General features: G+C 48.3%; 1 protein-coding gene and 1 long non-coding RNA gene across 3 annotated transcripts; one reads left to right on the plus strand and one right to left on the minus strand.

The window, feature by feature from the left end:
- The first annotated feature begins 5368 nt into the window (after nucleotides 1-5368).
- Nucleotides 5369-60231, plus strand: API5 (apoptosis inhibitor 5). 2 transcript variants are annotated; one of them, XM_078770886.1, is made up of 15 exons: nucleotides 5369-5497; nucleotides 6363-6730; nucleotides 34086-34247; nucleotides 35496-35589; nucleotides 43426-43491; nucleotides 43693-43844; nucleotides 48957-49163; nucleotides 49760-49861; nucleotides 49944-50036; nucleotides 53088-53272; nucleotides 54032-54125; nucleotides 54606-54662; nucleotides 55811-55899; nucleotides 56027-56163; nucleotides 58390-60231. In XM_078770886.1, exons 1-15 carry the CDS (start codon nucleotides 5476-5478, stop codon nucleotides 58461-58463), a joined length of 1902 nt encoding a protein of 633 aa, XP_078627012.1. In that variant the 5' UTR covers nucleotides 5369-5475; the 3' UTR covers nucleotides 58464-60231. The 2 variants fall into 2 exon arrangements, with proteins under 2 accessions (XP_078627012.1, XP_067965735.2); XM_068109634.2 differs by lacking the exons at nucleotides 5369-5497; nucleotides 6363-6730 and adding an exon at nucleotides 27802-28016.
- LOC137422944 (uncharacterized) lies at nucleotides 8199-27425 on the minus strand. The gene is made up of 2 exons (XR_010983613.2): nucleotides 27332-27425; nucleotides 8199-9842 (listed from the first exon to the last, which is right to left on the minus strand). It is a non-coding gene; the product is annotated as an uncharacterized LOC137422944 (long non-coding RNA).
- Nucleotides 60232-72089: the final 11858 nt, after the last annotated feature.

Raw genomic sequence — 72089 nt, forward strand, 5'->3', positions numbered from 1 at the left:
GTTACAATCACACAATACGACACCAGGGGTTCAGTTCTCAAGACCTCCGGAGGAGGTTATATTAAGGCGGAAAAGGTTAGATTACAGGGACAAGAGGGAAACATAGGAAGGTGGGCACTTAAACACACTCTTATATTAACCCTAGACAGACCACAGATAAACGGGACAAGGCTCACTCACACGGGGTTTGATGGCCAGGAAAGCGGCAGTCGATGGCTCAGGTGCACCTGGCTCAGGGACAGAATCACGTACGGTGGTGTCCAGCAGATGCGGGGAGGTCGCTCAGCGCTCGTGGGTCGCGACTTTGGTGGAGATGCCGGGGAGGTCGCTCAGCGCTCGGGAGGGTGGCGTCTTGTCCTTCCAAGCTCGGGGCGCATCTGACGTCACGTCCGGCGCGGGGCCGCGTATATCCGGCGGGGAGTCACGCCCTCGCTCGTTAGCTCCGCCCCATATGGCATCGGCCCATGGCTTCTCATTGGGTGCGGGGGTTACCGGCTCCGCCCTTGACGAGGGGCCGACAGGGAGCCCCCTTCTGGGTAACCCCGTCGAGCACATGTTCAATGGCGGCCAACCGAGCCGGAGTGAGGACGCAAAGCCGCTGTTGTTGTGGTTGTTGTTGGAGCTTGAGATGATGGGAAGAGATGCGGGGAGGTATGGGAAGGTCCTAAACTCCTACTGGTGCCATATCATCACATTCTGGTGCAACGAAGAGTCATAATTAATGGAAACAAGTCCTTAACTGACATAGATTAAGAATAACTAGCAAGATGTCCTATAATGGTCTACGTGTGGTGCGGGGGACCTGGGCACGACATTTAATGGGGGAATGAAGGGGAAGATCGGCTCTAATGGGTGTTGTTTACAGACAATGGGACTAGGGAATGGGGTAAGGGGAGAGTTGGGGAGTATCGGAGAAGATAGGGGAATATTTACAAGCGGATATGGAGGTCAAATTCCATATTCGCAACAATATACTACATATACATCTTCGAGGTGGGGGGGGCTTTGACAGGCTCCTCCGTTTTGGCGATGGGGTGAAGGGAAGGAGAAAAAATTTACCCGTGCAAAGGGTGCTTCATAACCTCAGTGTTGCCCAGGTAACAAAGGAAATTGTAATACCCTCTGCCATCATCACCAGGCAGCGCTACACAGTACGCATTTACATCGAGAATTTATGCCCCTCTCCCGGTCCCCCACACCCCCACAAGAGGTCACGGCCACATAGCGTATGTTACCCCCCAGACAAAGTTGTATTGGTATTTGTACCCCGAGTAAAGTATATAAGCGTTTATAGCTGGGGTACCCGAGACGTTGCTCAAGCGAAAAAGAAACATTAACATCTATCTATAATTCCAGTAATCTCTGTGTGTATGTTTGTATGTTTGTATGTTTGTATGTCTGTATGTCTGTGACCGCTGTTTCTCGACAACCACGGGTCCGATATACTTTAAACTTGCCAGGTATATTGCTGGGGACCCGAGGATGTGCCTTTTCAAGGTTTCATATTAATCGGAGAAGTAGTTACCGAGCTATGTCCAAAAAACGATTCAACCAATCAGAGAGCAGCGAGCTATCACGTGTGCCGAACGTGGCGAACAGACTCTGCCTCGGACGGCACATTTGAGAGCGTATTCATTTATTTCACGTTGGAAAACTATGTTGCCGTTAAACTATGTTTTAAAACTAATTAAAACTAATTTGCGATTCATCATAACTGCGATTTGCGACCTTCCGGACAGTGAAGACTTCACTTCCGGCAGCCAATCACAGAACGCTTTGTTGCGTAGGCGTGGCCGATGTGAGAGCGAGCCGAGCCGAGCGCGTGCGCCATTACGGTTCCTAATTCGATTTCTTCCGGAGAAAATAATAATTTCTCGATTTCTTATGCGCATTATTTCTCCCAATTCAGTCAGAGCGAAGGGCGGAAGCGAAGAGCGTTGTTTTTTTTGTTTACGGGCGTACGGGCGTACGGGCGGGGTAGAGCGTACGGGTAGCGTTTTTTTTTTTTTTTGGCAAGGAACGGGCACCCACGTACGGGCATGCCCTAGTATTTGAAATGAGGGGAAATATAATGTAAAAGCAATTGCATCCAAATCAGAATCCATCACAAATGTCAAATCATCATTTCACCTTTTCGTTGAGTATATGCTGCTGAATGTGCCGTTCATCACGTTTCTGAGCTAAGTATGATGACGTTCAGGAAGCCTCACCACCAACTTCGACCGCTTCTGGAATTGTTTTATTATTTGTGTTCAAATGTCTGGTGATTGTTTTGTATTTATTTATGTGAATGTGTACTTGTATATGACCGTCATTAATCAAAAAGTCTTGGGCACTATAAAGAGATTTTTTTTAAATCCCCAAAAACGAACTTCTTTTTTTGCCTGAAATACGCACAGGCACTCACCGATGAACCTCTGAAAGTTTGACGAAGATCCGTTCAGCCCTCTCTGAGGAAAACACAGCCCAACGTGGGTCTCCTATATCGTAGATTGACCCTCTTTTGACCTTTTAGGGTCTGCAGGCAGGACCGGCCCAGGATCAAATGACGCCCCAGGCAAGGGGTGTCTTTGGCGTCCCCTCTCTGTTTGTTCAACTTTTGAAAACGTTTTGAGGGGGTTGTGCCTGTGCCCCGTCCTGCCGGAACCACGCGTTGTCCTTAATACCGAGATTTTCCAGTTGTGGCACAAACCAGTTTTGCAACTTGCCCAGATAAGTGTGCTGATTAACTGGATTAGCAAAATTAATCCGGCCCAACTAGTCATTTACTATTCATCCCAGGCCATAACATGACATGTTCAGGATGATGTTCACGGGTCGACCTTTTTGGTGACCTGGCAACAGATTCTTCGACCAATTCGCACTGCTGACCGCTGGTTGATGGCCTTCCAATTCTTGGAATATCGTTAATGTTGCCCGTTGCAAAGGGTTTATGCTCCAAATGTGGAAGTGTCTTTTTATAGGGAGCTTCTTGGCAGAATCGTTCCCGGAAGTCCACGCGCATCTCTTCCATTGTTTCCCGGTTTGTGGACGTTTGTGAACCCAGACACTGACAACAATCCTTTGTTCAATGGTGTAATAATCCTTTGTTCAATGGTGTAATTGCTTGTGTCACCCAATCTGCAAAAAGGGGAAAAGGAAACGAATTGGCACTCCTCTCACAAAGGTGATGCCACAATTTTTAAAAGGGGTGACAAGACACTGTGGCCACCTGTAGTACACCTTTCAGCAAATGATGTGGGGAAAGTTTGCTCGGTGGTTTTGGAAATGAGATACAGGATATTGGGTAAGCGGTTGAAAGCGAAGGGTTGCGAGGTGATGTTTTCTGGAGTTTACCCACGATTAGGAAGTGTCATAGAATTTAATACCAGGGAGTTAGATGCCAACCTATGGCTGGAAGAATGGTATAGCGAGGAAGGTTTTACATTTAGGAAGCAGTGGGAACTGAAAAAGGGGACAGATGAGACGCCCGCATTCCCCCGAACATAAAAAAAGTTAATAAAAGTTATTACCTTGGCAACTGAAGGTGGATGGAGGTTATCATGTTTTCTCTCCTGTTTGTCTGTGAGCAGGATGTTTCAAAACTCTGTGGACGTATTTGGATGAAACTTGTAGGGCATGTCGGGTGTTTGACAAGGACAAATTGATTCGATTTTGGTGAAGATCCGGATCCGTCCCATCAGTAGGACAAAATAAATGTACACTGTCCACCCCAGCAGAGGTTTATGCGCTCTACCCAATGCCGTTCTGCTTTGATTTTTAACATCCTGGTCCTTGTGATTTCCCCGGGCCTGCCACACTTTTCTCATCCCCATTGCCCTATTAATTTGTTAATTTAATCTGGTGTTGCTGTAGCACATGCATGATGGAGTGAATGGCCTCCTCCTGTGTCACATTTCCTTGTTATAACTTCAAGGCAGGCAAAGCCAGCAGCCGGTGTCCCCCTGAGCCCAGTGATCGGGGTGGTCGCCTGCCCCTGGATCTGGCCCTGCCTGCACGATAGCCTAAACTAGAGGTGTGCACAGTGCACACTCGCCTCTCATGAGATGTCTAGCCTGGATTTGAATGTAGGAGAACTTGCCATAAACTGTCGCCATGGGGTTTCACGTGTAGGGGTGACTGGGCAATGCTTCAATGGGCAATTCTGTCTTCTACCAACTCCTCTCCGGCCTTGCTCCCCCAGCTCTCTCTGTGCTCTGTCCCCCAAATATTTCTACAGGTCGCACAAGATCTGCCAGCAAGCCTCTGATGGTTAAACTGCCGAAATCTAGGCTCTCTGCTCACCTTCACCCTTTCATTCCCCTTTTCTCCCGCCTCTCAAACAAACTCCCCCACTCCCTTCAATCCCACTCCTCCCTCCAGGTCTTTAAAACAGCAGTTCACCACCATCTCTTATCTTCCCCCATCCAAAACCTTGATCTTTTCTACCCCCCGCTAATTCACCCCAGATACACTTTTTCGAAATTCCAACTTCTTTCCTGGAAGTCCTTGCAGAGTCCATATGTTTTATACCTCTCCCCCCCCCCCCCCCCCCCAAGCCCTCTCCCTCCCACAGTTCTCTCGATGTCCCTGCTCTCAAATGTTGTGTTTGTGTCCTTCGCCCTCTCTCCCCATCTTGTCTACCGCTCCCCTTATTTTGTGTTTGATGTGTCGGTTTCTGTCCGTTTGACTTTTTGTGTGAATAATGTTAGCTCTTTCACGAGCCTCGATCTTGTATACAAAAAAAATAAAAAAAATGTTTACGCTGTGCAACGGAAGAACCTGTCTGCCAGGGCACCAGTAGTAGGTGGACGTCAAATATCCCACGTTGTCATTCGAAAATAGGTTGAGCACCTAAACAACCTTCCAGCACCTGAACTTACAAATCCCAGCCCGAATTGCAGGTAGCAAGTGGTCCGCCCTTCTTTAGATGTACCTAGATTGACACCAGGTTACACTGCTGCCTCCCTAATTGTGTGGCTGTGGTCTAGACAGCAAACACAAACCAAATAAACAAATTAGTCACGTTCCCAGCCTCTTCGCACGTCACACGTGAATGGCCACCCTTCGGCTATGAAGGACAGCCATGATGACGTTAACAATATACCTCCTATTGTAGTATAAACCTCTTGGTGCCCAATGCAATTATTGTTTTAAGAAAGTGAACATTCATCGGTTTAAAAAAGGAGAACATTTTAAAACAAAACTCCAAAGAAGGAACTTTCACAACAGGATATTCTCGTTTCCCCAGTTCAACAAGCTTGAACCTTTTGCGTGTGATCTAAAAATCGTGATATTGCATTAAATCCCTGCGTAGGTAGGTATAAAGGATGACTTGAGGCTAATGCGTGCTGTGACCTGTTTATTATGTCGTCACTTCCTTCACTCCTGAATGCAACGTCTCAGCCTGAAACAATTTCCTCCTTTTGAGGAACTATGAAGCTCAGGAAGCCTTGAGGTGGCAACGCAAATTGAAGGGTTCATTGTACACTCAACATGGGATGGTTGGGTAGAACAGGTTGGTGGAAATGAATACGTTTTACAGCTTGATTTATGTGTAAGGTACAATTCAGGACTTTCAAAAATAGCATAATCTTCAGCATTTAGACCAAATAGTGGCAATTTCAAAATGGATTTAACCATAATTGTTCTGTTGCTGAATATACAAAGTGGACTCAAGGAAATAGGGGAAATATGACAAATACCCGTGGATGAGAGACGTCGAGTTCGTATAATTTCCTGTTGGTACGTTGTAGACACACACACACACACACACACACACACACACACACACACACACACACACACACACAGTAACACATATATATATATATTTATTTATTACACCAAGTAAACTGCAATTGGAAGCTGTCCGGGGCTCGTGGACGATCCTCAAAAGAGCCCTCGGAACAAAACTGTGTTGCATACACCCGCCCACTCAGGTCTTGCACCAGCCCACATGGTAGGGAGTTTCAGTAAGAGCAGATACCCGTTTGGCGAGCTGAGAAAGGTCTCCAAATCTTTAGCTGTGTAGACGCACAGCCCTTCATCTCAGATAATTTCTAAGTATTTTCAGATTCTTTCAAAAGCTTTTTGAGCCAATTCAGGTAGCAATCCTTATCCTGAAGAGAAAATATATTTTATTTTGCCTCAAACTGTAGTTACCTGGGGTTTCAGTGCATGCGCACAAAGCCATTTGGGGTGGATTATGTCATTTCGAAAATTGCATATTGTTTTAATACTTTAATGCCTCAATATGGCGTAGCATTTGAAATATGCCTCAATATACTAGTGGAGCTACTTTTATCACAAATTTCCTGTTACCCCACCAACAAACTAAGTGGTTGTTGTTGTTGCTGTTTTCCTCCTCTTCCCTTTGTAAGGGGTGAGGTCTGATGGCACCAAGCTCCTGCCTTGCCCACGATACTACTCCACTCCCCTCTGTCATCAGCCAAATCTCTCCACTCTCCAGCCAGACTTATCTTCTCTTCTTACCTTGATCCCTCAACCTATCTGCCCACTTTACCATTCTCACTTCCCCCATCTGCACCAAATATCCAGCTCATCTCAGCCGGCATCTCACCAATCTCCGCATCAAGCTCATCTGCACACCAATCTCCTCCTTCAATTCATCCATTCTCCTTATATCCACCATCTTCACTCCAGCAATCCTCCTGACCCAGTTGTATTTGCAAACCTGCAGCCTTTGTTGTTGCCTCTCTGTCAGTGCCACCGTCTCCAGACCGTTAAGGTAGGCCCGCATTACGCACGGCATCAGAACCTTTCGTTTCAATCTCCTTGTGGTATTGGGATCCTTGTGGTAACATGAATATTGTTACGTTTGTGGGGGTAGGTGAATAAATACCTTAGGAAAATCAGGAATGGATAGATTAGCATGGACCGTATGACGCGTAGAAAGCCCATCTCGATGTACATAAGCAGGGTAAACGTGCAGGTTAAGAGAGTTTGCATGTTGCCATAAGGGGCATGGCTTTTGTTAACTAGTTCTAGGGCGTAAGATTAATAAACCCCAGTGTGTAATTGTCCTCCTGTGATTTTTCTGTTTGTTCTTATAAAATTCACTCGGCCAGCCATGCAATTGGCACATTGCCACAACCACACCGAGAAACCCGACAGAAACTCAACACATTTGCGGATCGGCAAGGGAACCCCGCCCCCGAACATTCTCGATGGGTGTCAAGAAAGGCCGTGAGGTCCCGCCCCGAAGGGAACAATTGGTCATGGCCATGGACTGTAGTGGTGGGGTGCGGAGATTGGTTCGAGTGTGACGTCAGCGAGAAGAGGGGAGGTTGAGTTTCCCCCTATCTCGCTCTATTCTGGTCCTGGCTTTGTGGTGAGCGGATGCTTTCTGTCGCAGGCTCGGGGTGGCATCTGGCTCGTGTGTGCTTGCGAGGAGAGCTTTTCCAGAGCTGTTGTGGACAACTTTCACATTTTAGCATGAGGTGGAGGGATTGGCGACGGTGGTGCTCTATGGAGGCGCTGCGGTGGCTGCATTGTGCTTCCCCAGACAGCAAAGGGACACGAAGGAGGGTGTTGTCGAAAAGTACCTCACGTTGGGACGTAGAGGAGTGCGACTCTGCGCCATCTTGTGCACTTCCCGCATGGCGGCTTCAAGGATCGCCGACCACCCAGCTCATACACGTCCTCGTTGAAGCCAAAGCTGAGTGCCGGCACATTAAAAAGGGATTTTGTTTTATTTTATCTTTTCCCCTGTCGTGTCGTTGTGAGTCTGCGAGTGGAGATGTCTCAATTAGGAATTATAGTTTTTACCTCGCCTTTCATTTCTATCTCTTGCATTTATTTTCATTAAATCCTTTATTTTTTGCATTTCATTCTTGTATTGTGGATTTTGCTTGTCCCGTATTTGTGTTTGTGTGTCGAGTAATAAAACCCCATGCCAGCCGTCCGATCAGGTATCACTTCAAACCTTCCCGCGCGCATGAAAAGATAATCCCACCAAATTTCGATATAAAGCCTCGGAGTTAACAACGTTCGGTCATTCGTCAACCAGGGGTCTTACCTCCGGGCACACGGCAATATTAATGAATGCATGATGACCCAGAGAGGATGAGGCGTAACCGGTAGTGACGTGGACAAGCTGTGGTGGAGTGGGAAAGGAGACGCCATTAAACGTTTAAGCTGAAGAACCTGTGTGTGGGCTGTCATTGCTGTACAACATATTGGCGACAAAGGTGGGATCTGAGTGACAGCTGTTTTATCATGCATTTGGCAAGTAATACACGACTTAATGGCAACTTCTACTTGAGAGTCCATCCCTAGCCACAAATAGAGGTCACGCAGCTTTTGTTTAGTTCTTACAATTCCTTGATGCGTATCATGGGCAAGCTGGATTAACTTGGGTTGAAGTTCTGTCGGCACTATCACACGGTGAGTGCCACAAATTAAGTAATTCACATGTACAGCCAGTTCATTCCGAATGCGAAAGTAGGGAAGTACATTTGGGTCAATGTCCTTTGCATTGCAAGGCCATCCTCTGGAGACATATCTTAGCACCTTCTGTAGAATAGGGCATCTATTACAAGCTTCCTTGAATTGTTCCACAGTACAGCAGAGAAGTCATCGGACACTAAAGCCACCATTTCTACATCCGGTTCGTGGTAAGACTCTGTCATGGGGAGTGGTAACCAAGATAAACAGTCTGCAGTCACATTTTGATGGTAAGGTTTGTTTACAATTTCGTAGTTAACCGACAGTAAGCGTGCAGACCTATGTGCAATTCTCATTCCAGCTCGACCAAGACCTTTCAAAGACAGTAGTGTGGTCAGTGGACTGTGGTCTGTAGGCAGGATAAATTTCCGAGCCCACAGGTAAGTATGACATTTCTCAGTTGACCAGATGCAGGCAAGTGCTTCCTTCTCTACTGTAGAGCACTTGCTCCATGACGGCCTCATAATTTGGAATGAATTTGGAGTACCAAGAAGTCAAACGCAGAAAAGAACACAGAGCATATGCATCCTTTGGGGGTGGGGCTTGTGTTACTGCCACCACATGTTCATTAGTATTCATTATATTTACCATCAATTACATGCTTACTTCAGTATTCATTATATTTACCATCAATTACATGCTTACTTCAGTATTCATTCTATTTACCATTAATTACAGGCTTACTATGTTCTTTGTTTTTTCATTATTAGTTGTTATCTTGACGAAAAAAAGGAATATGTGGCATTGGGGGGTTACATGAATATTAATTAATGCATGATGAACCGGAAAGGATGATGCGTAATCGGTAGTGATGTGGACGAGCCTTGGTGAGGAGTGGGAGAAGGAGACGCCATTAAACGTTTGAGCGGAAGAACCTGTGTGTGGGCTGTCATTGCTATACAAAACTCCTTGAAATATTTCTGTCTGCCATTACGCCCTCCACCTTCCTCCACGCATTCACACCCACCTGAGTCCTCCTCCGTGCCTCTGACTTACCATCCCTGTTCACTGTTTCCCCCAGATACTCAAACCTATTTCCTTGTCTGATCTCTTTCCCTTCCAACCTGACATTCATTTATTTTCTCTGCGGCCTGACCCACATCACCTCCGTCCTCTCCACGCTCATTTTCAGCCCATTTCCCAAATGCCTCCTTACACTCCCCCAGTACTTCCTGCAGCTGGAGCCCACTCTCCACCACAACTTTCAAATTGATCGTCGGAAATGGGATTTTCTGCTATCTTGGAAGTTTCTGCAGATCCTTGCATTGTTCCCGAGCCCAACAGTTCAGCAGATTCGCGATGACTCATGGGGCAAAGTGATGAACTGGTGACTCGCCGACTTGTCCAGCTGGAATCCTTAGTCAAAACAAGAATGACCGCACTGTAGTCACAACCTGCGAAAAAATTGGGTGAAGGGCCGATTGGGAAACGTGCATTTAAAGCGCTCTTAAAAGATGAACAGCGACATTGGGAAACGCACATTTAAAACGCTATTAAAATATGAACAGAGACATTGGGAAACGCACATTTAAAGCGCTCTTAAAATATGAACAGCGACATTGGGAAATGCACATTTAAAGCGCTCTTAAAATATGAACAGTGACATTGGGAAACGCACATAAAAAGCGCTATTAAAATATGAACAGCACCATTGGGAAACACACATTTAAAGCACTCTTAAAATATGAACAGCGACATTGGGAAACGCACATTTAAAGCGCTATTAAAATATGAACAGCACCATTGGGAAACGTACATTTAATGTGCTATTAAAATATGAAGTCAACACTCATTCATGTCACCCTCTCCATGGTTAAATCATAACGAGCTGATTCATCACATGGTCATGGATTGTTTAACCCCAATATGGAGCCGTTCAAAAATTATGTAACGCTATTTTTTTTTTTCCGTAATGCAAGCACAATAGTTTTATTTTTGTATACAAAGTCGAGGCTCGTGTAAGAGCTAACATAAAAACATAAACAGAAACACACATGAAACATAATAAACTTATGTTATTATAAGTAAGGTAGTTGGCCTCATCCGCATCATCCGCTTTACACTTATTTTGTGGTCCAGTTCATAGGTATGACTGCTGTTCATTCTCTGAATAGCAATGCGTACGACAGAACATCAGTACCATAATATTCTTCTATAATATAAAAGGAGCTCGGTCTCGGCGTGCCTGCGTGCATCCATCCGTCGTCAAGAACGGTCCTATAGGAGATTTATTCGCAAATTCTGATGCTACGCAATCTGCAAACATGAGTATGACCACTGGCGTCACTAGGGGGTGCGGGGGGTGCGGACCGCACCGGGTGACACTATCAGAGGGGGTGACACCAAATTTTTGCAGTGTCAAAGCTTTCCGATCTTGCGATATTATCAATTGTGAGTGAGTTGGCGAAAGGCATTGATTTTGATGAAGTGATTCACACAAGTTCGCAGCTTTGAAGGCCAGGGTAGGAACGTTCTGAATTAGTCGAGATGTTCAATAAGTGCTGAAATGCTTGTGTATTTGTTCCTGTTTATTTTTATGGTATTATTTCATCTATGAGTATATTTCCATATGCATTTGTCTACAAGTTCTACATTATTTGGGCCGTTATTGATTATGCAAACCTAATCCATTAATGTATCTCATGTAACAATAAAGTTTAACGTTAAAATCAACATAATTTTGATGTAGTTCTTAAACGTTTTTACTTAGAATTCTATTGTTTTCTTACCGAATTTTCACTTTAACCACATGAAACTATGTAAATGTAAATATATTTAGGCTGTGCGTATAATATTGTAATATAAAGGTGTAATTTTAATTTTGCTAGTTGTTTATGTCACTACTATCGCCATTACATTCAGTGATACACGGGAATTACGATTTACGAGTAACATTAGTACAAAAAACATTACTAAGGATTCTGTGTGGTCTGGTACGGGAGGAGGTCCATGTAGTCAGGTTCACTATGTTTTTTCGTTCAAAATTTTTGGTGATTAGCAAAACTATACTTTTTTTTTTGAATATTCAGAGCATGAGGAATCCAAAAATTAATGTTTACATTTGCGTAGATACCTTTGCGAAAATGACACTCAGGACAGTGATGAAGATCTGTAAAAGCATATTCCTGAACGGTATAGACCTAGTAGATCCTGTGTATAGGACTTATAGTTCAATCTGATACTAACAAGGTTGCTTTCTTGCTTTATAAACCCATACCTATAACTTCATATGACTTGCAATATCATGTATTATGTAATACAGTTACATCACAAATATAAAGACAATGGTTTTCAATTACCTTTGTTGTACACCGCACCGTTCCTATGCCATCTCCAGGCATTGCAAATCGTCATTGCCGGGCACCGAAGGGGGCTCGGCAGTGACGCACGCTGAAAGAGAGTACTCAGTTTTCACTCTGGTTGTTTTCTTTCTTGTTTTCTTTCTTGTTGTACACCGCACCTTTCCTATGCCATCTCCAGGCATTGCAAATCGTCATTGCTGGGCACCGAAGGGGGCTCGGCAGTGACGCACGCTGAAAGGGAGGACTCAGTTTTCACTCTGGTTGTTTTCTTGCTTTCTTGTTTTCTTGTTTGTTTGTTTGTTTATCCGGGCAATATCTCAGCCATCCTTTGAGCTGGGAAGCTGAAATTTCGGCACAATAGTGAGCAAGTCCATTGTCAAAAACTATATTTTTTGTTTTTTGATCAATCAAATAATTGAGGAGTTATTTAATTATTAGCGATTAATTAAGTACTTATTTAATTAATCAAATTTCCTTTCTCTTCTGACCATTAACTCAGGCACCTTTTGAGTTAGGAAGCTGATATTTGGACATGCCAATGACCAGATGATTTGGCTGTAAAGGCTATTTATCATTTATTAATCAATCAATTAATCAATTAATTATTTAATTATTCGATTAATGACTAAAAATTTTTTTTAAGTTACAGATTCTGATGAAATGGTGGTGGTTTATGTGTTCTCTGACCGAATTGATTAATAATTTAATTTTTTTATGATTATTATTTATTTATTTTCATTATTAATCATTTATTTATTTTCTTTCTTATTTGGCCAATATCTCAGGCACCTTTTGAGCTCGGAAGGTAATATTTGGACATGAGTGACCAAGTGATGTGGCTATCAAGGATATTTTTGATTTATTAATTAATTAATTATTTAATTATTCGATTAATTACTAAAATGTTTTTGTTTTTTTCAGTTACAGATTCTGATGAAATGGTGGTGGTTTATGTGTTCTCTGACCGAATTGATTAATAATTTAATTTTTTAATGATTATTATTTATTTATTTTCATTATTAATCATTTATTTATTTTCTTTCTCATTTGGCCAATATCTCAGGCACCTTTTGAGCTGGGAAGCTAATATTTGGACATGACAGTGACCATGTGATGTGGCTATCAATGATATTTTTGATTTATTGATTAATCATTTAATCGATTAATTATTTATTGATTAATTGATTAATTTATTGATTAATCAATTAATTATTAGATTTTTTATTAGTGACTTATTTAATTAAATTTCTAAAAGATACATCTTCGGATGAAGCACTTGTGGTTTAGTTATTCTATTAGCCAATTGATTAAGAAAATATTTTGTGATAATGTTTTATTGATTTTAATTATACAATTAATCAATCAATTAGCATACACCTCGCCCTCCCAATGCAGCCTCTATGAGGTGCACTGCGGTATTGCCGGGCGCCGTAGGCTATTTAATTATTTGGCATGGGGGCGGTGTACTTTGAATGTATCTGTACTTGTTTGTTGCTTTTCTATAATCCTGAGCACTGTTTTGAGGCCTTTATTTGATTCATTGACCCAGAAAATATAGGATTAGCATATTTGATTAAGTTTCTAGGTTGACTAGAAGCCGAGACAGCGCAAAATATGTATTGAATGGATTTCTCTCATCTCTTCTTCCTGTTCAGGCTGGAGTTCCCTAAGGCAGTGTTCTGGGCCCTGTGCTTTTTCTGGTCTTCATCAAGGATCTCTCTGACTCTCTTGAAAATCCTCTCTATCTCTTTGCTGATGACTCTACTCTCTGTCGCTCCATTCTTCATCCCTCAGATCGGCAGTCTGCAGCCTCCTCACACTCTGCAGACCTGGACAAAATCACAGACTGGGCAAACAAGTGGAACATGTCTTTCAATCCTGACAAATCTCACACTCTTACAATGTCTCTCCGAAAAGACAGACTGGACAACCCTCCCATCCACTTTCTGAATAATCCTCTCCAAGAAGTTCTGTCACTCAAGCTTTTGGGTCTCACTATCTGCCATGATCTTTCCTGGGAAAACCACATTTCAAATCTGGCCTCCAAAGCCAGTCGCCGACTGGGCAGCCTCCGTCGGGTAGAAAAGATCAAGGTTTTGGATGGGGGAGGATAAGAGATGGTGGTGAACAGCTGTTTTAAAGACCTGGAGGGTGGAGTGGGATTGAAGAGAGTGAGGGCGTTTGTTTCAGAGGTGGGAGAAAAGAGGAATGAAGGAGTGAAGGTGAGCAGAAAGTCTTGATTTTGGCAGTTTAACCATAAGAGGGTTGCAGGCAGATCTTGTGCGACCTGTAGGAATATTTGGGGGACAGAGCCCAGAGAGGGCTGGGGGGGGGGGGGCAAGGCCAGAGAGGAGTCGGTAGAAGACAGAAAGACCACCAACCTGCCTGCGGTGAGTGAGTGAAAGGCCCTTGGAGTTAGCTTCATCGCGGGAGATTCCAATGATTCTGAACGCTTTGGTTTCAACAGCGTGAAGACGGGCTAGGTGTGAGGCAGGAGCACCAGACCAGAGGGGAGAGCAGTATTCCATAGAGCTGCGGATGAAAGCCTTGTATGTGGTGAGGAGCTCAGGTGTGCCAAGGAAGGACTTCGCACGACGGAGGATGCCCAGTCGGCGACTGGCTTTGGAGGCCAGATTTGAAATGTGGTTTTCCCAGGAAAGATCATGGCAAATAGTGAGACCCAAAAGCTTGAGTGACAGAACTTCTTGGAGAGGATTATTCAGAAAGTGGATGGGAGGGTTTTCCAGTCGGTCTTTTCGGAGCGACATCGTAAGAGTGTGAGATTTATCAGGATTGAAAGACATGTTCCATTTGTTTGCCCAGTCTGTGATTTTGTCCAGGTCTGCAGAGAGTGAGGAGGCTGCAGACTGCCGATCTGAGGGATGAGGAATGGAGCGACAGAGAGTAGAGTCGTCAGTAAAGAGATAGAGAGGATTTTCAAGAGAGTCAGAGAGATCATTGATGAAGACCAGAAAAAGCACAGGGCCCAGAACACTACCTTGGGGAACTCTAGCCTGAACAGGAAGAGGAGATGAGAGAAACCCATTCAGGGCCACACGTTGACTACGACCAGAGAGGAAGTCCGCCAGCCATGTGTGGAGATTTTCATGGATACCAAAGGAGGAAAGTTTGGTGAGCAGAGCCACCAGAGTGCCAGACCGTATCGAAGGCACGTGAAATGTCAAGGGAGACAGCTCTAATTTCCTGTTTGGCGTTGAGGACCTCCATCCATTGTTGAGAAAGCAGAAGCAGCATGTCCCGAGTAGAGTGACCAGGTCTGAAACCAAATTGATGATCAGAGATCAAGCCATTGGAGAAGAGGAAAGATTTCATATCTGAAGCAATGATGGATTCCATGACTTTGCTGATAATTGGGAGAAGGCTGATTGGTCTGTAGTTGCTGGGATCTGTTTTTGCACCTTTTTTGTGCAAAGCGGTGATGTTGGCTGATTTCCAAGCAGATGGCAGATGACCTTGAGCAAAAGAGAGGGTGAAGAGAACAGAAAGAGGGAGTGAAAGAGCGGAAGAACATGATTTTAGGACCCGTGGGCTGATGCCGTCAGGACCAGTTGCAGAATCAGAGTCGAGGGTTGACAGAAGCTTTTCCACCTTGTCAGGAGCAAAGGACACAGAGTCCAGGAGCAGCTGGGTACGACTGGGTACGGTGGGTACAGAGAGGGATGGGTTTGGGACACAAGATTTAGAGGCAAACACAGAGTTGAGGCATTCAGCTTTTTCACGTGCGGAGTCAGCCGTTAAGCCGTTTGAGGTGAGGGAGGGGATGGAGGGGGAACAAACACCAGAAACAGATTTGACCAGACGCCACCAGGATTTGGAAGAGGGAGACAGATAAGAGAGTTCGGTCTTGAGAACGGTGAGAAATTCTTTCCTGGCTCTACTGAGGGTGGACACACACTTGTTTCGGGCTTTGTGAAAGGAAATGAGATTTCCTTCCGTTGGATTTGCTTTCCAGGAGACGAAAGCAAGTTGTTTCAGGGCAACAGCCTCACCACAAGATTCCGTGTACCATGGACGGGAGGAAGGGTATGACAACTGAAGACGAGATGGGATAAATCTGTGCATGAGAGAGAGCAATTTACTTTGAAAGAATTCCCAGGATGAGTTGATGTCAGAGGTGGTAGAGATGGGAGACCAGTCCAGATGATTGATGGCTGCTTGAAGACCGTGCCAGTTGGCCTGAGTGAAATGCCAGACTTGTCGACGCTGAGCAGGCTCTCTGAGAATGGTCAGAGAGATGTCCACTTTGACAAGCACATGATCAGATGAGCCGATTGGAGCAGAAGAAGAGCAGCAGACATTTTCAGGGAAGTTTGTCAAAACCAAATCCAGAAGAGAAGATGCTCCGTTGACTGAGATCCGGGTCGGGAAATTGACAGATTGTGTCAGTCCCAGTGAGTCGCAGAAGTCCTTTGCTGAAGAGCCATGGCTGGTGAGAGAGGTACCCACACCCAGCCAACTGGCATGGTGACAATTGAAATCACCACATATGAGGAAGAGAGAGTTGGGATGGGTAGATAGAAGTTGGTCCATATTATCAGACAGCGAGATGTAGATGGAGTCATCGCTGTTTGGTGGACGGTACAACACACATATGAACAAAAGGTGGGAGCGAAGGGGAAGCCGTAGCCAAAGGTATTCCTGGGGGTGAGGTGGAGAGAGGGCAGTGGAGGGCGAGTGAGGAAGAGAGTTTTTTATAAAGATACCAACCCCAACCCCACCTCAGGTCTATCATACTGGAGGAGGGAGTAACCTGGGAGAGATACCAAGGCATCAGAGACATCATGAAGGAGGAAAGTACTTATTTAATTAATCAAATTTCCTTTCTCTTCTGACCATTAACTCAGGCACCTTTTGAGTTAGGAAGCTGATATTTGGACATGCCAATGACCGGGTGATTTGGCTGCAAAGGCTATTTTTGATTTATTAATTAATCAATTAAGCAATTAATCGATTAAGTATTTAATTATTCGATTAATTACTAATTTTTTTTTTTTTTTTTTTCAGTTACAGATTCTGATGAAATGGTGGTGGTTTATGTGTTCTCTGACCGAATTGATTAATAATTTAATTTTTTAATGATTATTATTTATTTATTTTCATTATTAATCATTTATTTATTTTCTTTCTCATTTGGCCAATATCTCAGGCACCTTTTGAGCTTGGAAGCTAATATTTAGACATGAGTGACCAAGTGATGTGGCTATCAAGGATATTTTTGATTTATTGATTAATCAATTAATCAATTAATCGATTAATTATTTAATTATTCGATTAATTACTAATTTTTTATTTTTTTTTCAGTTACAGATTCTGATGAAATGGTGGTGGTTTATGTGTTCTCTGACCGAATTGATTAATAATTAAATTTTTTAATGATTATTATTTATTTATTTTCATTATTAATCATTTATTTATTTTCTTTCTCATTTGGCCAATATCTCAGGCACCTTTTGAGCTGGGAAGCTAATATTTGGACATGACAGTGACCAAGTGATGTGGCTATCAAGGATATTTTTGATTTATTGATTAATCATTTAATCGATTAATTATTTATTGATTAATTATTGATTAATCAATTAATTATTTAATTTTTAATTAATGACTTATTTAATTAAATTTCTAAAAGATACATCTTCGGATGAAGCACTTGTGGTTTAGTTATGCTATTAGCCAATTGATTAAGAAAATATTTTGTGATAATGTTTTATTGATTTTAATTATGCAATTAATCAATCAATTAGCATACACCTCTGCCTCCCAATGCAGCCTCTATGAGGTGCACTGCGGTATTGCCGGGCGCCGGAGGCTATTTAATTATTTGGCATGGGGGCGGTGTACTTTGAATGTATCTGTACTTGTTTGTTGCTTTTCTATAATCCTGAGCACTGTTTTGAGGCCTTTATTGGATTCATTGACCCAGAAAACATAGGATTAGCATATTTGATTAAGTTTATAGGTTGACTCGAAGCCGAGACAGCGCAAAATATGTATTTTATGGCGGCCATTTTGAAAATCCAAAATCTGTGTCTGTACAAATGCCAACATTGATTTTCGGATTCTCCATGCTCTGATGATTCCAAAAATGTACAGGTTTGCTAATCTCCCAAAATTTTGAACGAAATTATATTTGTTAACATCGTGAACCTGACTAATGTGGGAGGGGGGTGGGGGGGGGGGGGGTGACACCATGAGTTACCGCACTGGGTGACACCAACCCGAGTGACGCCACTGAGTATGACGTTGATGAGTTAGGTGAAGCTTGATGTGCCGGTTTCAATTTACATTAAAACAAATTATCTTCTTCTTCACTTATAAATATAATAATGGTGAGTCTCATTCACAGTTTCAGTCCCATTTTGTCATATCGATTAGATTCAGAAAACGCTTGCTATATTCAAAACTCATTTTTTCAACATTTCCATTTTGTTCATTTAAGAGTAATATTGTGGCGGACACAAAAGCCCACTGGCGTGGTGACATCATTCCACGCACCAAGTGGGCGGTGGCCACGCCCGAGGGGTAGGCGTGGCCTCATGATATACACCGGGCGACCAGCCCGGAGCATTTCAGTGTTACAGTGTAGTCTTACAATAAAGACGTTTATATGTTACCGCTTGTCCGCTTCCTCCTTGCTCACAAGCAGCGCGCGTAACGCCGCGCTTTACTGGTGACCCTCGACGTTGGATCTGCCGTAGCGATCCTTCCGAACACGACGCCATTGCAATGGCCAACGACAAGGCAATGGCGATTAAACTTCCCGAATTTTGGGAGGCCCAGGCCGAAGTCTGGTTCGTTCAAGCCGAAGCCCAATTTCAGCTTCGGCGCCTCACCAACGACGACCTGCGCTACTGCCATGTCGTCGCCTCCCTCGGGCCCGGCACGGCCGCTCGAGTTGTGTCCGTCCTTCGCCACCCACCGGACGGTCACAAGTACGAGGCACTCAAGCGGCTACTCCTAGCCACGTTCGGCCTCACGGACGACGCACGGGCCGACCGCCTCCTGGATCTCCCCGAGCTCGGTGAGACGCGCCCGTCGGTCCGAATGGACCATATGCTGTCACTGTTGGGCGACGAAGCCCCCGGTTCGCTATTCCGGGCGCTTTTCCGGCGCCAACTTCCAGCGCAGGTTCGCCTCGCGTTGGCCGGGACCGAGCTAACGGAACCCCGAGCATTGGCCGCCAAGGCGGACAGGTACTTCGCCGCTTCGGACACGCGGGCGAGCGTCGGCGTGGCCGTCACGGCCCTCGACGCTGATGTTCAGCAGCATGTTCCACAGCATCAGCTTCTACAGCGCGCTGATGTTCAGCAGCATGCTGATACGCACCTCGTGAACGCCGCCACGCCCCGCCCACCGCCGCGGCGAAAACCCCCACCGCGGGGAAACCCGCCAACTCCACCGGCCTGGGCCTGGCGGAGCCAGCCGCGCTCCTCCAGCTCCACCACCTGGTGCTGGTTCCACGCCAAGTTCGGCCACGAAGCTCGGCGGTGTCATCCGCCGTGCTCCTTCAACGGGTCGGGAAACGCCCGGGCCGGCGCTCAATAGTGGCGATGAGCGCCGGCCGTTCGAGCAGCCTGCTGTTCATAACGGACACCTTCTTCGGGCGCCGTTACCTGTGCGACACGGGAGCGCAGGTGAGTGTCATTCCCGCCGGCACGTCAGACAAGCACGCCGCGGGTGGGGGCCCCGCGCTGCTTGCCGCGAACGGGACGCCCATCCGTACGTACGGAAAACGCTGCCTCTCACTGCGGTTTGGAGGGCAGGTTTTCCGATGGACGTTCGTCACCGCCGACGTGCCCATGGCACTGCTTGGCGCGGACTTCCTGTGCGCTAATGGGCTCCTGGTCGACGTCAAGCGCAGACGGCTTGTCCAGGCCGAGATGTTCAGCTCGCTCGCTTGTGCGTTGCCCAGCTCAACGAGCGGCTTGCCAAGCGGCTTGCCGAACGATTCGGTTCCGGCCACGTTGGTCTGTACGCTTCCGGCAGCGGACGCATTCACCCGCCTCCTCGCCGGCTTCCCGGCCCTCACGCGGCCCACCTTCTCGGCGGGGGCCGTCAAGCACGGGGTGGCCCATCACATCCCCACCGTCGGGCCACCGGTCTACGCCCGGGCACGCCGCCTCGAGCCGACGAAGCTGGCGGTGGCAAAAGCGGGGTTCGCTACCCTGGAGCGACTCGGCATCGTTCGGCGCTCAGAGAGCGCTTGGGCGTCGCCGCTGCACATCGTGCCGAAGCCCGGCGGGGGATGGCGACCGTGCGGGGACTATCGCCGTCTCAATGACGCCACGACTCCCGACCGCTACCCCGTCCCCCACATTCAGGACTTTTCCGCCCGTTTGGCGGGCAGGTCCTTCTTCTCGAAGGTGGACCTCATACGCGGCTACCATCAGGTCCCCGTCAGGCCGGAGGACGTCCCGAAGACGGCGGTCATCACGCCATTCGGACTCTTCGAGTTCCTGCGCATGCCCTTCGGTCTGAAGAATGCGGCTCAGGCGTTCCAGCGACTGATGGACAGCGTCCTGCGCGACTTGGATTTTGTCTATGTCTACCTGGACGATATCCTCGTCGCCAGCGCGTCCCGCGAAGAGCACCTACGCCACCTCCGCACGCTCTTCGAACGCCTGGGCCAGCATGGCCTGATTGTGAACCCCGCAAAGTGCCGGTTCGGCGCCGCCACAATCGATTTTCTGGGGCACCGTGTCACCAGGCACGGAGCCGTCCCCCTGCCGGCCAAGGTGGAGGCGGTGAAGGGGTTTCCGCGCCCCCACACGATCAGAGGGCTGCAGGAGTTCCTGGGCATGGTGAACTTTTACCATCGGTTCCTGCCCCGTATCGCCCAGCTCCTGCGCCCCCTGCACGAAGCTCTCCGAGGTAAGCCGGGCAAAGGCGACGTTACCTGGACCGAGCAGATGGACACGGCGTTCACGGGCGTGAAGCTCGCCTTGGCTAACGCCACCATGCTCGCGCACCCGGCGCCCGATGCACCGATCGCCCTCACCACCGATGCCTCGGACTACGCGGTGGGCGCGGTGCACGAGCAATGGGTGCGTGGAGCTTGGCAACCGCTGGCGTTCTTTAGCCGGCAGCTTCGCCCGCCCGAACGCCGTTACAGTACCTTCGACCGCGAGTTGCTCGGACTTCACTTGGCGGTCAGGCACTTCCGCCATCTGCTCGAGGGCCGGGCGTTCACTGCCTTCGTCGACCACAAGCCGCTGATCTTTGCGATGGGCAAGGTCACCGAGCCGTGGTCGGCCCGGCAGCAGCGTCACCTCTCGGCCGTGTCCGAGTACACGACGGACATCCAGCACGTCGCGGGGAAGGACAACCCGGTGGCGGATTGCCTTTCCCGGGCCGTCGCCCACGCAGTCCACCTCGGCATCGACTATGCCCGGATGGCAGCGGACCAGGCCGCTGACCCCGACGTCCAGGCCTTGCGGACCGCCGTCATGGGCCTCCGCGTCACCGAGGTGCCGTTCGACGGCGCGGGCGTGGCCCTCTTGTGCGACGTCTCCCTCGGGCGTCCTCGCCCCATCGTGCCCGCGGGCTGGCAGCGCCAGGTGTTTGACGCCATCCACGGCCTGTCCCACCCGGGCGCGAGGGCCTCCCAAAGGCTGATCGCCGACAAGTTCGTCTGGCATGGCCTCCGGAAGGCCGTCCGCGGCTGGGCCAGGACGTGCCCCGCGTGCCAGCGCGCCAAGGTGCACCGGCACACCCAGGCCCCGTTGGCCCCGTTCACGGTGCCGGAACGCCGGTTTGACCACGTCCACGTGGACCTGGTGGGACCTCTGCCCCCCTCGCTGGGTTTCACCTACGTCCTCACCATGGTGGACCGCACCACCCGGTGGCCGGAGGCCGTGCCCTTGGCGTCGACAACGGCGGCCGATGTCGCGCAGGCTTTCATCGCCACCTGGGTCGCCCGGTTCGGCGCCCCCTCAGACATCTCATCCGACCGCGGCCCCCAGTTCACCTCAGAGCTCTGGGGGCGGTTGCGCAGGGGCTCGGGGTCCGGCTGCACCGAACCACGGCCTACCACCCCCAGGCTAACGGCTTGTGTGAGCGATTTCACCGCTCATTGAAGGCCGCGCTCCGGGCCACCCTCCGCGACGGCGGCTGGGTCGACAGGCTCCCATGGGTCCTGCTGGGCCTCCGGACGGCGCCCAAGGAGGACCTGCGCGCATCCGCGGCGGAGTTGGTCTTCGGGCAACCGCTGCGGGTGCCGGGCGAGTTCCTCCCCGACTCCACAGCACCATGGTCCGCGGCACAGCAGCACTCCGCTCTGCAAGAGACCGCCCAGAGGTTCGCCCCGGTGCCAACGGCATGCCACGGGCACCCACCGACGCACGTCGCCCCGGAGCTTCGCACGGCGGAGTACGTCTTCGTCCGCCACGATGCCCATCGGACACCACTGCGGCCCCCGTACGACGGGCCTTTCCGCGTGCTGGAGACCGGGGCGAAGCACTTCACCCTGGACATCGGCGGTACTCCTGACCGCGTTTCGGTAGACCGCCTCAAGCTGGCCCACCTCGATGTGGACCATCCACCGCCAGTGGCCCGACCCCCACGTCGGGGCCGCCCTCCTGCGGGCGGACCCCCGGCACCGCCCAGCCCCACCGCCACGCCGCCCCCCGGTCCTGCACCCATCCCACCTGGCATCCCTGCACCCCGGACGCCGCCGATCGCCAGGGGGCGCTTCGGCCGGGTCATTCGTCTGCCCCGCAAACTGGCCCTCCAGGTGCGCGGGAATTCTGGGGGGGCGCGTGTGGCGGACACAAAAGCCCACTGGCGTGGTGACATCATTCCACGCACCAAGTGGGCGGTGGCCACGCCCGAGGGGTAGGCGTGGCCTCATGATATACACCGGGCGACCAGCCCGGAGCATTTCAGTGTTACAGTGTAGTCTTACAATAAAGACGTTTATATGTTACCGCTTGTCCGCTTCCTCCTTGCTCACAAGCAGCGCGCGTAACGCCGCGCTTTACTGGTGACCCTCGACGTTGGATCTGCCGTAGCGATCCTTCCGAACACGACGCCATTGCAATGGCCAACGACAAGGCAATGGCGATTAAACTTCCCGAATTTTGGGAGGCCCAGGCCGAAGTCTGGTTCGTTCAAGCCGAAGCCCAATTTCAGCTTCGGCGCCTCACCAACGACGACCTGCGCTACTGCCATGTCGTCGCCTCCCTCGGGCCCGGCACGGCCGCTCGAGTTGTGTCCGTCCTTCGCCACCCACCGGACGGTCACAAGTACGAGGCACTCAAGCGGCTACTCCTAGCCACGTTCGGCCTCACGGACGACGCACGGGCCGATCGCCTCCTGGATCTCCCCGAGCTCGGTGAGACGCGCCCGTCGGTCCGAATGGACCATATGCTGTCACTGTTGGGCGACGAAGCCCCCGGTTCGCTATTCCGGGCGCTTTTCCGGCGCCAACTTCCAGCGCAGGTTCGCCTCGCGTTGGCCGGGACCGAGCTAACGGAACCCCGAGCATTGGCCGCCAAGGCGGACAGGTACTTCGCCGCTTCGGACACGCGGGCGAGCGTCGGCGTGGCCGTCACGGCCCTCGACGCTGATGTTCAGCAGCATGTTCCACAGCATCAGCTTCTACAGCGCGCTGATGTTCAGCAGCATGCTGATACGCACCTCGTGAACGCCGCCACGCCCCGCCCACCGCCGCGGCGAAAACCCCCACCGCGGGGAAACCCGCCAACTCCACCGGCCTGGGCCTGGCGGAGCCAGCCGCGCTCCTCCAGCTCCACCACCTGGTGCTGGTTCCACGCCAAGTTCGGCCACGAAGCTCGGCGGTGTCATCCGCCGTGCTCCTTCAACGGGTCGGGAAACGCCCGGGCCGGCGCTCAATAGTGGCGATGAGCGCCGGCCGTTCGAGCAGCCTGCTGTTCATAACGGACACCTTCTTCGGGCGCCGTTACCTGTGCGACACGGGAGCGCAGGTGAGTGTCATTCCCGCCGGCACGTCAGACAAGCACGCCGCGGGTGGGGGCCCCGCGCTGCTTGCCGCGAACGGGACGCCCATCCGTACGTACGGAAAACGCTGCCTCTCACTGCGGTTTGGAGGGCAGGTTTTCCGATGGACGTTCGTCACCGCCGACGTGCCCATGGCACTGCTTGGCGCGGACTTCCTGTGCGCTAATGGGCTCCTGGTCGACGTCAAGCGCAGACGGCTTGTCCAGGCCGAGACGTTCAGCTCGCTCGCTTGTGCGTTGCCCAGCTCAACGAGCGGCTTGCCAAGCGGCTTGCCGAACGATTCGGTTCCGGCCACGTTGGTCTGTACGCTTCCGGCAGCGGACGCATTCACCCGCCTCCTCGCCGGCTTCCCGGCCCTCACGCGGCCCACCTTCTCGGCGGGGGCCGTCAAGCACGGGGTGGCCCATCACATCCCCACTGTCGGGCCACCGGTCTACGCCCGGGCACGCCGCCTCGAGCCGACGAAGCTGGCGGTGGCAAAAGCGGGGTTCGCTACCCTGGAGCGACTCGGCATCGTTCGGCGCTCAGAGAGCGCTTGGGCGTCGCCGCTGCACATCGTGCCGAAGCCCGGCGGGGGATGGCGACCGTGCGGGGACTATCGCCGTCTCAATGACGCCACGACTCCCGACCGCTACCCCGTCCCCCACATTCAGGACTTTTCCGCCCGTTTGGCGGGCAGGTCCTTCTTCTCGAAGGTGGACCTCATACGCGGCTACCATCAGGTCCCCGTCAGGCCGGAGGACGTCCCGAAGACGGCGGTCATCACGCCATTCGGACTCTTCGAGTTCCTGCGCATGCCCTTCGGTCTGAAGAATGCGGCTCAGGCGTTCCAGCGACTGATGGACAGCGTCCTGCGCGACTTGGATTTTGTCTATGTCTACCTGGACGATATCCTCGTCGCCAGCGCGTCCCGCGAAGAGCACCTACGCCACCTCCGCACGCTCTTCGAACGCCTGGGCCAGCATGGCCTGATTGTGAACCCCGCAAAGTGCCGGTTCGGCGCCGCCACAATCGATTTTCTGGGGCACCGTGTCACCAGGCACGGAGCCGTCCCCCTGCCGGCCAAGGTGGAGGCGGTGAAGGGGTTTCCGCGCCCCCACACGATCAGAGGGCTGCAGGAGTTCCTGGGCATGGTGAACTTTTACCATCGGTTCCTGCCCCGTATCGCCCAGCTCCTGCGCCCCCTGCACGAAGCTCTCCGAGGTAAGCCGGGCAAAGGCGACGTTACCTGGACCGAGCAGATGGACACGGCGTTCACGGGCGTGAAGCTCGCCTTGGCTAACGCCACCATGCTCGCGCACCCGGCGCCCGATGCACCGATCGCCCTCACCACCGATGCCTCGGACTACGCGGTGGGCGCGGTGCACGAGCAATGGGTGCGTGGAGCTTGGCAACCGCTGGCGTTCTTTAGCCGGCAGCTTCGCCCGCCCGAACGCCGTTACAGTACCTTCGACCGCGAGTTGCTCGGACTTCACTTGGCGGTCAGGCACTTCCGCCATCTGCTCGAGGGCCGGGCGTTCACTGCCTTCGTCGACCACAAGCCGCTGATCTTTGCGATGGGCAAGGTCACCGAGCCGTGGTCGGCCCGGCAGCAGCGTCACCTCTCGGCCGTGTCCGAGTACACGACGGACATCCAGCACGTCGCGGGGAAGGACAACCCGGTGGCGGATTGCCTTTCCCGGGCCGTCGCCCACGCAGTCCACCTCGGCATCGACTATGCCCGGATGGCAGCGGACCAGGCCGCTGACCCCGACGTCCAGGCCTTGCGGACCGCCGTCATGGGCCTCCGCGTCACCGAGGTGCCGTTCGACGGCGCGGGCGTGGCCCTCTTGTGCGACGTCTCCCTCGGGCGTCCTCGCCCCATCGTGCCCGCGGGCTGGCAGCGCCAGGTGTTTGACGCCATCCACGGCCTGTCCCACCCGGGCGCGAGGGCCTCCCAAAGGCTGATCGCCGACAAGTTCGTCTGGCATGGCCTCCGGAAGGCCGTCCGCGGCTGGGCCTGGACGTGCCTCGCGTGCCAGCGCGCCAAGGTGCACCGGCACACCCAGGCCCCGTTGGCCCCGTTCACGGTGCCGGAACGCCGGTTTGACCACGTCCACGTGGACCTGGTGGGACCTCTGCCCCCCTCGCTGGGTTTCACCTACGTCCTCACCATGGTGGACCGCACCACCCGGTGGCCGGAGGCCGTGCCCTTGGCGTCGACAACGGCGGCCGATGTCGCGCAGGCTTTCATCGCCACCTGGGTCGCCCGGTTCGGCGCCCCCTCAGACATCTCATCCGACCGCGGCCCCCAGTTCACCTCAGAGCTCTGGGGGGCGGTTGCGCAGGGGCTCGGGGTCCGGCTGCACCGAACCACGGCCTACCACCCCCAGGCTAACGGCCTGTGTGAGCGATTTCACCGCTCATTGAAGGCCGCGCTCCGGGCCACCCTCCGCGACGGCGGCTGGGTCGACAGGCTCCCCTGGGTCCTGCTGGGCCTCCGGACGGCGCCCAAGGAGGACCTGCGCGCATCCGCGGCGGAGTTGGTCTTCGGGCAACCGCTGCGGGTGCCGGGCGAGTTCCTCCCCGACTCCACAGCACCATGGTCCGCGGCACAGCAGCGCTCCGCTCTGCAAGAGACCGCCCAGAGGTTCGCCCCGGTGCCAACGGCATGCCACGGGCACCCACCGACGCACGTCGCCCCGGAGCTTCGCACGGCGGAGTACGTCTTCGTCCGCCACGATGCCCATCGGACACCACTGCGGCCCCCGTACGACGGGCCTTTCCGCGTGCTGGAGACCGGGGCGAAGCACTTCACCCTGGACATCGGCGGTACTCCTGACCGCGTTTCGGTAGACCGCCTCAAGCTGGCCCACCTCGATGTGGACCATCCACCGCCAGTGGCCCGACCCCCACGTCGGGGCCGCCCTCCTGCGGGCGGACCCCCGGCACCGCCCAGCCCCGCCGCCACGCCGCCCCCCGGTCCTGCACCCATCCCACCTGGCATCCCTGCACCCCGGACGCCGCCGATCGCCAGGGGGCGCTTCGGCCGGGTCATTCGTCTGCCCCGCAAACTGGCCCTCCAGGTGCGCGGGAATTCTGGGGGGGCGCGTGTGGCGGACACAAAAGCCCACTGGCGTGGTGACATCATTCCACGCACCAAGTGGGCGGTGGCCACGCCCGAGGGGTAGGCGTGGCCTCATGATATACACCGGGCGACCAGCCCGGAGCATTTCAGTGTTACAGTGTAGTCTTACAATAAAGACGTTTATATGTTACCGCTTGTCCGCTTCCTCCTTGCTCACAAGCAGCGCGCGTAACGCCGCGCTTTAATATCACCCTATCAAACAGCATGCCTGATTTATACACCGCCTTTAAAAGATTCACAAAGCAGGTCGCTCTACTTCCAACAAAGGTGAGAAAAGGATACAAACAAAAATCAACTGATATTTCACTAATTCGTTCGCTCCATTTTTAAAGGATGAAAGTTAATTTTCATTTATTTTCTCTTAAAACTTGTCGGTCAAAACACAATATAACCTCCATCTTCCTCTTAATATTCCAGATAGCGAGGCGACTCTGCGTTTCCTGGCAACGTCGGGTACCTGTGCTCGTAAGGAAAGAAACTTCATGTACTTGACGTCATTACACCAACCATCCATCGTGGAAGTGTTTCGACTTTCGAGAGATACGATGGGCGTGGTCGGGATAAACAGATGGGCGTACTTCCGGATAATTGGGTGGGTGTGCTCTCCAAGAAAGTACTGTACGTCATCTAACGCTTTAATAGCTATTTTAGATGTTTTAAAGATTTTGCAGTAAATATTTACTTTAATATATCTTGGCTTTAAAAGTATATGCGCAGATTTCCTCAGAATATCGACTTCATTGAATGGATTTTAACGGATCGACAAGAGCGGTGCATAAATAGGGAATGCTGTTTTATTAGGCTGGACTAAGCTATTTGAAATTTTAATCAAATTAAAGTTACGATAACTAGCTTAGCGGATTAATATTATAACAAGGCTAACAACTCTAAAAAAGCGAGTGAAGCGAAAAGTTTGCTTAGGACACCAATAAGGAAGAGGACGGACGGTATTCGAGCTTGGGCTCGATTATCTGTGTTAGGCCTCTGTTTGCAACTTGCAAGAGCTCCGAAACGGGTGTTATTGTTTGTGTGGTTTTTCGGTTTATAAAACCGTTGCACACTCGTATGTCAAAATGGTGACGATAGAAGATTTGTACAAGAATTATGGGATTCTTGCCGATGCTCAGGATGACATAACGCAGGTTTGTTTGAGCGTTTACGGTTTAGGCCTCGATTCGTGGTGCGCGGTTAAGCAAGGGGGATGGGATGGGATATCCAAGGCAAGTATGTGTTTGTTTCGTGTTATAGTTTGTACTTTTTCTGGGAAGGAGGAGTTCAGGGTTCCTTTGGTCCCATTTAATGCGAATACTACAACATGGGAAGGGTCCGAATCTGACCCGAGAACATTTTCTTTGAAGTATGAATATACTAATATTTCAGGCTCTTTGTACTGATATAAATGTTTAGCACTTTCTAGGCATGCTAGAAAGCTGTTATTTAGCAAATTGATGCAACTCGAAGCCAGGATTCCAAGGAAAATGACAAAACGCGATATAAATGTCAATAAACGAAAATATCCGTGAACAAGTGTCGGCCGGTGCAGCCTCGCCCCTGCTCACGGATGGGCGCCACGACCACATCAGTAAGTTATGGGTGTTTACATAAATACAGTCAGATCTCTATCGGGCATCATGCATATTAACAAACACTCGTCAATGCACATTTCCATGTGTTCACGATGCGCATTTCTGGGAATGTCGCCTTGTCCCAGTAAATTGAGTATGGCCGATTCTCAGCAGCGTTTTGTCTGCCAAGTAAAGGATGCCTTCTTCATCTATCAAAACCTGCCAAATGATTCTTATACTGACTGTACTGTGTTTATCGTCTGGTCAGTTATTTAAACCAAGACACATTATAGGATCACTATCTCCAGTTTCCAAAACACAATAGTTAACTAGAACTTCACTCGGTAGAGCGCAAACCTCCACCGGGCTGAACGGTTTACGTTTTGTATCCACCGATGGGCCGGGTCTGGATTCGGACTTGAACCAAAATCTAATTGGCTTGTTCTTGTCAACCCATTCACCAAGTTTTGCCATAACTCCATAATATTTTGAGATATCGATCAATATATCGTATTTTGCCCCATCTCACAATTGTGGGGAATGACAAAAATCTAGGACCCACATCCGAATCTTCGCCAAAATCGAATCTATTCGTCCTTGGCACACACCCAGCATGTCCACCAAGCTTCGTCCGAATCCACCTGCAACGTTTTGAGATAACCGGCTCGCAAACGGGGATGGAAACATAACCTCCATCCACCTTCAGTGGTGGAGGTAACTAGAATGTACATATCTCAAATTGCAAAGCCTGGCCGCATCCGCTTTGTACTCAAACTAAACTTGACAAAAACAACTTGAAACAACAACAACAACAACATGCATTTTAAGGCCATTTTCCCTGCTAGAGCGGGGGTTATCTTTGCGGTCCCCATGACAATCTTCTCCATTTTGCCCTATTTTCTGCATCTCTCCTTGTTAACCCCCTTGCCCGCATTTCTTCTTCCACCATCTTTGGCCAAGTCTTTCTCGGTCTTCCCCGTCCTCTACTTCCTTCTATATTCATTTCCATCACTCTTCTCAACCAGTCACATTCATCCTTCCTCAACACATGACCAAACCATCTCCACCTGTTCCTCTTCACAACATCAATCACAGGCTCTATTCCCATCATTTTTCGCAATTCATCATTTGTTTTCCTCTCTCTCAACGACACTCCGCACATCCATCGAACCATTCGCATTTCCACCCTTTCCAACCTTCGTTGCTGCTCCACGTTCATTACCCATGTCTCGCTCCCATAAATCATAACACTTCTCACACATGCAACATACACCTTTCCCTTCAGCTTCAACGACACTCCCCTCCTCATCAGCGCGCCACTCAGTTCCCGAAACTTCTTCCATGCACATCTCACTCGAGCAACCGTTGCCGAGTCTGATCCACCTTCTCCATTCAGCATGTCTCCGAGGTAGCAAAATGTTATCACACCTTCCAGCTTCACGCCTTCTCCAAGATCCAACTCAACATTTCCTCAATCTGCAGCTCCCTCTGTGCACACCTTACATTTGAATGTAGCTGCCACACTGGTTAATGACCCTCTCAGACCACTACATTTTTGATGAACCCACTCAGCGCCAATTGTACCTTGAATGGAGTTCACTCCGACACCCTTCCTGCACACAGCACATGGCCACTTCCCAGTTCTTTCCACCTCACCACATGCTTTACCACTTGCCATCACCTTCGTCTTTCCGATATTCACCTTCAGACCTTTTGTCTCCATACATTCCTTCCACTTGTTCATCTTTTCCTTCAGTCCATCCATACTTTCCGCAATCAACACCAGATCATCTGCAAACAACAACTCCCACGGTAAACCCTCCTTTACGTTCTGAGCCAGCACCTCCATCACAGCTACAAATAGTAGTGGACTTAGTACCGACCCCTGATGCACTCCCACCTTCACCTCAAACTCACCACTGTTCCCGTCCTTTGTCCTTACAGCTGTGTGCGCTCTTTTGTACATTGCCATCACTACTCTGATCAACCATTCCTCCACTCCTAACTTCCTCATTGCCCGTGTCAATACTTTGCGTGGAACCCTATCGAATGCTTTCTCCAGATCAACAAACACAAGAAACAACTTCTTCCTCTTCTCCATGTACTTCTCCTGCAACTGCCTCACAATAAAAAGCGTGTCTGTCGTTCCTCTTCCTGGCATAAATCCAAACTGCATTTTGTCGATCTTCACTTTCTTCCTTATCCTCCTCTCCAACACCCTTTCCAATACCTTAATTCCATGCTCCAATAACTTTATCGCTCGGTACGAGCCACACTCTAGAGGGTCCCCTTTCCCCTTGTATCGAGGGACGAGGGTACTCAGTTCCCAATTCACTGGAATGCGGCCTTCTTTCACCGCCAGATTACAGATCTCTGTCATTCTCTTCACACCCCAACTTCCTGCTGCCTTCAACATATCTCCCACAACTACCGTCGGCCCTCCCGCTTTTCTACTCTTCATTGCTGTTATCGCTTCGTCAACTTCCTTCTCAGTTATCTTCTCTGCCGGTCCTAAAACTGGGTTACTCTCTATGTTGCTATCCCATTCATTCTCTGTATTCAACAGCATTTCCATATATCTTTTCCATCTTCCTTTAATTCCATCTGGGTCCACAACGATTTGTCCCACTTCATCCTTCAAGCAACTCTCACCCACATCACATCACACCTCTTTCGCTATCTGCTTTGCAATCCTGAATACTGCTTTCTGACCCTCTTCCGAATCCAAGCGTTCTCCGAACATTTTCCTACATGCCTCCTGCGCCTTTGCTACCTCTTTCTTTGCAGCCTTCTTGGCTGCCTTATAACTTTCATGCTCTGCTGTTTCTGCTCCCGTACCCTTCGCCTTCTGCCACTTCTTGAACTTCTTCCTCTTCTCGTCAATCCTCTTTCCAACTTCATCATCCCACCACCATGTTTCCAAGTGCCTCGTGTTTACAAATACAAGTGTTTCCAAGATCCTTTTGTCCATTCACATACCTCACCAACGGCTCCCAACAGACTAGCTTTCATTGACATCCAACCACTTTCAAGCTCAACCACATCATCCTCGACCCTACTCAGCCTCTCATGACTGCGGGGGCCCCGTCAGCACCACGCCACGTTTGCCCGGTCAGCACCACACCCTTGGAAAGGACTTCGATGCATGTCGGCCCAGAGCCTGGCGCGAAGTCCAAGGAGTGAAACAAAAACAACTTGAAAGAAAAATGTAAAATTTGTTCATTAGTGTTCTCCATGTTCTCATTACAAATGTTTGTTGAAAAAGCTCAAATGGTTAAAAAAAAGCTATTGCTTGGAATGACATACTCAAGCTCGATGGTAATTAAATAAAGATGCACTGAAGCGATTTAAAAATAAATAAATAATAACCCAGCCGTCTTGAGCCGTGCAGCTGCGGCCTGGCTGATAAGGCCTATTTGTAATCACTGTGATTTTGCCCTTTGATATTTTGACCCAATTATGAATTAATGTTCTCCATATTCTCATGATAAAGGTTTGTTGAAATTTTCTGTGGATACAGTAAACGGCCCCGATCATAGGGCGTGGTTCTGTGACCCTCAAGTTAGGGTCGGTAAGGAGGGAGATAGATGTTTGGGTGGCGGAGGTGTGCGACCCATGTTTAATAGGGTTGGACCTGTTGACTGCCAGCGGTTGTAAAATCGACTTGTGCCGGGGGATCCTGCAGGTGGGAGTAGAAGAGCTGCCGTTAGGGGGAGTGAGCACGGCCGAGAGAGCGGAGCTGGAGGCTTCCGAGGCCGTGACCATCCCCCCAAGGGCCGAGGCGATAGTGCCGGCCCGGTGGGCAGCTCGCCCAACATGGCAGGAGTCCTGCGGCCTGGTCGAACCGGTGGCAGCGCAGTCCATACCGGGTTTAATCGTGGGCCGCACCCTTGTAAAAACGGACGGACCGGTAGTGGCCGTCCGAGTAATAAATATGAGTACAGAACCACGCACTATAGTAAGGGGCACGAGGGTAGCTGGCTGCACCCCAGTTGAGGAAGTCGCGACAGTGAGGGGCGAGAACGTCCAGCCGAGCCGACCCCGGGGGGAGCCTTCAATAACAAGTAGGAATTGGCCCGATCCCATTTGCAAGATGGTAAATCGTAGCAGCGTAGAGTTGGGAGGTACCCAGAGGGAGGCCTTACACAAACTGGTTGGGTGCACCGGATTGCAATATGACGTTCTTGAATTTGTCAGGGACTATCACCATAAGGCCTATTTGTAATCACTGTGATTTTGCCCTTTGATATTTTGACCCAATTATGAATTAATGTACTCCATATTCTCATGATAAAGGTTTGTTGAAATTTTTTAAAGTCAAAAGCTCAAGTTAGTAAAAGTTTCGTGCCCTGAACACACACATGCACACACATGCACACACATGCACACACATGCACACACATATACTATAGGAGCACACACATATACTATAGTTTATTTGACTCAAAGACCTTCTCCTTTAAGCATCTCCACAGGAAATGGTTACCCTGATTGAGATTTGGGGAAATTGCTGGCCATACTAATATTACACACACCCGAAGAGAGAAAGTGATAGATACAAAACCTTTATGGCACAAGTCATGCTCGCGTGTAGTCTCGGTTCTCGTTTGGGGCATTGCGGTCTGGTGTTTTGTTCTCGCACCCTCTCCTCCGGGACTTGTGAAACCACGAACCACCTTGCAGGTATAGCCACCACGGGCAGCACTCAAATCCAGAGTACGTAAGCCAGCAACCAACCACGAACAACCCGCAACCACGAAGGAGAGCTACATGCACCAGCCAGTCACTCATCACAAATGTTGTGCATAGTGTACGCCCTTTGTATTCCTTGCGGGGCCACGAACCACACACACTCGCAGCACACGCAAGCACCCAGAACGACTGGCAGCGCTGTGCAGTATTTGCTCCCGATAATGTCCCGCAAAACCCTGGTGTTGGGCTAGCGGCTAGGGTGCCGGCTTAGGAACCTAGGATCCTGGGTTCGAATCCCGGTTGATCGCTGAATTAACGCCAGGGGGGTTGACTCAGCCTGTCATCCTTCCGAGGTCGGCTAATTGAGTACCAGTTCACTGGTAATGCCCTGTTTGTCGTTAAAGGTGGCAAAAAAGGTTGGCGTCAGGAAGGGCATCCGGCCGTAAAACATTGCTTCAAAAAGGGGACCAAAAAACAACAACAACCACGGTTCCCGAAAAAGGCCAACCCCCGCTTTGCGGGGAAAAATGGCCTCTAAAGGTGTTTTTTTTTTGTTTGTTTTTTTCAATGTCCCGCAAGCTCGTCACACCGTGTGGCTGATTAGTGCTGATTATTCAAGCACCAAAAAACCATTTCACTAAACATATTGAGAGGAAATGATCATGCTCGCTGTCAAGATCGGTTTAAAACGATCACCTACATTACACTTGCGGTCCATTACACATCTGCCCTCTACCCCTACACCTACCTGTTCGTGTTACCTTGGATTTCTCAAATTTTTTTTTTTTTTTCAAAGGTTTATTATTGTTCAAATCTTTCCAGTTGCTTTATCCATCGAGTTGCCATTTCCTTTTGAGCAGGTTTCTTAAAGTACCTTTGAACATGTGCTCGCGTGTTACCAAACAAGTTAACAACTGAAAACTTTTGCTCCACTTGTTCCATTTCCCATGGCAGCACAAGCCTGCTTATCAGGTCATCTTGGAGGGTGTCAAAGGCGGTGCGAAGGAGAAGCGCTTGGCGGCGCAGTTTATCCCAAAGTTTTTCAAACATTTTCCCGACCTGGCGGAGAATGCCATAAACGCTCAGCTGGATCTGTGTGAAGACGAGGACGTCTCGGTGAGTATCGGTGACAACGTGGCATTTTAAATTCCTCCTCTACTTGTCTCATTTGGGTTTCATTCCTCACCGATGACATTTTATTGTTTGAGACACTTTGGTAGCCCATTTCACAAGTCGTCGAACAAGATCGTAAAAAGGCTATTGTCTTATGTAGTAATACACTCGTTAGTATACTTTTTTTGGTATACTTATTTAATAAGCTGAAAAGTATACTTTTTTGGTATGCTTTTTAAAATAAGTGGAAAGGTATACTTTTTGGTATGCTTTTTTAATATGCGGAAAGGTATACTTTTTTGGTATACTTTTTAATGAGTGGAAAGGTATACTTTTTTAATGAGTGGAAAGGTGTACTTTTTTAATAAGCGGAAAAGTATACTTTTTGTATACGGTGTCGAGGCTCATGGAGGAGCTAGAACACAGAATGGATCCAGGTATAACGGTATAGTAGAAAAATGGGGAGGGACCAATTCAGAGTTGAGGGACAAAATGGAGGGAGACATTGAGAAATAAGGGATATGGGGAAGAATGAGAGCAAGGGGAGGAGGGGTGAACAAAATAGATACAGCCACAAACTCTCGACCACAGAAGTGGAAGGGAAAACTTGGAACTTGGAAAAAGTTGGGCTTGGGGAGGGGTAATTGGGGTAGAATTCATGGTTGAGGTTTGGGGATGATCTGAGATGGTGGTGAACATCTGTCATAAAGTCCTAGAGGGAAGAATTGGACTGAAGAGAATGTGGAAGTTGGCGGTGGGGGGGTTGTGGGTGGGCGGGTTGTGGGGGGGGGGGGGGGTTGTGGGGGGCGGAGGGAAGAAGAACGAATGAGTCGGTGAGCAATGAGTACTAATTTTAGGAGTTTCACAAGAAGGGGGTTCCCGGCGACCGGTGTGTGCCCTCTAGAGACCTCGGGGGAGGGAGCGCGGAAAGAGCTGAGGGTGCAAGACTGTAAAGGTGGTAGAAGTATGTTGCTGTGATGCTGCTTTCATCCGCACCTGGAGTGCTGGTGTCTGTCATTGCTGGTTAAGCAGGCTTTATTTCATGTACAACTGACACATCCCTTCTCTCACAGTCCATTGTTATTGCACTCGTGAGTACCGAATGCAGGAACTATTTCCTCTGCCTAGATGCCATATCCCGTGCCAATGCTGAATGCACCATTGCTGATAATGCCATGTACCCCTAATAGTCATTTCCGCTGTTGAATGTGACCGAATCCTGCTAGTTTTGATTGTACGCCCTTTTTTCAGATTAGACGACAGGCCATTAAAGAGCTGCCTCAGTTTGCGACAGGAGAGAATCTTCCTCGGATTGCAGATGTTTTAACACAGTTACTACAGTCAGGTAAGCTGTTTTCCGGTCGGTAGTTTGGCTGCACACATGATGTTATGGTCACTTGATCCTAAATCCTCCCCTACCTCCACCATATTGGGATTATTAGGCCGACCTAAATGGAGGTGCAACACTGTACTCCCCCTCGTGGGCCTACCTACAAACTGGGTTAAAAAGCAATCCTGGACTAGATCTTGCAAATCATCATCTGCTCTGCCATTTAGCCCTGGTCCTGGACCCAATATATCCTTGGCAAGTTAAAATCCCCCATAATCGACACTCTTCCCTCACCGCATGCCCTTCTGAATACTTTATATATATCCTTCCTTCCACCTCTTCCCTCACACCAGGAGCCCTATAAAAGCATCCTACCAGTATCATACTGTTTTTACAATCTCTAATCTCTACCCATACAGAATCTTCCACATTAATTCCCTTGTTAATGTCATCCCTTTCTCTTTATGCAATGCTGTATTTTACCCAGATTTCTACACCTCCTCCTATTTTCTACTTCTTGTCACACTGATACACACCGTAGGCTTCTAATCCTGTCCTCCAGTTACTCATTAAACCCCATCTCTCTAACTCCAACTACGGTCGGACCCCGACATTCGCGGAGGATACGTTCCTGGAAAATGCCGTGAATGTGGAATCTGCGAATGTCGAGGAATTGTTTGAATGAGTTGGGTAGGAGGGGATTTTTTTTTTTACTACATGGCACAGGCTCGTGGAAGAGCAGAATAAATAAGGCCACAACATAACAAAGGGAGCCGCAGGAGAAAGGGGAAATGCCAACGGCAGGGTGGAGGGAGAAAATAGATGGAGTCAGACAACCAAGGGATGCAGGTAACGATGAGGGGTAAGGGAGAATGCAGATAACTGAGGGGGACAAAGCATGGAGATGGCAGAGGGTGCAAGTCTTGACAAGGTGTCACCAGGTTTTCGAGAAAGGAGAGAGGTTTGAAAGCTCATTCTTGCGATTGGACAGATATTGTTTTCTTGCTCTCAAGAGAGTAGACACGTGTTGCGAGCTATGTGGAATTATTTGAGGTTGTTTTCAGTTGGATTTGCCTTCCATGAGGAGAATGCAAGTTGCTTTGAAGCAACTGCCTCACCACAGGATTCAGAATACCACGAGCAGGAGGATGGGTAACATCATTAAAGACGAGATGGGGTGAATGTGCGCTTAAGAGAGAACAGGTTTTTGTGGAAGAGTTCCCAGGCTGAATTGGTATCATTGGCGGTGGATTTAGGAGCACAGCCCTGAAAAAAGAACATTTTTCTTCTTTTTTCAACTGTAAATACGTGAAGTGCAGCTGTTGAAGCAGGTCACATGTTATGAAGCACAAATACGTGGATTCCACAAATGTTTGGACTACGAATGTCGAGGTCCGACTAACATACTCCTCGATATCTAGCTCTACTTTGGCCTCAAGCTCTTCCATCTTATTATTTAAACTCTGTTTTAAATATGTTTAGTTTAGAATGGACAATAATGGTTTAATATGTTTAATAAGTTTAATATTAAATTTCTTTATAATATTAAATTAATTTTTCAAACTTTAATAAGTTTAATATGGACATACTAAAGAATATGTTTAGCTTTTCCCTTCCTGAAATGATATTTTATTGCCCTCATTATTAATCACATTTTCCCGGTGTGTACGCTGGTTTAGAATAGGTACACCGTATCCCTGCGTGTCGTAAGAGGCGACTGAGGGTTGGCGTCAGGAAGGGCATCCGGCCATGAAAACATTGCCTCAAAAAGAGAACCATGACAATTACAACTACATATGAGCAGGGTTGAGTCCGAAGTGGAGATCGGTTTCTGAGGTTTGGGACATGGAATGTAGGGACAATGACAGGGAGGTCAGGAGAAGTGGTGGAAGTATTGATCAGAAGAAGAGTGGACAAATGTTGTGTGCAAGAGACGAGATGGAAGGGAAGTGGTGTGAGAATGGTGAAGGGTAGGCAGGGATAGAAATACAAGTTTGTGTGGCAATGGTGCCCGGAGGGCGTGAATGGTGTTGGTGTCCTGTTTTCTGAGGAGTTTGTAGACAGTGTGGTGAGTGTGACTAGAGTGAGTGATAGGTTGATGATGGTGAAAATGATGATTGGAAAGCTCTTGGTGAACGTCATCTCGGGATATGCTCCGCAGATTGGTCGGAGCGATGAAGAGAAGGACAAGTTCTGGTGTACGATGGAGAGGCTGATGGAAAATGTGAAAGATGAGGAAGTTGTGGTAGGAGGAGACCTAAATGGACATGTGGGAAGGAGTATGGACGGTTTTGAGGGAGTTCATGGGGGTTACGGATAGGATATGGTGTGAGAAATGGAGAAGGTGAAAGGATTTTGGAGTTTGCTGATGGAGCTGATTTGTTGATTTGTAATACTCCGTTCCAGAAAGAGGATAATAAGCTTGTAACATACACGTCAGGTGGGTCAACGACAACCGTTGCCAACCTGATGGTGCGTAGGCGAGATAGGGGGCACCTCCGGGACACAAAGGTGATCCCGGGGGAGGAGGCTGTTTCACAGCACCACTTTGTTGTCTGCGACATAAGGGTGAAAGGTGCGAGGAGAGCTCGGCGGGTGATGTACCAACCGAGAATGAAGGTGTGGAGGTTGAAAGAGGTCACAGTAAGGGAGGCATTAAAAGAGAGGCTGAGTAGGGTAGAGGATGATGTGGTTGAGCTTGAAAGTGGTTGGATGTCAATGAAAGATAGTCTGTTGGGAGCCGTTGGTGAGGTATGTGGATGGACAAAAGGACCACCGAGGCACTCGGAAACATGGTGGTGGGATGATGAAGTTGGAAAGAGGATTGACGAGAAGAGGAAGAAGTTCAAGGAGTGGCAGAGGGCGAAGGGTACGGGAGCAGAAACAGCAGAGCATGAAAGTTAAAAGGCAGCCAAGAAGGCTGCAAAGAAAGAGGGAGCAAAGGGCCGCAAAGGGCCGCAAAGGTGCAGGAGGCATGGAGGAAAATGTTCAGAGAATGCTTGGATTCAGAAGAGGGTCAGAGAGTGGTATTCAGGATTGCAAAGCAGATAGCGAAAGAGGTGTGATGTGATGGGGGTGAGTTGCTTGAAGGATGAAGTGGGACAAATCGTTGTGGACCCAGATGGAATAAAATGGAAGATGGAAAAGATATATGGAAATGCTGTTGAATACAGAGAATGAATGGGATGGCAACATGGAGAGTAACCCAGTTTTAGGACCGGCAGAGAAGATAACTGATAAGGAAGTTGAGGAAGCGATAAAAGCAATGAAGAGTAGAAAAGCGGGAAGGTCGACGGGAGTTGTGGGAGATATGTTGAAGGCAGCAGGAAGTTGGGGTGTGAAGAGAATGACAGAGATCTGTAATCTGGTGGTGAAAGGGCCGCATTCCAGTGGATTGGGAACTGAGTACCCTCGTCCCTCGATACAAGGGGAAAGGTGACCCTCTGGAGTGTGGCTCGTACCGAGTGATAAAGTTATTGGAGCATGGAATGAAGGTATTGGAAAGGTTGTTGGAGAGGAGGATAAGGAAGAAGGTGAAGATCGACGAAATGCAGTTTGGATTTATGCCAGGAAGAGGAACGACAGACGCGCTCTTTATTGTGAGGCAGTTGCAGGAGAAGTGCATGGAGAAGAGGAAGAAGTTGTTTCTTGGGTTTGTTGATCTGGAGAAAGCATTCGATAGGGGTCCACGCGAAGTATTGACATGGGCATTGAGGTAGTTTAGGAGTGGAGGAATGGTTGATCAGAGTACTGATGGAAATGTACAAAAGAGCGCACACAGCTGTAAGGACGAAGGACGGGAACAGTGGTGAGTATGAGGTGCATCAGGGGTCGGTACTAAATCCACTACTATTTGTAGCTGTGATGGAGGTGCTGGCTCAGAACGTAAAGGAGGGTTTACCGTGGGAGTTGTTGTATGCAGATGATCTGGTGTTGATTGCGGAAAGTATGGATGGACTGAAGGAAAAGATGAACAAGTGGAAGGAATGTATGGAGGCAAAAGGTCTGAAGGTGAATAGCGGAAAGACTAAGGTGATGGCAAGTGGTAAAGCATGTGGTGAAGTGGAAAGAACTGGGAAGTGGCCCTGTGCTGTGGAGGAAGGGTGTCGGAGTGAACTCCATTCAATGTACAATGTGCTCTGAGTGGGTTCATCAAAAATGCAGTGGTCTGAGAGGGTCATTAACCAGTGTGGCAGCTACATTCAATGCAAGGTGTGCACAGAGGGAGCTGCAGCTGGAGGAAATGTTGAGTTGGATCTTGGAGATGGCGTGAAGCTGGAAGGTGTGAAAACATTTTGCTCCCTCCGAGACATGCTGAATGGAGAAGGTGGATCAGACTCTGCAACGGTTTCTGGAGTGAGATGTGCAATGTTTGGGCATTGTGCAGGAAGAAGTTTCGGGAACTGAGTGGCGTGCTGATGAGGAGGGGAGTGTCGTTGAAGCTGAAGGGAAAGGTGTATGTTGCATGTGTGAGAAGTGTTATGATTTATGGGAGCGAGACATGGGTAATGAACGTAGAGCAGCAACGAAGGCTGGAAAGGGTGGAAATGCGAATGGTTCGGTGGATGTGCGGAGCATCGTTGAGAGAGAGAGGAAGACAAATGATGAATTGCGATAGATGATGGGAATAGAGCCTGTGATGGATACTGTGAAGAGAAACAGGTTGACGTGGTTTGGTCATGTGTTGAGGAAGGATGAAAGTGACTTGTTGAGAAGAGTGATGGAAATGAATGTAGAAGGAAGTAGGGGACGGGGAAGACTGAGAAAGACTTGGCTAAAGATGGTGGAAGAAGAAATGCGGGCAAGGGGGTTAACAAGGGGAGATGCAGAAAATAGGGCAAAATGGAGAAGATTGTCATGGGGACCGCAAGGCTAACCCCCGCTCTTGCAGGGAAAATGGCCTTTTAAAATGCCAACACTCACATCAATGTATAAATACTCCCAGGATTTGTGAAATACAGACTTGGCATTTAATATGGATTTTTTTTTTTTTTTTTTTTTGACTTGGGTTTACTTTCTACACTCAGTATATCAATCTGGTGTGTTTCTTTTACACTTTTGTGATTTATTTGTTAAAGGAACCATGTCACTGATTGTCACAGCAAGAAGTCAACAACAGGATTATATCACAGATGGCGTGGCAAAATGTACGGACAGGTGCATTTGATGATTGGCTTCACAGTTGGGTATACAAGGGTTGTTGCGTTCTGTATTAGTGGAAAACAACTACTGCACGTCTCCAAAAGTTATTGCCGCTTCCTCTGGAGATGGTCCGTCAACTCGACAATGCTGTTTGTCATGGAGTGGTGGCTTTACGAAATTACGGCATGAAACAGCGTGCTATTGCTCGGCAGTATGGCATCACTCAAGGTCAGGTGTCAAAGATCCTGAAACGAAATGCTCAGAGGGGTGTCCCTACTCCAATACCGAGGCCAGGACGTCCCCACAGAACCACAAGGACGGATGATCTTCAGCTGCACCGGTTAGTCTGCAATGGCCGTACCAAGTCAGCTAATCGGCTTAGGGCTGAGTGGCAGCAACTGACAAATGTGCCTGTATCCAGAAGGCTAGTCAACCAACGACTGGTTCAAGCAGGCTATCGTGCCAGGCGTCCCCTGAGAAAGCCACGCCTGACCAGACAACACTGCCAGCGCCGATTGCAGGCAGCCAGGACACTGGAATCACGTGATCTTCAGTGACGAGTCTAGATTTCTGGTCTATCGTCAAGATGGCCGCGTCCGAGTGCGCAGACAAGTGCATGAAGCCTTCAACAAAGATTGTATAGTGCCAAGAGTCCAAGCTGGAGGTGGTGGGGTGACCGTTTGGGCTGCTTTTCATGCAGGGGGCAAAACTGAGTTGTTCTGAATGGAAACCTGAACCAGTTCAAGTACAGGGCCATTCTGGAAGAAACATAGCTTCCATTTGCTCGTGCAGCCTTTCGAGGAAACTTTGTCTTCCAAGATTACAATGCACGGCCTCATCGTGCTCGCATGATCCAACACTTTCTTGCCTTGCTGTGGTGCAGAGCATATGGAGTGGCCTGCCATGTCCCCGGATATGAATCCGATAGAGAACTTGTGGGCAGAATTAACGCGTCAAATCGACCACTTGGACCAGCAGCCGACCTCTGTGCGTGAATTGCAGCAGGCTATTGTCACTGCATGGCAAGAGATTCCTGTGCAAACCTTGGCAAATCTCGTGAACAGCATGCCTCAACGTGTACGTGCTCTCCTGAATGCTCGTGGGGGTTACACGAAGTACTGAACTGTAATTTTACTGTCTGTAATCCCAGTCGTAATTTAACTTTGGTTTTTGTTAAAAAAATTTTTGGCTGATGTGCAAAATAGAGATACTTCTGGAAAACGTACAGAAGTTTAACACAGTACTGTCCATGAATTGAGTTCGATATCAGTTTACATCACTTTCAAGGATCAATTTATTTGTTTCGAAATGTCAAATGTGGTTTTTGTTTCTTTTAAAGGTCACATTAACAAAATCTAGAATAATTTCAACATAATTCCAATAAACTTTTGGTTCTAAGACATCTTGAAAAGTAAGTTCACCCCCACAAAAAAAATATTCCATATTAAATGCCAAGTCTGTATATACAGTCGGTCATTGTACTGTGGACTTGCCCGTGCTTTCCTTTTCCTGTTATTTCAGAAATGTCACCAGACATGTTGGCTTTGTTTGTGTCGTTCGTTTCAGTTTCGTTTGTCAGGCCTTATGGCATTTCCAGAATCAGGCCTGTCAGGCCCAGGGAAAATGGCCTTAAAATGCATGTTGTTGTTGTTGTTGTTGTTGTTGTTGTTGTTGTTGTTGTTATTAATCACATTCACATCAGTTCCTTCCTTTATAGCTTCCCCATCCTCCGTTGACCTAAAAAGCCTAAATTCCTTCAATTCCCACCGCAAACCTTGCTGCCCCTTTCTATTTAGCACATGTCCATCATTCTGGAAACGCTCCCTTTATTCCCGAAAATTTTGCATTCTGTGCCCTTGTCATTTTTTGACCCTGCCCATGTCATTTTTATCTCGACTGTGCGGGGTAACATGGTCTTTGACCTCTCTCGTTATCTCCGCCATCGAAGATGGACAGAGGTTATGTTTTCACCCCTGTCTGTTTGTTAGTGTGCAGGATATTTCAAGCATGTGGACGGATTCAGATTAAATTTGGTGGAGAGGTTGCGTATGGTATGGTTAAAGAGCATGAATTGATTCATTTTTGGGGAAGATCCGGATCCAGAAAGTAGAAAGTGATTCTTCACCATTGAGAGACGGGGCCAAAAACGATATGTAGCTCAATATCTCAAAATAGTTATGTACGGATTCGGACGGAATTTGGTGGGTGAGTTTGGTAGGTGACAAGAACAATACGATTCCATTTTGGTTCAGGTCCCAATCCAGATCCGGCCTTTCATTGGGATACAAAACATAAACCTTTCAACCTGGCGGAGGTATGCACTCCTCTTACTGCATTTCTAGTTGTTGAAGTTATCCCCCACATTTGTATCCAAGATCATTTTGTATCTTGATACTCTGCGAGTTGAATTGACAATCTTACATGCAAGGTAGTCGTCGATCTAATTGGGCCTGACAAAGCCATGGCTTATCCTCTTGGCCTGCAAAAAAAATAAAAAAATAACGTGTTTCAAATTCAGTTTCTGTTATTTATTTTTGAGTATTTTTTACCCCACCCCTCAAGCTCTTCTTCCACCCCCTCCCCCCCCCCCCCCCCCCCACACCCTGCTCCTCTGCAGTTTTTATTCTCTGGAGGTGTGAGTTTGATGGCGATTCAGCACCTATTTACCTGTAGTAATGTTTTGCACCCACTGTGGTTTCCATCCCTCAGATGACCCGACTGAGAACACGTTGGTGAATAATGCGCTTATGGGGATATTCAAGGTTGATGCAAAAGGTTTGTGTTTTCTTGAAACTCATTACCAACCGGTTTTGGTGTCATTCTTAGCTTGGCAGAGCAAATTGCAGGCAGGCGGTCAAATTTTCACAACCCAATTGATCACTGTGTGTATTCACTACCAATTAATTAATTTTGTTTCCTATCTTGTCGGCACTTTAATAAAAGTCCTTTTTAAGTGACAGCTTCCCTTGTTCACAGGTACACTTGGCGGCCTGTTTGCTCAGATCCTGCAGGGAGAAGACGTCGTACGTGAGCGTGCGATCCGTTTCTTGAGCACCAAGCTACGCAACCAACCAGATGATATCCTCACCAAGGATGTGGAGGACTTCGTCTTGGAGGAAACTAAGAAGGTTGGCTGTGTTCTGCATGTGATTTCTCAGTGCCATCGAATTGCCACGTGCACATCCTTTGATTTCCTTTCTTGAATGATAAATTTATCCCTCCTTTGCTTTTTTTTTCTACAAGAGAGAAGCTCATGAAAGAGTAAGGTTAAATTGACAGCAGGATTGCAGGGAAACAATTGGACATAGATGGGAAAGGTAAAGAGAGGGGGAGAAAAAAAAAGATGCTTTATTTGTTAGTGATTTTTGAGCTTTAGTTAGCAAGAGGACTGGGTTCGGAATGGGGGAATTGGGGTAATAAGGATCATGGGTCAGAATTGGGGATGACATGAGATGGTGGTGCACCTGCCTGCCTGAAGTCCTGGAGGGCAGAATTAAAACAGAACGGTCTTTGGATGGTGGTGCCATATATGGGAGAAGCAAGGAAAAAAGAACAAAAAGGAAAGGAGTGAGTTGTGCAGTCAGCCGAGATTTTGGAAGTTTAATCATGAGGTGGTTACTGGAAGAACCCGTGCATCCCTGCAGTAGGTATGGAGAATTGGAAAACAGAGTAGAGGGAGCAATGATGGAGAAGAGATGGTAGAAAACAGACCACAATTCCTGCCTGCAATGTGAGAGCAACAGGCCTTGTTCTTTGGCCTTGTAACGGGAGATTTCAGTAATTCTGGGGACCTTGGATTCCACAATGCAGGAGAGGCAGATGTGATGCTGGAGCAGCTGCACAGAGTGGAGAGCAGTATTCCATTAAGCTCCGCACAAGGGCATTGTTAACTGTGAGTAGGTCTGATTTTCTAACGAAAGACTTGTATTGACAGAGGATGCTCAGTCTGTGGCTGTCTGGAGACCAGCGTTGTTGCTCTGTGGTCAGCTTCACTGTATTACCCACAGTCCTTTGCTGAATTTGTTGTAACATTGGCTTCTTTTAAATTGTAAAATTGTCATCTGCAGCCTACACATCGATGTCGAATAAAAAAAACATCGCCGCAAGACTCGCAACGTGTTTTTCCCGAAAACAGTTTGGCCAATAAGGGCTTTGCAAGCCTACTGTACTTGCAAAGTGTTTACAATGGACAACATCAACAAGCAGTGACTAATATTTTTTACTTGCAAAATCGAAGATTTTTCAAGTACTGTGGGACACCGCTATTCGCGGGGGATACGTTCATGGAAAATCCACGAATAGCAGGCCATTGTTTCAATGGAAAAGGGGGGGGGGGGGGGGGGGGGGATTGGTTCCTGAGTCGCGAAAATCCACGAATAGAAAGGAACAAACCGTGAATTGTGAGGCAAAATCTGCGAATGGTGAGGAAAATCCCACGAATGTCGATGATAATCCGCGAAGGTCAATGAAAATCCCGCGAATGCATGCTGCGGCATTTGTTTCAATGGGGGAAAAGGGGGATACGTTATAGGTTTCCGGCAGTTCCTGATTCAGAGGAAAAAAATTTCAAGTTTATAATGTTTTTGACCGCAAATGCACATGATTACAGTTTCACAAAAATGCTTACAAAAAAAACCCACCAGGTACCATTTCCAATTTATTGAAGGAATGTGCTTACAGTTTATTAAAAGTGCTTAATCAGCTTAACCATACTGTACTGTAAAACAAAACAAAAAACACAATATCATGTACAGTTTAAATTTTTTGTCCCCCGTCGCACCGCGGAGCGAAAGGGGGACTATGGTTTTCCCCTGCGTCAGTGTGTCCGTCCGTCTGTCCGTGCGTGCGTGCGTAAGCGAAGGACCGCATTCGAATTTGGTGTATGGGTGCAACCCACGTCAAAATCCAAGATGGCCGCCGCCATGTATGTCTGACGCCATGTATGTCTGAACCTTGTGAGCGGAATATCTTGAAAAATAAGCGATGTACCAACTTCTAATCTGCTGTGTGGGTGTATCAAGGCATAAGGAAGAACGCTATTGAAAATTGGGTCGCCACGTCAAAATCCAAGATGGCCGCCACCATATATATGCCTGAACCTTGAGTGAAATATCTTGAAAAATAAACGAAGTACCAACTTCTTATCTGGTGTGTGGGTGTATATAGGCATAAGGAAGAAAGCTATTGAAAATTGGGTCGCCACGTCAACATCCAAGATGGCCACCGCCATGTATGTCTGAACCTTGTGAGCGGAATATCTTGGAAAAATAAGCGAAGTACCAACTTCTAATCTGGTGTGTGGGTGTATATAGGCATAAGGAAGAAAGCTATTGAAAATCGCTACGTCAAAATCTAAGATGGCCGCCTTGCGTCTTCCACTTCAACTCGCATCACTTCACCGACGGGGGGACCTAGGCGTAACGCTTGTTATTTTACAAACACGCAACTTTATGATGATGATGATGATGGTGATGGTGATGATGGTGATGATGGTGATGATGATGGTGATGATGGTGATGATGGTGATGGTGATGGTGATGATGATGATGATGATGATGATGATGATGATGATGATGATGATGATTAAAATCCCATGAATTCCTCGAACTTTGAGGGCGACCCAAATGACGGTGCAGCAAAATTGTGCACTAAGGGAGAGGTAGGAGAAGGCGAGGATGCTGAGAGGAACGCTGGAGAGGGTGTTGATGGTCTTGAGGTTTTGGGAGCAAGGCTGAAGAAATGGGTGATGGGGAGCTGCCTGACAGATTGTCCAACATTTCGATGCAGCTCTTTATATGGGAGCAGCGCATCATCCAAGCCTCTCTTGAGCTGGAGATACTTCTCCACGACTGGGTCATCATCTTGCACCCTGTCCGCAAGCGCCCGCATGTCCTGCAGCAACTCGCCAAGGAACTGGACTGTGAGGTTAGACCTCGGCACCTCTTCCTCATCACTGCCCTTCTCCTCCTCGGAAACCTTTGGAATTGCCCTCAACTCCTCCTCGGTGAGCGGGTTTAGGGAACGGTTCAGCATCATGGTTTTCAGCATGATGTCCCTCGTCTGCGTGTTGTCCTCAATCCATATTCTGAGAGTCTTCTCCATCCTTTCCATCAGGACATTCCGGGGACATGGGTGACCACCTTCATACTTGATACAGCACTCGCTGAAATACTGTTACGAATCGCCTTGTCCTTCTTCTGTATGTAGCAAACGGTGGATTTGTTGACGCCGTAATGCCTGCCAACAGAGGCCGCACTCTCTCCTCTCGAAAGCCGGTCGAGCAGCTCCACTTTCTGGCTCAGGCACATCACTTTCTTCTGCCTCTTGGTAGTCGACGCATCTCCGGCACTGGTCTTGCGCTTGGGAGCCATGATTGAACGATGAGCAGAGCGAGTCAAAAACACAGGTCAAAGCAACGGGACGAGACAAATGATCGAGATTGAGGACACAATCTGTATATGTGGGATTGCGAGTATTGTGTGTAGTTGCGGGAGGTACTCTGCCCATTGTTTGTGCGGGATGTTATCGGGTGATGCCGTATTTGACCCTATCTGCTAATTTCAATAATATATTTAATGAAGCATTTTCATTCTATAACTCGCGATCCTGGGTTCGAATCCCGGTCGATCGCTGAATTAACGCCAGGGGGGTTGACTCAGCCTGTCATCCTTCCAAGGTCGGCAAATTGAGTACCAGCTTGCTGGGATGAATGATCCCGGTGTGTACCCCGGTTTAGAATAGGTACACCGTATCCCTGCGCATCGTAAGAGGCGACTAAGGGTTGGCGTCAGGAAGGGCATCCAGCCATAAAAACATTGCCTCAAACAGGGAACCATGATTGTCATGGGGCCCGCAAGGCTAACCCCCGCTCTAGCGGGGAAAATGGCCTTAAAAACGATCATTCATTCATATATTCAAGTCACGGAGTTTGACTTGTTTTTGTCGCTGATGGAACATCCCCCGAAGCGTTTTCATTTTGTAACATCTCTGATGCTTTACCGTAAATTGCAAACTGTAATCTATTTAATGAAGGGTTTTCATTGTATAATTTGTGGAGTTGACTTGTTTACACATCTGGTGGGATATCCCACGAAGCTCACTTACAGTGCGGCTAAAATTTGCGGCCGCGAAAGCCATGAAAACGCAAATCACACTGCAGTGAATGTATAAGCATGTCATGCTCGCGGCTCGTATAAGATGTCTTTTGCGTACATACGTACGTTCAGCTTCTGTATGCATGGCTGGTGAAAGATAGGTTTTATAAATGTGTCAAGCTAGCGGCTCGTGAATTTTTTTTTTTGCGCTTCTGAAAAACCGCAAGTTAGTGGAACATGGCCATTAATGGGGGGGGGGGGGGAAACCACGATTTCTTGGAACACGGCCGCGAATAGAAGACAAAATCGCGAATTCGCGGGAAACTTTTCCGCGAATAAAGAAACGTCACATTTTATCAAGCGCAAATACTCGCGGTACCGCAAATAGCGGGGTCCGACTGTATATTGGTCGGTTGCGTTTGTTATTCTGTCTGTCACTCACCTACAGGTCACAATTCTAAACCGATCGTCATAAAACTTTACCAAGTTGTAGAGGTCGTCAATTGAGATGCCTATTCATTTTGAGGTCAAATTTCTAAAATTGCAATTTTTCATCCGATTGACTTGAAAAAAATGTAACAGCATTTGCACATTGTCACTAAATTGGGAAACCACCTTTTTGAGGTCAAAAGGTCAAAGGTCAAACTTCAAAAATCAATTTCCATCTGAAAAACCATCAATTTTCATCTGACTTGAAAATTAAACAAATTGCATAGTGCCTCGCTGAATTGGGAAACCAACTATTTTAAAGGTCAAAGGTCAACTCAAGGTCAAACTTCCAAAATCATCAATTTTTATCCTATTAACTTGAAAATTAAACAGCAATTACATAGTGTATCATTGAATTGGGAAACTAACTACTTTTGAGGTCAAAAGGTCAAAGGTCAGCTCAAGGTCAAAATTCTAATATCAGTTTTCATCTGAAATCTCCGAGTTTTCAAATTAACTTTGCTTCTCCAAAGGGAGGGTGTCCGATTTTCTCTTCTCTTCTCTTTCTTTATACTTTTCTACATGACTACTCAAGAGTAAGAATTCCATACTCTTAAGTCGTATCGTTTGCCAGCGGTTATCGAGTATGACACCAATTGCTGTTTGCATGTCACTCTCGCTGGGTGACAATCCGTCTCTTCTTCTACCCATTACAAGGTCCTGTTGGATGTCAATGGCGAGGAGTTTGCGCAGCTTATGCGGCTGCTCAGTGGGCTGCATGGCATGCAGACTTTGGCTGGACGGCAGCAGCTGGTTCGCCTCGTGCTGGAACAAGCTGACCTCAGGCATACCTTCAGCCTTGCCGATGCAGATGCTGTGGATCGCTTGCTGCAGTGTACCCGCCAAGCTCTCCCACTTTTCTCTGTGCGTGAGATCTTCCTTAAACCCTCCATAGGTTTTATTTATTTATTTTATTTTTGCTCATAGTTGTGCGAGCACATTTAGTGCTTCCTCCCTACCATCACCTTCACTTCCCCTTCATCACCGACCCATCACCTACACTTCTTCCTCCCACACTCTCTTCAATCCCACTCCTCCCTCCAGGTCTTTAAAACAGCTGTTCACCACCATCTCTTATCTTCCCCCATCCAAAACCTTGATCTTTTTTACCCCTGTTAAAACACCCCAAATCCGCCTTTTTCAATCCCCAACTTTCCTGAAATTCCTAGTTGTGTTCATTTGCTTTATACCTTGTACCCCTCCTTCCCCAGCCCTCCCCCTTCCACAGATCTACCGACGTCCTTGTTCTCTACTGTTGTTGTGCTTGTGTGCTTCCCTTTCCCTCCCCCTCTTGTCTCCCGCTCCCTTCATTGTGTTTTATGTGTCTGTGCACGGTTTCATGTTCAATATGTTAGCTCTTACACGAGCCTCGATTCTGTATCCCAAAAAAATAAAACCTCCACACCCCCAAGGTGAAAGGTTTTTGGTTTTATTTTTTGACACCTGCCATTTATTTGCAGAAAAACGTTCAAGCCACACCTTTTGTGACGTATTTCTGTGAACAAGTTCTACCAAACCTGAAGGTCCTTTCTATTGAAGAGACCAATAACGTGCAGCTTGAGGTAAGTCATGCACATCGCTGATCCTTTTGTTGCCTTCTCTGAATGAATGGTTATTAATCTTGTTTTCTGTTGTTATTTGCAGTTCTTGAAGCTACTTGCGGAAATGTCAGCATTTTATGGCTCCGAAATGGACAAGCTCGAAACAAACGTGCACTTTGTGTTCGACAAACTCGTGGTATGACGTGAAGCTGAGGTTTTCCTTTTTATTACTTCCCACCGGAGGAGACTGTAGGTTTACTCTCCGTCTGTCTGTCCGTCCCACGTGTGGTTTTTCAGTCCTCCCCCCCCCCCCCCCCCCCCCGAACCAACGAAGGGATAACGCCCAAAATGTGGAGGGACATTGAAATAAGCTCTGTCTGTCTCTCTGTGTTTCTGTCTGTCCGTCACGCTATCTCCTCCTAAACGGTTTGGCAGAAATTCACCAAACTTGGTAGTTATGATCACCATATGGCACACATATGATGTATTCATGTCCACTGACCACTATCCACTGACCGGATCAATAAGGAGTATCATCTTTGACTCCTCGGGTGGAGTAAAAAGGTCAAATAGCAGGAAATGCTATTACGGCCACATTCTAAAACATTTTCAAAATGAAACTTTGTATGTGCAATGACATTGGGAGACATATGAAATATCTAATGATTTATTTGGATTTGACCACTGATTCATGCTCCAGGGGGTAGGGACTGAGGATCACAGGGATCAAAATGGGGAAGAATAGTACACCGCTCCTTTCCCATTCTATCCCCAGGCACTGCATGACGTCATCGCTGGGTATTGAAGGGGCCCCGGCAGTGATGCATGCTGAAAGGGAGTACTCAGTTTTCACTCCGGTTGTTCTCTTGTTTGTCCAGGCGATATCTTAGCCATCCTTTGGGCTGGGAAGCTGAAATTATGGCACAATTGTGCACACGTGCTTTGGCAAAAACGGTATTTTTTAGCCTTTTGATTAATCAAATTGATTAATTACTTAATTATTATCAATTAATCGATTAATTATTTATTGGGTAGTCAATTAATCAATTATTTATTTATTTTTGATGACTCATTTAATTAATTTTCAAAACGTTCCAGCTTCAGATGAAACACTGGTGGTTGAGGTATGCTATTAGCCAATTGATTAAGAAATTATATTACGATTATTGTTTATTGATTTTAAATATGCAATTAATCAATCAATTATTGTATACCTGTCTCTCCCAATACAGTCTCTATGAGCTGCACGGCGGTATCGCTAGGCCAATGCCGCGCTGGAGGATATTAATTTATTTATTTGGCATTGGGGTGGTGTACTTTGTGTCTGTACTTGTTGTCCCCCGTCGCACCGTGGAGCGAAAGGGGACTATGGTTTTACCCTCCGTGCGTGCGTGCATAAGCGAAGGACCGAATTCTAATATGGTGTGTGGGTGCAACCCACGTCAAAATCCAAGATGGCCGCCGCCATGTATGTCTGAACCTTGTGAGTGGAATATCTTGAAAAATAAGCGAAGTATCAACTTCTAATCTGGTGTGTGGGTGTATCTGGGCATAAGGAAGAACGCTATTGAAAATTGGGTCGCCACGTCAAAATCCAAGATGGCCGCCACCATATATATATATATATATATATATATATATATATATATATATATATATATATATATATATATATATATATATATATATATACATGTCTGAACCTTGTGAGCGAAATATCTTGAAAAATAAACGAACTACTAACTTCCAATCTGGTATGTGGGTGTATCTACGCATAAGGGAGAACGCTATTGAAAATTGGGTCGCCCTGTCAAAATCCAAGATGGCCGCCTTGCGTCTTCCATTTTGTCAACTCATCACTTCAACGACTGTGGACCTAGGCGTAACGCTTGTTTTAACACTATTTGATAGTGTCATTCCCAGTGTAACATGCCATCTTGCAACAGCTTTAGGTGGGAAGTGTAGGGATTTGCGATGGCATGCCATCGACTTCGCTCTGGATTGTTTTTGCATTGGAGTGTTGTCCTGTTGTGCTAAGGTGTATTCACTGACGAGCTGAAAGAAAATCTGAGAAACCAAACACGTAATGTATTGTTACGGACACGACTTATTAAGATGTTATGCTGGGCCGAGCGGAATGGCCGCCGTGTTCGCACAAGTTACCCGATTACACTCGAACGTTGGCCGAATCGCGCTATGCTAAATCAATGAAGGAAAGGACACAACGGCTGGGTTAAATGACACGACACCAGGGGTACAGTTCTCAAGACCTCCGGAGGAGGATATAATATTTGTTATGCAGAACGTTTAGATTACACGGCACAAGAGGTACAGCACAGAAAGGTGGGCACTTAAACACGGTCTTATCTTAGCCCCGACAGACCACAGACAAACGGGACAAGACTGACTCACACAGGGATTGATGGCAAGGAAGGGCAGAATCGATGGCTCAAGGTGCACCTTGGCTCAGGGGCAGAATCGACCCGGTCCGGTCCAGAGAGGCGGGAGGTATCTCTCAGCGCTAGGAGGTGACGTCCTTTCTTCTTCGTAGCTGAGGCGCATCTGACGTCACCTCCGTCTTCCTGCGCATATCCAGCGGGGAGTGACACGCCCACGGCTCGTTAGCTCCGCCCCAGATGGAATCGGTCCGCCGCTTCTTATTGGGTGCGGGGGGTTACCGGGCTCCGCCCTTGACGAGGGGCTGACAGTGAGCCCCTGAGTGGTAACCCCGTCGGAGCACATGGTCAATGGCGGCTAACCAAGCCGGAGTGAGGACGCGCACTCCCCGCGCCGCTGTTGTTGTTGTTGGTGTTGTTGTTTCATGAGGAAGAGATGCGGGGAGGTATTGGGAGGTCCTAAACTTACTAATGGTGCCATACAATCACATTCTGGTGCAACGAAGAGTCAGAATTAATGGAAACGAGTCCTTAACTGACATAGACTAAGAATAACTAGCAAGATGTCCTATAGTCGTCTACGTGAGATGCGGTGAACCTGGGTACGACATTTAATGGGGGAAAAAGCGGAAGGTCGGGGCTACAGAGTGTTGTTTACAGACAATGGGACTAGGGAATGGGGGATTGGGGATAGTTGGGGAGTATTGGGGAAATAGGGGAATATTTACAAGCGGATATGGATGGAGGCCAAATCCCATATCCGCAACAGTATGATTGGCATGCAAGGACTATCCCAACCGTGTGTACTAGTGTTTGAGTGCTCGTGTATTGAATTTTATTGATTTTTACAGGAGTACATGCCACTGCCCCCGGAGGAAAATGAGAACGGACAAGGCAATGCTTTGCCCGATGAACCACCACTGCAGTTCAGCGTCGTTGAATGTCTCATGTTCGCCTTCCACCAACTCGCTCGCCGCAGCCAGCCCTTCCTCACTGCGCCCGACAATGCCGATCGCCTCAAGGATTTCAAGCTCAGGTGTGTGAAGTTTGGGTGATTGTGTTCGATCTTGCACTTCATTTGTGGTGCTTGTTCATGGGACTTTGTGAAAGGAAAGTATTAGTTTTTATATAGTGTATGCAGAAGTCTTTGCTCACAGAGGAGCAAAGGAAAGAAGAGGGCAGCAGGTTTGAGACTGACTGGATCAAATGGGTGTTGGGAGATGTGGTTACTTCCCCTAAATCACCATGTTGTCATCTCACCACAAATCCTCTGCTTGGGTGTGTCTTTGTGGTTAAATTGAACCCATTGGCTTTGCGAGGCCTTTAGGCCTGATCATTATAGAATCAGAAACGGCTTGGAAAAAACCACCAAATCTTGCATGCGTGCTTTGGGTAACCAAAGTCAGGTCATGGGCACAAAATAATCCCTCCCCGCTCCCCACCTGTGAGAATTGGGGAAACCTGCCATTTTCACCTGTATGCTGAGAATCGTGCAAGTGGCTTAACCAATGACCCCTGCCAAAGGAATCAGGTATTCGTACTTTTTTTTTCGCCCCTGGACTGTTGCTATTACTAAAAGGAGACTTGTCCGTACACCTCACAAATAAGAAACGGTGCCTCGAGTTTTAATGTAGTGGTTCCTGCTCTTGTCGAGTAAAAATTGTATCGTTTGATCCTCAGATTTTGCCTTTGTGGTTTGGGTAACCATGGTCAGGTAATTGACATTAAAAATCGTATATCTTCCCAGCCCCTCCCCCCCAATGACTCCTTTTCTTTTTCTGCTCGTTCCCCGCAGGTTGCAGTATTTTGCTCGTGGATCGCAGGTCTACATCAAACAACTCCGGGCAGCCTTGCAGGGGAAAGGTGGAGATGACTTGAAAACTGAAGAGGTCCATTCCTTTCATGATGAAATGCAAAATGTTAATACCGGGATTGGGACAGTGTGTGAATGTCGGTGATGGTGACTTACTTTTCAAAGTGTGAAACAATTGTATGTCACAGTTGGACTGTGCACGATGTACATCCTGACTGTGAAGCCTATTTAAAGGAGGTTTTCGGCAAATGCAGGAAGTCCAAGAGCAACACATAAGTTAGATATTATGAATGACAGCATTGTGCTAATGATCGGCTTTGAGAAAAGGTGCCAATAATGTTTCCTTCTCCTGCCTTTCCTTGGCAACACCACTCGTAACAAATTGGGATTTTTTTTTGTCACACGTTTGTTCAGCTTTTATTTGTTGCCGTCCCAGCAAAGTGGGTTTCCCGACTTTTGCTGTCTGTGCTTGATGTCGATAAAAACGCAAAAGATGCACATCGTGCAGGCTTGGTGGTATACCGTTGAATTCTTATCTTGTCTTCTTTATCTGCAGAACAAGATAAAGGTGGTCGCTTTGAAGATAACCAACAACATTAACATTATAATCAAGGTATGCATGGGTTTGAGGTCTTGCTGAGGTCTTGTTTAGAGGTCTTGGTTGATTGCTGAGGGGCTGGTGATGCAACAAGCATTAAAGCGCATTTGTTGTATTTTTGAGAGCTTGGTGTCCTTCAGTTAAGATGTTAAGCTGATCATCGCTTCTTCTTGTAGTTCATTACCCTCTTGTTGTTCGTGTTTTTCTTTTGAAATCGTGTCCAATCAATTGAATTTGCCAAAGGTGGACTCCAATGCAGTTGTCGGCACATTTTTTTTTTTTTTGAAGGCTCCAAGCACGGACTATATAGCCCTGTCGATGTCCGGGGGCCAGGCCTTAAATAAGAGAAGAAAAGTATGTGATGAAAAGTGTATGATGATTGTTTACTAAAAAGAGATTAAAGCTAGCCCGATAGCTGCAGTTTGACTCAGACAGAAAGTAAGACAATCAATCCTGACACGGAGGGTTTAACACTGTTCCGGGCACCATTTTAATGCTCCTAAGTCAGAACGGTTGTGCTACCCTGAGCGGTTGCTGTCTACAAACTACTATCGAAAAAAAACTGGTCCAAACCGGATGGGTGTTTTTTAGGAGACACCATCTCCATACTAGATGGCCATTGGCTCTCGAAGGGAGCTCATCTGCCCTTTAACAGGTAGTTTTAAGTCCTGCAGGATGTCACAGTCACCTCTCCCCACTGGCAAGCGATTGAGGGTAGTCGGTTTAGTCGCTGACTGCCCGACAAATCTCGATGATCAAAGCAAATTGGATGCACTTGAGCTCAATTTGGAGTGTCATAACAAAGGGGTTGAATACTTATTGACTCAAGATAGTTCAGCTTTTCATTTTTAATTGTTTTGTAAAAATTCCAAAAATAAATAAATTGCACTTTAACATTATGTGGAGAAGAGACAAAAATAAAATCTCAATTAAATCCATTTCAAATTCAGGCTGCAACAACAAAATGTGAAAAAAGTTAAGGGGTTTGAATACTTTATGAAGGCACTGTATATTGAGAATTTTGGCAGAATTTTTTGTTCCTCGAAGCACATTTTGATGCCATTGTGAAATTAATGTTGATTGCAGTACTGTTTGTGTGTCATGTGAAGTTTCCTTATTTTTGTAATTAAATCAACTGACCTCTGATACCCGCATGCTTCCAGGACCTGTTCCACAACCCACCAGCCTACAAGAGTGTCGTGACACTGTCATGGAAACCAGTGCACAAAGTGGTGTCGTCTCCTGATGCAGGGTGAGAGCCAGGCTTCTAACTCCGTCCTGCTTTGCTGTTGCTTTTTGGGATCGTCTTTGGTCCACCATACCTGTAGTCTGCTTGTTTGATTAATGACCGAAGTGTTTCGTTCATTTCCCGGAAATAGACAAAAGAGAGTATCAGTGGGAGAGATTGGCGATGCTGCCGTGAAGAAGCCAGCTGGCCCAAAGCGGGATGAGCGACAAACGTACCGACCACCTGGTGGCAAGTACAGCAGCAACCTGGCCAGTTACACCAACTATGGTCAGTAACTGTCAGCACAACTCGTAGCTTCTATACTCACCAACCATGCTAAAGACATGAGTGTGACAATTGGGGTGATAGATGGTACCAAGTTCTTCCAAATTATTAGTTTGCGAGTTATTTATTAGTACAAACATTTGCCGTGAGCGTCATGTTACTTTATCGAAAACGAACCCTCGCTGGTCGGCCATATCCCCAAAGTGTAAATCTTAGGCCGATCAGTGAGGCTGGTTTATGATATGGTAAGTAAAGATGAACTTTAACTTTGGATCTAAAATCAAATCAAATTCTAACACAAACTCTTATGCCAGGCGTTTAAAATTATGCAATTAAACTCGGCGTCTATCTTCGTAAGACAATAAAAAAATACCATAACTTCCTCTTCTGGTTTATGCTCGTGGTTGGTGGGAAATGCTTTATGTGTGGCTCGTGGAAGATGGAAGATTATTTTATAACTGTGTTATGCATGCGGCTGGTGATAGACGGTTGGTTAGAGCTGCTTTGTTTTTATTCGCTTCTGATGAAGATGGTTTTCGAACTTTGTCATGTGCGCGGCTTGTGGGGATGTTGTTGCACCCGTGGAAAACCACGAATATGTGAAGCACAGGGCCGCGAATGTAGAAGCAGGTTTTTTAAATTATTATTATTATTTTTGAATACAAGATCGAGGCTCGTGAAAGAGCTAACATTAATCACACAGAAAGACGAACCGACACATAAAACAAATAATAAGGGGAGCGGTAGACAAGATGGGGGGAGAGGGGGAAGGACACAAACACAACATTTGAGAGCAGGGACATCGAGAGAACTGTGGGAGGGAGAGGGCTTGTGGGGGAGGTGGGAGAGCTATAAAATATATGGACACTGCAAGGACTTCCAGGAAAGAAGTTGGAATTTCAAAAAAAGTGTATCTGGGGTGAATTAGCGGGGGTAGAAAAGATCAAAGTTTTGGATGGGGGTGGTCACATTATAATTATATGAAATGTGAATGTCGGGGTTTTAAAGTAGGTATGTCCATTTTTGGTCAGTGTGTGGGAGAATAGCGGGTTTGGGGTCTGATCAAATTTACCGTGCCCTAAGGTGTCATGCACTGTGGTGCCTTGGCAGCTCTTTGGCGTCGGTGAAGTCGACAAATGCTTTCACAATGGCATGATCATGGGAGTGGAGGAGTGGAGGAAAGGCTGGAGGGGAAGTTTGACTTACACCAAATCTAACAAAAAATGAATGCCATATGGAGACATGCAAGTGGGGAACAGACTGAACTAGAAGACACTCAAACAGGAAACAGACCACAGACTGAACTGGAAGGGCACTCGGTAGAGCACACACCTCCGCCAGGCTGAACAGTTTGTTTTGTATCCACTGATAGGCAGGATCTGGATTCGAACCTGAACCAAAATCTAACCGGCTTCTTCTTGTTTTGAACCTGAACCACAAAATTTTGAGATATTCTGCTATATGTCGATTTTGGCCCAATCCCAATGGTGAAGAATCACTGAAAACATTCTACCAGCTGCATCCGAATCTGGATTTTCACCAAAATCTAATGATTTCGCCATTGCCACATACACTACCTCTACGCCAAATTTCGTCTGAATCCATCCAATTTTTTGAGATATCAGTTTCGCAAACAAACAACCAGACAGGGGTGAAAACATAACCTCCATCCACCTTCGGTGGCGGAGGTAATAATGGCAGAAACTGAGTTGAGGACTGACTCACTTCCCACTATCACGGTGGTACACTTGGTCTCCTCTGTTTAAAAATAGAGAACAGGTAGGACGGCAGAGAATCCATGTCGAAGAAAGAGTTTAATGAATGGAGGAGTCCAATTTGGGCAGGGCAGATGGTCGACTCCACAGAAACAAGTGTTGCTGATTATCACAAGTCACCCGGTACAGTTGTATAACTATACAAGTGGTTACTAACAACTCGGTGTAAATACTTGAAATGTGGTGTTTTGTATGTTTTGTATGATATTTACAAAAAAACAATGATCACAAACATGTTTTGAAAATTGTCTTTTTGACGCAGCTGTTATCCCGTAACCAACTGCCATGTGAATTTGAACTTTTCTCCCAAAGGTGTCGTTGTGCCTTAACGCCAAAATATAGATGTATTAGTCATACTTGGTGTTTATATTAAAAAGAAATATTTTTTAATTATGACCAATTTCAACCTCTCTTTCTTCCCTCCCCTCCCAAATACTGCTCGTGGATATTTCAGATCAGGGAGGCTGGGGAAGCTCTCGGGGCTGGAATAGAGGCAGAGGTCGAGGCCGGGCACGAACGTATTACTGAAAGCGCTGATTTCTTTTCTTCAACTTTTTACAGAAATGCAGTCAAACTGTTTCTTCCATGGAACTGAAAACTCTTATTTTGCAGTGTTAGAACTGCCATGTAACTGCTCGTTTTTATTTCCTTTTTTAAAATATCATGGACACCCCTCTCTGCCTCTCCCCTCCAAACACTCAACCCCATCTTAGTCCTGCTCACAAACTTAAAGGTTTAATCTCTGTTGCCCCATTTTATCGATATTTCCCCTCTCTCCTCCACACCAACTTCTGCACCACACTCCCTTTCCTCCCAACCTTCCTCCACGCATTGAACCTTCAATTGACAACAAGGTAATGGATTCCTTTTTTTTTTTCTTTTTTTTTTGAATGAACCTTTTTCATATTTGTTGCGCAGATTAGATGTTATTTTGGTCCATCGGCTTTCCAATGTAGGGTTCATACTTGATGTATTGACCTGAGCAGTAGGGTGGAAATTTCTCCAAATTATTTCGTTAGAATTCACTGACGACTTGTACTTGAGCCCCGTCAAAGTTTGGTGGTGCAAAAGTGATACGTTTCTGATGTTTCTTCTTTCAGGTGGTGAACTTTTGCTCCCTAACGTTATCAAAAGATATCAAACTTCTCTTCCAGGACTCTGCTCTGCGGTGATGCAGCAGTGGGTCATACACAAAGTATTTTTGGAATTCAAAAATGTCAATCGCCATTGCTGGTTCCTCGAATCTCGACGTGCAATGTGCATCCGGTCATATGTGAACGTTGTGCCCTCCTTTTGTATTTTGAGTCTGCGAGAGCGTGGCCCTCCATGATTACCGTTGTTGCAGCGAATCCTGCAAAACGAACGCTGTTGTTATCTCAAATTGCAATGTGATTCTCTTTCTGTAACATCTGCTGATGCTGTGGTTTTGCAAATGCCGGTGCAATTCCAGGTAAGGCATTTTTTTTTCATTGCTTTTGGTGCAAAGGTACAGTGGTTACACTCTAGACTTCCAGTCATGGTTGGCATACCCAGCGGCAAGTTGTGTTCTCAACAGACTGATTGGTTGCCCGAGTGACGGAATAATGTTGCATTTAAAATGGGTGTCTTAACATTCTCTTGGTAGTACTCTGTTTACCAAGAACCAGGGCATCATCACTTTGGCGTGGTCCAACCCCTGTTTTTGAATGGTGTCGTTTGAAAGGAGATCCATCGTGTGTCAACTTGCTGTGGTCAAATGGAAACTCCCTTAATGATATTTCCTCCTCCGCCCTCCTTCCCACCACCCATTTTTTCACAGGTGATGTGCTGGCGCTCTTTGTTAATCTCTCTCACTTTCCCCCTCTCAACAGCCATCGCTCAAGAAAGCAGTATTTGTTTTTCCTGGGAGGTTTGAGTACCCAAGTTGTTTTTACTTTTTTTGTATACGTAGTCGAAGCTTGTGAAGGAGCTACAACACAACGGATCAGGACACAACATAACAAAATGAACAGAAGGAGAAGGGGGGAAGTGCCAACAGCCGGGCGGAGGGAGAAAATAGACGGAGACGGACAAACAAGGGATGCAGGTAGATGGACATACGAGGAAATTGTAGTGATTCTTCTTTGCAGGGCCGGCTGCTAATTGCAGCAGATCTAATTCCACCACCATTTGTTTTCCTAACTTTGGCTGGGCTCTGTACATTTGCATTAAGCCTTACGTTTGTTTTTGATTGGCCTCTGCATATTTTAGCTTTTGCCACCCCCGTTGCAGTGGTTTGCTTTGATTGTCCCTTGCAATAAAAAAAGGTTTGTCAAAATCGAGCTTGGATTTCTTTGAAAGACAATTATCTCTGATGATATATTATTTATTACCGAATTCTCAGATTTCAGTTCGAATATTGAACACTGTTGGAATCCGTTGAAGGCCGAACTCAAATGACGTTGATCCTTCAGCTTCCAGTCCTCTCGATCAAGCATTGCTGTGTGGAGTTCCCCTGTCTCAAAACCGATATTCTTCTTCAACATGTTGGTGTAGTTGAGAACAAGTCTGCCCTGCTTTGGCCTTCCATGTTTAGGTGTCCAGAGCACAAGACTGGAAACAGGTTCGTGGTTCGTTTTTGCGGCGGTAGCAGTGCTCAGCAAATCTGAGACATCTTCTTGTGAGTTTAACTGACAGCCTTGGAAGTGAACCATGTAACTCTTTGTTTGTCCTATTTTGGGATCAATGGACACGGAAAGCTGAACGCTGAAGGCTATGTTCTTCAGTTTGAAAATTCCCCTCTGTTTGCAGAAATTATGTTGAAACACTGGTCTTCATGATGTGTTTTGTAACATGCACTACCTCACCTAAATGTTGGAGAATCTAAGGGAACTGTTGAAGACCAACCGAGTGAAAGTTTGATCTCTGTGATGTCAGCCGCGAACATTTGGGAAGACGCGCGTGTCGACTAGTGCAGTACATTTGAAGCCCATAATATACAGCTTCAAAACAGGCCACCTCTAGCTCTACTCAGACCTTCGTCAGGATGAAAAATATGGAAGTACTCCTGTTTGTGAAACGTCATGAATGGAGAGTCGACCTATTGAAGTTTCAGTAATACATTGAGTCACTTTGTCTTGTTTTGCAAAAGATGGAAAGATTGTGTTGCGGCTGGGATTTTGTACAATGCTGAAACCGCACGTGCATCATCCCAACAGCCTGGTGGTTTTACGGTCTGTATTAAGTGCACCTGTTTGCCCCTTCATCTTCTTTTGGTGATCAATCACCCTGACCCTACATTTACCAAAATATGGCTCCTTGTAATAATAATAATAATAATACATTTATTTTATATAGCGCTTTTCAAGAAGCCCAAAGGCGCTTTGACAGAGTACAAAAAACAAGTGCAAAAAGACAAAAATCAAAAGGTAAATAATCAAAGCAAAAGGAAGGAGAAGAGATAGTCGGGGGTTAAATGCTGTGGGTTAAATGTTGAATGCAGTGTTGAACAGGTGGGTCTTGAGTGATGTTTTGAATGTGGTGAGTGAGGAGGAGTCTCTGATGGTGTGAGGTAGTGAGTTCCAGAGGGTGGGAGCAGCGATGGAGAAGGCCCTGTCCCCCAAGGATCTGAATTTGGTCCGGATGGGGGGGGGGGGATCAGGAGGTTGGTACCAGCAGAGCGGAGGTTGCGGGTGGGTGTGTGTCTGGAGAGGTCAGTCAGGTAGGATGGGGCCAGGTTATGGAGGGCTTTGTAGGACAAGAGGAGGATTTTGTACTGGATTCTCTGGGGAATGGGGAGCCAGTGAAGCTTATAAAGGACGGGGGTGATGTGGTCACGGGTCCGGGAATGGGTGAGTAGACGAGGAGACGGGCAGCGGAGTTCTGAATGTATTGGAGTTTATTGGTGATTATTGAGGGGGAACCATGGAGGAGGCTGTTGCAGTAGCTAATCGTGCAGCTAATCCTATGTCTTGCAATTTAGACCACAAGTTAGCAGCACAAATCCCTTTGTTAATGGTAGAAAATTACTTTCCATAAATGTGATTGTGTGTGTGTGTGTGTGTGTGTGTGTGTGTGTGTGTGTGTGTGTGTGTGTGTGTGTGTGTGTGTGTGTGTGTGTGTGTGTGTGTGTGTGTGTGTGTGTGTGTGTGTGTGTGTGTGTGTGTGTGTGTGTGTGTGTATATATATGTATGTATATGTATATATATATGTATATGTATATATATAGATATATGTATATATATAGATATATATATATATATAGATATATATATATATATATATATATATATATATATATATATACACAGACTTGGCATTTAATATGGAATATATTTTTTTGTGGGGGTGAATTTACTTTTCAAGATGACTTAGAACCAAAAGTTCATTGGAATTATGTTGAAATTATTCTAGATTTTGTTAATGTGACCTTTAAAAGAAACAAAAACCACATTTGACATTTCGAAGCAAATAAATTGATCCTTGAAAGTGATGGAAACTGATATTGAACTCAATTCATGGACAGTACTGTGTTAAACTTCTGTGCGTTTTCCAGAAGTATCTCTTTATTTTGCACATTAGCCAAAAATTTTTTTAACAAAAACAAAAGTTAAATTACGACTGGGATTACGGACAGTAAAATTACAGTTCAGTACTTCGTGTAACCCCCACGAGCATTCAGGAGAGCACGTACACGTTGAGGCATGCTGTTCACGAGATTTGCCAAGGTTTGGATAGGAATCGCTTGCCATGCAGTTACAATAGCCTGCTGCAATTCACGCACAGAGGCAGGCTGCTGGTCCAAGTTGTCCATTTGACGCGTTAATTCTGCCCACAACTTCTCTATCGGATGCATATCCAGGGACATGGCAGGCCACTCCAAATGCTCTACACCACGGTCAGCAAGAAAGTGTTGGATCATGTGAGCACGATGAGGCCGTGCATTGTCATCTTGGAAGACAAAGTTTCCTCGAAAGGCTGCACGAACAAATGGAAGAAATGTTTCTTCCAGAATGGCCCTGTGCTTGAACTGGTTCAGGTTTCCATTCAGAACAACCAGGTCAGTTTTGCCCCCTGCATGAAAAGCAGCCCAAACGGTCACCCCACCACCTCCAGCTTGGATTCTTGGCACTATACAATCTTCGATGTAGGCTTCATGCACTTGTCTGCGCACTCGGACATGGCCATCTTGACGATAGACCAGAAATCTAGACTCGTCACTGAAGGTTACGTGATTCCAGTGTCCTGGCTGCCATTGACGGTGCTCTCTGGCCCACTGCAATCGGTGCTGGCGGTGTTGTCTGGTCAGACGTGGCTTTCTCAGGGGATGCCTGGCACGATAGCCTGCTTGAACCAGTCGTTGGTTGACTAGCCTTCTGGATACAGGCACATTTGTCAGTTGCTGCCACTCAGCCCTAAGCCGATTAGCTGACTTGGTATGGCCATTGCGGACTAACCGGTGCAGCTGGCGATCATCTCTCCTTGTGGTTCTGCAGGGACGTCCTGGCCTCGGTATTGGAGTCGGGATACCCCTCTGAGCATTTCGTTTCAGGATATTTGATACCTGACCTTGAGTGATGCCATACTGCCAAGCAATAGCATGCTGTTTCATGCCGGAATTTCGTAAAGTCACCACGAAATGACAAACAGCATTGTCGAGTTGACGGACCATCTCCAGGGGAAGCGGCAATAACTTTTGTAGACGTGCAGCAGTTGTTTTCCACTAACACAGAATGCAACAACCCTGATATACCCGATTGTGAAGCCAATCGTCAAATGTACCTGTCCGTACATTTTGTCACGCCACCTGTGATATAATCCTGTTATTGACTTCTTGCTGCGACAGACAATCAGTGGCATGGTTCTTTTAACAAAGAAATCACCGAAGCATAAAAGAAACTCACCAGATTGATATACCGAGTTCAGAAAGTAAACCCAAGTCAAGAAGTTGGGTCCGGTCTGGAGAGGACGCTGGCGTTACTTGTTTGCCGCTTCTCCGACTGGGCCATTGTACATAGTTTGCTTTTCTGGTGGTCGTGGTGGATTTTTGACCGTTGGGTCTGCCCTCTGCTCGGTCCCAGCTCTGCTCCTGGCTTCGCCTGCCCGGCTCCTCCACTGTTTCCTCAGGCCCGCTCCCGTTGTTTGTGACCGTTGTTTGCGGCGGTGGCTGTTTGCCGCTGTGGTCTTGATTAGCGGCTGCGGTCGTTTGCCGCTGCGTTTGCCGTTTTTCCTCCTCGACCTTGGCCTCGTACTCGTCCCTTCGCTCCTGCCTGGCATGGCTCTGAGGTACTCCGCCGCAAGGCTTCTTCTGCTCAATACTCACTCCACCCCATCATGCATCTCTGCAATCAAGTACCACGGACTCCTGCGACGACCCAGATACATTCATAGAGGCTCCGGTCGTAAGTTTGTTTACTTACAAACAGGTCACTCCATTCCCGTACTCTGGTCGGCTCAGCGCACTCCCACTCATCGTCCCAGCGCACCTGGTCACAGCAACGCACACGATCGCACCTCCTATCTGCAAACCCTGGCTAAATCACCTGAGTCATCCCCACCGTACAAAACAACATCAAGCTCACCCTGTTCAATACCTGGTCCCTCAACAACAAAAGCCTCACCCTGAACGACTACATTCTGGATAATAAACTGGACTTTCTCTGTCTCACTGAAACCTGGCAACGACCTCTGGACAACTTCTCACTCAACCTCACGACACCCAATGGATATTCTTACATCAATAAACCACGCTCGGAGGGCCGAGGTGGTGGAATTGCCATAATTCACCGACAAGACCAAGACAAGCCTCATCTCCATCTCATCTGCTCCATCATTTGAACACCTGGCTTTTAAACTCTCTGGTCACACACAGTCAGTCATGGCTGTCGTCTATCGCCCTCCCAAACCACACCCATCATTCCTGTCTGACTTCTCCTACTTTCTGACCCATCTCTGTTCCCTCTCCCCCTCAATCCTCCTCCTCGGTGATTTCAAACTCCACATTGACTCCACTGACTCCACAATAACCACTGACTTCACTGATTTACTCACCTGCTTTAACCTCACTCAACATGTCAACTTTCCTACCCATAACCGTGGTCACATTCTGGACCTTGTCTGCTCTACTGGATTAATTTTGCACCATCTCTCTGGCTCCGACCTCACCTTCTCTGACCACTTAGCCATCACTATGACCATCAACATCCCCACCCCAGCACCAAGGCATTATCGCACTCTCAACTTCCGTAAGCAAAACGCTTTTTCACCTACCTCATTCTCATCCACCCTCTCTGAAAAAATGTCCACTTCTCCCTTCGTTGACCTCCACACCCCTTCTGACCTCACTGACTACTACAACCACTCTCTCTCTCCTCCTGCCTTGACCAGCTTGCGCCTATAAAAACCAAAACGGTTTCTTTCGCCCATTCTGCTCCCTGGTTTACTTACCCCTGAACTCCGCCTGATGAAAACTCGTGCTCGCCAACTTCAAAGACTCCGCAATAAAACAGGTCTCACAATTCACTCCCAAGCCTACAAGGACCACCTACAACACTACAAAGATGCCCTCTCCCGTGCCCGCTCCGCCTACTACTCTCAAATTATCCACTCTCGCTCCGGAAACCCAAAAGCACTCTTCTCTACAATAAACATACTCCTCAGCCCCCTGAACACCACCACCCAGTCATTCACAGTAGACAACTGCATCTCCTTCCTTTCATTCTTCCAATGCAAAATTGACAACATCTACAACAGCTTAACCACCACTGCACCCGCTCCCCCTCAAACCACCTGCCCCCCCCTTATCCTGCCAACCCCTGTCTCAATTCTCCCCAGTCTCCCCTACTGACCTCTCTGAACTCCTCATAGGAATGAAAACTGCCACCTGCACTCTTGACCCCGTCCCCTCCAGCTTTGTCAAGGCTTCCCTTCCTGCTCTCTCTCCACTTATCACTGCAACAATAAACTCCTCCGTCTGCAGGCATCGTCCCACAATTCCTCAAATTTGCTGCTGTTACCCCCATTCTGAAAAAACCTGGACTCAACCCTGACACCCTAAATAACTTCAGGCCCATCTCCAACCTACCCTTTCTGTCAAAAGTTTTGGAACACGCTGTAGCCACTCAACTCAAACATCACCTCTCTTCCAATAACCTGTATGAAACATTCCAATCCGGATTCCGCTCCAACCACAGTACTGAAACTGCTCTCCTCAAAATCACCAACGACCTTCTCCTCTCCTCTGACGCTGGCAACCTCAACATTCTCATCCTCCTCGACCTCAGCACCGCCTTTGACACCATCAATCACACTATCCTCCTCACCCGACTTGAAACCACCTTTAACATTACCGGCACTGCCCTCTCTTGGATCAAATCATACCTCTCTGACAGACGCCAGTTCATCTCCATCAATAACTGCAAATCCCCCACTGCTCCCCTCCCCCAAGGTGTCCCCCAAGGTTCAGTTCTTGGCCCCTCCTCTTCATCCTGTACCTGTCCCCCCTTGGTCACTTAATCCGCCATCATGGTCTCCAATTCCACTGCTTCGCCGATGACATCCAGCTTTTCATCTCCACCAAGTCCATCTCCACCGCCACCCACTCTATCCTGACAAACTGCATCACTGAAATAAAATCCTGGCTTCAAATCAACTTCCTCAAACTTAACTATGATAAATCTGAAATAATCATCATTGGCCCAAAAACGCTCACCAAATCCACCCATAACTTTGCCCTCAACATCGACGGTTTCCCAGTATCCACCTCCCCTCACATCCGGAATCTTGGCATCATCTTTGACTAAACCCTCTCCTTCGACAAATACACTAAACGCATCACAAAGACGGCCTTCTTTCACCTGAAAAACATCGCCCGTCTCCGTCCATCCCTCTCCTCCACGGCTGCAGAAACCCTCATCCACGCCTTCATCATCTCCCGTCTGGACTACTGCAACAGCCTCCTCTATGGTTCACCCTCAATAATCACCAATAAACTCCAATACATTCAGAACTCCGCTGCCCGTCGACTCACCCATTCCCGGACCCGTGACCACATCACCCCCGTCCTTTACAAGCTTCACTGGCTCCCCATCCCCCAGATAATCCAGTACAAAATCCTCCTCTTGACCTACAAAGCCCTCCATAACCTGGCCCTATCCTACCTGGCTGACCTCTCCAGACACACTCCCACCCGCAACCTCCGCTCTGCTGGTACCAACCTCCTGACCCCCCCCCCCCCCATCCGGACCAAATTCAGATCCTGGGGGGACAGGGCCTTCTCCATTGCTGCTCCCACCCTCTGGAACTCTACCTCACACCATCAGAGACTCCTCCTCACTCACCACATTCAAAACATCACTCAAGACCCACCTGTTCAACACTGCATTCAACATTTCACCCACAGCATTTAACCCCTGACTATCTCTTCTCCTTCTCCTTCCTTTTGCTTTGATTATTTACCTATTGATTTTTGTCTTTTTGCACTTGTTTTTTGTACTCTGTCAAAGCGTCTTTGGGCTTCTTGAAAAGCGCTATATAAAATAAATGTATTATTATTATTATTATAAGAAAAAAAAAAATTCCATATTAAATGCCAAGTCTGTATTTACACACACACTACATGGCCAAAAGTATGCGGACACCCCTTCTCATGAGTGGATTCGTCTATTTTAGCCACACCCATTGCTGACAGGTATATATAATCAAGCACACAGCCATGCAATCTCCATAGACAAACATTGGCAGTAGAATGGGCCATACTGAAGACCTCGGTGATTTTCAACGTGGCGCCGTCAAAGGATTTCACCTTTCCAACAAGTCAGTTCGTCAAATTTCTGCCCTGCTGGAGCTGCCACCGTCAACTGTAAGTGCTGTTATTGTGAAGTGGAACCGTCGAGGAGCAACAACAGCTAAGCCGGGAAGTGGTAGGCCACACAAGCTCGCAGAACGGGACCGCTGAAGCGCATAGCACGTAAACATCGTTTGCCCTCGGTTGCAACACTCACGACCGAGTTCCAAACTGCCTCTGGAAGCAAAGTCAGCACAACAACTGTTCGTTGGGAGCTTCATGAAATGTGTTTTCATGGCCAAGCAGCCACACAGGAGCCGAAGATCACCATGCGCAATGCCAAGCGTCGGCTGGAGTGGTGTAAAGCTCGCCGCAATTGGACTCTGGAGCAGTGGAAACGCGTTCTCTGTAGTGATGAATCTTGCTTCACCATCTGGCAGTTTGACGGACTAATCTGGGTTTGGCGGATTCCAGGAGAATGCGACCTGGTCGAATGCATAGTGCCAACTGCAAAGTTTGGTGGAGGAGGATTAATGGTCTGGGGCTGTTTTTCATGTTTTGGGTTCGGCCCCTTCCTTCCAATGAAGAAAAATCTTAACGCTGCAGCATACAATGACATTCCAGATGATTGTGTGCTTCCAATTTTGTGGCAACCGTTTGAGGAAGGCCCTTTCCTGTTTCAGCATGACAATGCCCCCGTGCACAAAGCGAAGTCCATACAGAAATGGTTTGTCGAGATCGGTGTGGAAGTACTTGACTGGCCTGCACAGAGCCCTGACCTCAACCCATCGAACACCTTTGGGGAAGGTGGGAAGGGAGTTAGCAAAGAGAATGATATGCAATGAGAATGATAGGTTATGATGGCCGGAGACTCTTAACCTGAGCTAGATTAAAACATTTAAGCCGCTAAATTGAGCTTAGCAGCAGTTCTGACTGCTAAAAAGCGTTAATTTGTTCTCGGGGTGGACAGCTCAGATGAAATACACCAAACACAAAAATGGAAACCACAAAGATTTACCTTGAAATAGTCTTTTATAAATATGAAAATCAAGCAGCAAATCGGCGAAATGTGGAAACCACTGAGAGCAGACGAAATGTCGACTTTACATTTGTAATGAAACAGTTGGGCATGGCGGATGCTTGATGCCTTGATTTGAGTTCCAAACACGACGGTTGATTTGTTTTTTTTTTAAATAAGTATATTGATATAACTGTCTGTTAATACAATGAAAGTATAGCACGCAGAAATGTTAGTCAATAAAAAAATGTACATAAAACAAAAAGGAAGCTCTGTCTACTGTAACGCCATGGCTTGCAAAAGCAGCCTGAATGGCATTCACCAAGTGGTGGTTACTCATATTCAAAAAGGGTGAACACCCCCAAACTTCCCCAGCCTTGTGACTAATTAATTAAGAGCCCTCGCGAAGCGGCTTAAGCTGAACAGAAAAGTTAAACATAAATCAGCAAGAGCAATATTAACAAAGGAAATCAGCAAGAAATCCAAGTCAAAGCAGTTGTGTCAGCAGAAAATATCCGATGGCAGAAAAATGTGTTGCCTGCTTGGAGCTCGCCTGTCGGGTCGCCCGCAGGGCGGGTACTCTGCTAGTGATAATAATAATAGTAGTATCATTTGGAAAGAATAATAACGAACAAACGCTTAATCCCCACCCTGGCCCCATGACATCTGGGCTTGGTGAAAGGCAAGGTGATGCGCAGGCAGGCAGGCAGGTATGCTACAAGGCCGTGAAGACCAATGAAAATCTGGTCCAATGGGCCCCCGAGTGCATAAAACGAGCACACACACAAGGGTTTTCCCTTGATAATGAAATATATTTAATCGATTGCCAATGGCTAAACAACATTATTAAATAAACAAGTACAATGAAGGAACTGCGCTCCAACGCGAGTCGAAAGAATTGACGCGACCAAAGACGGAATTCGTCCGAGTTGCTTTATTGAAACAAAACAGCTCAGGTATTCTGACAAGCCCGTTTATCGGGCAGCAATATATATACACATTTATGTCGGGAAGTTTGCCCGGCAAAAGCTATACCGGGCATGCCCGGGTGTCAAGGGCGAGCCTTGGAAAGGCGAGTCTGGACCTGCCCGGGCGTGTTTGGCTGCGGCCTGGCAAGTCGAGGCTGGCGTGCCCGGGCGCTCTGGACGAGCCCTGGAAAGGCGATAGCGGGCATGCCCGGACGCTCTGGGCGAGCCCTGGAAAGGCGATAGCGGGCATGCCCGGACGCTCTGGGCGAGCCCTGGAAAGGCGATAGCGGGCATGCCCGGACGCTCTGGGCGAGCCCTGGAAAGGCGATAGCGGGCATGCCCGGACGCTCTGGGCGAGCCCTGTAAAGGCGATAGCGGGCATGCCCGGACGCTCTGGGCGAGCCCTGAAAAGGCGATAGCGGGCATGCCCGGACGCTCTGGGCGAGCCCTGAAAAGGCGATAGCGGGCATGCCCGGACGCTCTGGGCGAGCCCTGAAAAGGCGATAGCGGGCATGCCCGGACGATCTGGGCGAGCCCTGGAAAGGCGAGAGCGGGCATGCCCGGGAAAGACGAGACCGGGCGTGCCCGGGAGGTTCGGGCGTGCCCGGGAACAGTGAGTCCGGGCATGCCCGGGAGAGGCGCGTCTGGCCGTGTTCTGGCCGGTGCAAGGCGATTGTGTGCATCCAGCGGTAACCGCTACACACGCCCCTCCAGAATCGACCTGCACCGGCAGGGTCAATTTAAGGGGGGTCCGGATGACCCGGCCGAAGCGACCCCTGGAGGGTCGTGGGGAGGGGTCCGACGTGGTGGTGGGTGGTCGAGCGGGGGGAACTGTGGACGGGGGGCGGCCTCGCCGCGGAGGAAGGGCCAACCGTGGTGGTCGGTCGACGTCCATGTGCGCCGGTTTGAGGCGGTCCACAGAAATCCGGTCCGCCCGGCCGCCGAAGTCGACGATGAAAGACTGGTCGCCCCGTCGCAGGACCCGGAAGGGCCCGTCGTACGGCGGCCGGAGTGGCCCCCGGTGCGCGTCATGACGCACAAAGACGTACTCCGCTGTGCGAAGCGCCGGGGGGATGTAGGACTGGGAGCCACCGTGGCGGGACGTCGGCACGGGGGCAAATCGTCGGGCGGCCTCCTGGAGGTCCGAGCGCTGGTGAGCGGCGGACCAGGGACTGGTAGCGTCGGGCACGAATTCGCCCGGGACGCGGAGCGGCTGGCCGTAGACGAGCTCGGTGGCGGATGCCTGGAGGTCTTCCTTGGGGGCCGTGCGAAGGCCCAAAAGGACCCACGGCAGCCGGTCGGCCCAACCGTCGTCCTGAAGGCCGGCCATGAGTGCGGCCTTCATGGAGCGGTGAAACCGCTCGCACAACCCGTTGGCTTGGGGGTGGTAGGCCGTGGTGCGGTGCAGCGTGACCCCCTACGAACGGGCGACCGCGCCCCAAAGCTCAGACGTGAACTGTGGGCCGTGGTCGGACGAGATGTCCGCTGGTGCGCCGAAGCGCGCGACCCAGGTGGCGATGAACGCCTGCGCCACGTCGGCGGTGGTGGTGGAGGCGAGGGGCACGGCCTCCGGCCACCTGGTGGTCCTGTCCACCATGGTGAGCAGGTGGGTGAACCCCCGCGAGGGGGGCAGGGGACCCACCAGGTCCACGTGGACGTGGTCGAAACGCCGTTCAGGCACGGCGAAAGGTGCCAGCGGGGCCCGGGTGTGGCGGTGGACCTTGACCCGCTGGCAGGCCGTGCAGGCGTTGCCCCAGTCGCGGATGTTTCGTCGAAGGCCGTGCCAGACGAAACGCGCCGACACCAGCTTCTGAGAAGCTTTCCGGCCCGGGTGAGAAAGGCCGTGGATGGAGGCGAAGATGCGGCGCTGCCAGGAAACGGGCACGATGGGGCGAGGCTGGCCCTGGGAGACGTCGCAGAGCAGGACGGTGCCCGCGAAGGGAATGTCGGCCAGGCGGAGGCCCGTGTCCGCCGCACGGAGTGCCTGCACCGAGGCGTCGGTGGTCTGGTCGGCCGCCATGAGCGCGAAGTCCACGCCGAGGTGGACCGCGTTCGCGCTGGCCCGAGAAAGACAGTCGGCCACGGCGTTGTCTTTGCAGGCGACGTGCCGGATGTCCGTGGTGAACTCCGACACGGCGGAGAGGTGGCGCTGCTGGCGGGCCGACCACGGCTCCGTGACCTTAGCCATTGCGTAGACCAACGGCTTGTGGTCGACGAAAGCCGTGAACGGGCGGCCCTCCAGGAGGTGTCGGAAATGGCGAACGGCCAGGAATAGCCCGAGCAGCTCGCGGTCGAACGTGCTGTAGTTTAACTCGTTCGGCCGGAGTTGCCGGCTGAAAAAAGCGAGTGGCTGCGAAACCCCGTCCACCCATTGCTCATGGACGGCGCCCACCGCGTAGTTGGAGGCGTCCGTAGTGAGGGCGATG

Source organism: Myxine glutinosa, chromosome 1 (assembly GCF_964187855.1).
Source record: "Myxine glutinosa chromosome 1, kmMyxGlut1.1, whole genome shotgun sequence".
NCBI classification, from domain to species: Eukaryota; Metazoa; Chordata; class Myxini; order Myxiniformes; family Myxinidae; genus Myxine; species Myxine glutinosa.

Excerpts from the sequence above, each read along its gene's own strand:
- API5 (XM_078770886.1), top strand. The coding sequence starts at position 5,476 with ATGGGATGGTTGGGTAGAACAG. Across the intron at positions 34,248-35,495 it reads GTGAAGACGAGGACGTCTCG|ATTAGACGACAGGCCATTAA; the intron begins GTGAGTATCGGT and ends CCCTTTTTTCAG. Across the intron at positions 43,492-43,692 it reads ATTCAAGGTTGATGCAAAAG|GTACACTTGGCGGCCTGTTT; the intron begins GTTTGTGTTTTC and ends CCTTGTTCACAG.